General features: G+C 28.4%; 3 protein-coding genes across 4 annotated transcripts in view; all 3 read right to left on the reverse strand.

Annotated features, from left to right (window-relative positions):
* Positions 1-16,906: 16,906 nt before the first annotated feature.
* On the reverse strand, positions 16,907-26,186 carry LOC135960993 (U-scoloptoxin(19)-Tl1a). Its single transcript, XM_065512425.1, has 3 exons — positions 25,712-26,186; positions 17,364-17,513; positions 16,907-17,045 (listed from the first exon to the last, which is right to left on the reverse strand). The coding sequence occupies exons 1-3, from the start codon at positions 25,827-25,829 to the stop codon at positions 16,924-16,926; spliced, it is 390 nt and encodes a 129-aa protein (XP_065368497.1). The 5' UTR covers positions 25,830-26,186; the 3' UTR covers positions 16,907-16,923.
* Positions 26,187-36,929: 10,743 nt separating this feature from the next.
* Positions 36,930-50,625, reverse strand: LOC135962155 (uncharacterized). 2 transcript variants are annotated; one of them, XM_065513926.1, is made up of 3 exons: positions 50,122-50,625; positions 42,176-42,361; positions 36,930-37,882 (listed from the first exon to the last, which is right to left on the reverse strand). In XM_065513926.1, exons 1-3 carry the CDS (start codon positions 50,174-50,176, stop codon positions 37,458-37,460), a joined length of 666 nt encoding a protein of 221 aa, XP_065369998.1. In that variant the 5' UTR covers positions 50,177-50,625; the 3' UTR covers positions 36,930-37,457. The 2 variants fall into 2 exon arrangements, with proteins under 2 accessions (XP_065369998.1, XP_065369997.1); XM_065513925.1 differs by having other exon boundaries at positions 42,176-42,364; positions 50,122-50,622.
* A 17,302-nt stretch (positions 50,626-67,927) lies between these two features.
* Swim (Secreted Wg-interacting molecule) overlaps positions 67,928-72,089 on the reverse strand; it is a 23,921-nt gene continuing 19,759 nt past the window's right edge. Inside the window, exons 2-6 of the mRNA XM_065512071.1 lie at positions 71,798-72,030; positions 71,275-71,730; positions 71,025-71,208; positions 69,166-69,511; positions 67,928-69,101 (exon numbers count right to left, since the gene is read on the reverse strand). Coding sequence (XP_065368143.1) covers positions 68,961-69,101; positions 69,166-69,511; positions 71,025-71,208; positions 71,275-71,730; positions 71,798-71,963 — 1,293 coding nt within the window. The 5' untranslated portion in view covers positions 71,964-72,030 and the 3' untranslated portion in view covers positions 67,928-68,960. The remainder of the gene's footprint in view (positions 69,102-69,165; positions 69,512-71,024; positions 71,209-71,274; positions 71,731-71,797; positions 72,031-72,089) is intronic.

Raw genomic sequence — 72,089 nt, forward strand, 5'->3', positions numbered from 1 at the left:
GTCTACATTTATTAAGAAACTACCAACGGGTAGCAAAAAGTTTTGGAAACTGACGAAAACATTTAAATGTAAACGTTTTGAAATTCCTTCCCTCAAATTAAATGGACATGAATATAACACCAATGAAGATAAAGCTAACATTATTGCTGATGTATTTGAACAGTCTCATAAAATTACCCTAAATAATCATACAACTATGGATAAGAAAGTTCAAAGACATACTCAAAGTCTATACCACAATAATGAAATACTATTGGAACAAGATGCTTTGACGAAAGCTACCGAATTAATAGAAATATCTAGTAATTTCAAAAACAACAAATCTCCAGGCTTAGATATGATCCAAAGTATTATCCTGAAAAATATGCCCCTTTCATTTTTTGAAGTACTCTCCAAAATGTTTAATTTCTGTCTCAAAAACGGATATTTTCCTGATATATTTAAGAAAGCAAAAGTTGTACCTATACCCAAAAAAGGTAAAAATCCAAAATTGCCTAATAGCTATAGACCAATAAGTATGTTAAGCGTATTAGACAAACTTTTCGAAAAAATTATACTGCTTCGTATACTATGCTTTACCGAGAGAAATAATATAATAAACAATCAACAATTTGGTTTTAGAAAGCAGCATTCTACGGTTCATCAAATTAAACGAGTTATACAACTTATTGAAAATAATAAATCTAATAAAAGAAGTACAGGAGTGGTATTTCTTGATATTGAGAAAGCGTTTGACTCGATTTGGCACGATGGCCTCATATTTAAACTCAACAGCATGAGCTTTCCAATATATCTTCAGAAAATTATTAAAAGCTTTGTAACCAATCGATCTTTTGTGGTATGTATACAAAATAGCTACTCTTCAGTAAGAAATATTCCAGCCGGTCTTCCACAAGGCTCCGTATTGTCACCAACTCTCTATTCCATATATACATCGGATATTGTAATAAAAAAAGATAGTGATGCTGCCTTTTATGCAGACGACAGCGCATTTATATGTAGTGGAAAACTATCAAACGCAATCATTAAAAGAATGAGTGTTTCGTTAAAATCTGCTGAAAAGTTTTTTAAAAAATGGAAAATAAAAATAAATCATGAAAAAACTCAAGCTATTATTTTCCCATTTAACAAATCACCAAAACGCATACCCAGTATCCCATTACAATTCGAAGGTAATACTATTGAAATTCGGAATTCAATAAAATATTTGGGAGTTATTTTTGATAAAAAACTAACGTTTAATGAGCATGTTCAACACGTCAGTGAAAAGGCAATTAAGTGTGGCAGAGCATTATTTCCATTATTAAACAGAAAATCAGTTCTGAATCTTAAAAATAAACTACTTTTGTATAAAATGTGTATAAGGCCTATAATGACATATGGGTGTCAAGCTTGGTTTTCAAAAACAGCAAAATCACACATAAAAAAATTGCAAATTATTCAAAATAAAAATCTCAAGATTATTCATAATCTGAAATGGAGGTACTCTACGATAAGATTACATGATAAGTTTGGTCACAAAACAATTAGCGCAATTATGAGGGATCTGACGCTATCATTCCACGAAAAATGCAGACAGTCTAATTACGATATCATAAGAAATTTACTCTAAAAGCAACACCTTCTACTTTTTTACAAAAGTATTTTTGTTGTTGTTTAATTATTTAAATTTCTATAATTTGTTAACGAGTTATAAAATATCTTTATATTCTTTATCAAAGGTTTTTCATACCTAATTTTTCATCCTTAAACTGTGATATATTTTATAGATTATATAAGGTTAAGCTAATTTGTTATTAATTGTTGAAATACTTATGTAAAATCTCATAATTTGTAAATTGTAAACTTGAAAAATTTGAATAAAGGAAAAAATATATAATAATAATTTGATAATTTTGACAATTGAATATACAATTTTCGTTATTGGTTGAACTTTAAATTATTGAATAGATAATTTTCGTAATTGAAAAAACAAAAAATAACAAAAATGTGTTTTCAATTACGAAAATTATCTATTCAATCATTTTTGTATTTAAAGTTCAACCAATAACGAAAATTGTATATTCAATTATCAAAATTATAAAATTCAAAACTCAAAATTCAATAGAAAATATCAAAAAATTTAGTTTTTGAGCACATGAAAACTTGATTCAATTATGAAATAATTGAAACCAGTTCAATATGTGATAAATGTTTGAATTGAAATGGTTTAAGAAATAGTTTTTTCTGTGATCAGAAAATTTTGTTTTTGAGCACATGAAAACTTGATTCAATTATGAAATAATTGAAACCAGTTCAATATGTGATATATGTTTGAATTGAAATGGTTTAAGAAATAGTTTTTTCTGTGTAGAATAAATAATTTCACAAAAACGAACAGGACTATCAATAAGATCCATAATGCTTACTATACAGCTTTTTTTCTTTAGGTATATAAAATATCTGCTTTGCAAGTCGGTGTTCGGCCGATCTCAAGTTATTTTATAAAGCTAAGCTTTTGTCCTCTTGCACCTGGGTAAATGCCATTAATATACAAAATACAGGCTCTGCAGACAGAAGCCGCTATTCAACATACCCATAGAACAAACCAGAAGGTCTTTAAAAAACGAAGCATTTTCTTGATATCCTTAGAAAATATATCCCGAATTATTCTTGCAGGCAAATCCGATACACCAATAAACAAAACCAGATTTTCAGCAAAAAGGATTGGTTTTGGATTGAATGAATTTACACTTTCAAAAACTATGGCATTCGTGTTAATCACTACATATACATATATCTAATTATATAATTCTATCCCAAAACCGAAAAATTCGATCAAGATAAAAGAAATAAATAAACCTAAATATCTCTTGAACTAAAAAAGATAACTTACCTGTATACATGGTTTTTGTAGATCTTCTCAAGGACTATTTATATTTTAAATTTCAGTTTATTCGCATCATAAATGGATTTTTGGAGATATTTTAGAAAATGTGAGACCCCAGGTGGCTTTTAATTTTGATAATTTAACGTAAAGAGCTTTAGTTATGTTTCTGAACTGAAATGTTTCTGCAAAAATTGTCGTACAATATTTTAATCCTTAAATATCCTTTTCGAAAGGTCTTTTTTTTATTTTCTCGAAAAAAGAGTTAAAAAGAGTAGAGGGTTAAGATCTTCCATAAAATACCACAATATTACTCTGACAATAAGAATTATATCAGACATTAACTTGCAAAATGTTTATACCCTACACCACCTTAGTGGGGAGGGTATTATGCGTTTATGCAGACGTTTGTAACGCCCAAAAATATTAGTCTAACACCCACCTTAAAGAGTCGATTAAACGATGTCCGTCCGTCCGTCTGGCTAGTTGGCTGGCTGTCCATGTAAACTTTGTGCGCAGAGTACAGGTCGCAATTTTGAAGATATTTCGATCAAATTTGGTACATATTATTTTTTCGGGTCAAGGACCAAGCCTATTGAAACTGGCTGAAATCGGTTCATTATATCACCTAGCCCCCATACAAATATCCTTCCGAAATTGGACTTTATCGGTCATAAATGTTTAATTTATATATTTATATCCACAAGTTGCGCTCCAAATAAGTTTTATATATACAAAATTCATGTCACCAAATTTTGTTACGATCGGTCCATAATTAGTCACAGCTCCCATATAGAAAATCACTTTAAAGTGCATAAATCGCTTAAAAATGTTGGTATACACACAAAATTCAACATAGTAAACTTTCGTATAGACATAAATCACACGACCTAATTTCATGGATCGGTCCATAATTGGTCATAGCCCCCATATAAGGCCCACTTCCGAAAATCACTCAAAAATATAAAAGAAAAATGAAATTTTAAAAGAAAAATGTTTTTGCTTTTTTACTTAGTGTAGGGTATTATATGGTCGGGCTTGATCGACCATACTTTCTTGTTTTTATTTAGTATAATGCTCTCTTCGATCAAAAAATTAAAACTTTGACCAACTGTAAAAAAAAACTTAGACTGTTCCAATCAAAAAGTCTTAATTGGATGAGATCGCGAGTTCAGCTGAACTCTTGGGCAGATTTTATACCCTTCGCCATGAGTGGTAAGGGTGTATATAAGATTGTCATTCCGTTTGTAATTCCTACATTTTTCATAGATAGCGAAGTCGAGTAGCCATGTCCGTCTGTCTGTTGAAATCAACTTTCCGTAGCCCCCAAATAACTTACATACATCAACATATCGAGAATTCTTCCGGCTCGGTTGCTATTTAAAATCGACAAAATCAGCCCACAAATGGCTGAGATATTAAGAAAAAACCGGGATAACCTCGATTTTTGACCTTTTTTGATCTACATCTGTATTACTAAGTCATTAATATAGACAATATGGATATTTAATGATAGATATTTCAAAGTCCATTGCAACGATGTACATATATAAGGCTATAGTAAATTGGACCTACAATGGGTCCACATTTTTTCACTAATAAAATTTTTCCAAGAAAAAAATTCAAAAAAAAAATGTCACCTACAAATATTTTCAATCTGTATCTCAAATTATACTTTAGTGAAGGGCATATAAGATTCGATAGCTCTCTTTTACAGCTTATTTTGTAAGTAAAATTTTTACTGTGATGTTTCACATCATGTACCTTGTAAACTAGTGTTATCGTTCTTTAATTGTAGCTCGTAATTATAGTAATTAATATAGGTTACAAAATGTTGTTTAAAAAAACTTCTTTAATTTCAATAAAGCCCGTTTCTTTTACCCGTTTATTGACAATTAAAATTTCAATAAAACGAAATTATTTTCAATTAAATGTAATAAAAACCCTAGTTTTTAAACCTTTTTAAGACATCCAAAAAACAATTATTTTCAAACATTTCTGAAACAAAAAAAATTGCCAAGTATCCTTATTAAGTATAAGATTAGGTGGCCTTTGTCAATAGCCCAAAGCATTTCCGTTAAATTTGAAATTAAAAAAAAAATATGTACATAAAAACAGTTGCATTTGAAGAAATGCAAAAAAAAAGAAAATACCTTCGCGCACTCCGCCTTTCCTAATTAAACATTTTTCACTGTAGCTTCCTTTTTTACCAAAAAAATTAGCATCTAAATAAATACTAACTCTTAATGTTTCCTCTTTTTTACAGCTCGCTAAAAAGTTTCAAACGTGTTCTCAGCGTTCTGGTATGTGGTTGAGTGTGTTTAACAATTTTCTTTTCCTTTCTTTCGAATGCTGTCTTTTTAATTTTCTATTTTTTAATTTGAAAGTTTTTTTTTGGTGTGTAACAGTAAATTAGTAAAAAAGTAGATGTTGATGACAGCCTGACAGACATATTGACAGTTAAATCTACAACAAAATTTAACAGTTATTTTTTAACATTTTCATAATTTCAAGAATCAACCACACAAAGACAAGGAACGAATAAATGACTGAAAATGTATAAGAAACTTTACTGACTGACTAGCAAATCATCAACCCTTTAGACCCCCTTTACATTTTCCTTAAATGTTACACAATTGTTTTTCCCTTAAATATCTGTCAGTCAGTCATACTTTTCTGTACAACCCTTTCTCCGCAAACTCATTGAGTAAAACTTGATGGGAAGGGGTTGGGAAATTTTTTTAATTAAAGAAATTGCGTCTAATTCAGGTGAAATTATAACCTCAAGATATCTTTTGTACAGAAAAAAAATGTATTTATTTATTTTTATTACATCTTTTTTATTCTTTTGAAAGCATGAGTATGAGTTATCAAAAAAACCAACAAACATGACAGCCTTCCATTTTTTATATTTTCTTTAAGGGTTTTTTAAACCAAAAAAAACTCATTAGAATTAATAACCGCCTCATATTAAAATAGAAAATTGCTGTGTTACACACACAAAATGTCTAAAAACATCTTTAATTTTCAACCCAAAAATAAAAAAAAAAATAAATTAGTTGATAACTGCTGCTGCTGCTTGAAATTTTTTTCATTGTTTAATTGTCTCTCTCCCTCTTTCATTTAATGGCCATAAAAGATGACCATGATAACTGGTCTATGTTCATAAGTCCTGTATATTCAGTCTATCTGTTCATTTATACTTTTATAGGAAAATTACTGAAAAACAAAAAAATATTTAGGCTTTTCTATTGCAATTAAGGAGTTGTTCACACAGTTACACATAATTACAGGAGGGTGGGTTATGAAAGTTTCGAAATATTCGTTATATTCTTTAAAAAAAAATCAACTTTCCAAAGCCCCCAAATAACTTACATATGCGATTCATGCATAAATATATCCGATATAGTCCCGATTCGGTTGCTATTTAAAATCGAGAGAATCGGTCCACAAATGGCTGATTTTTATATACTATGTCTGGCTTACAAAGTCATTAATATACAATGTGCACGCAGAGAAAAAATATAGTTGTGCATGTCTACTGTAACCATTTCAATATTGTTACAAGTTTTTTAACAATATTATAGTCACCGTAATTATTTACATGATTGTGGTAACCATAATATGGTTAATCTACGATTCACATGATTTTTTAAACAATATATATGGTTACAGTAAACATGTATATGTTTGTGACAACCATTTATATGATGAAGGAATTACCATATTATGTTGCTCTCGGTTTATGGATATCATTATCTGAGAACAAAATATTATGATATAATTATTCATCATAAATATGGTTGTCGCAAACATATACTTGTTTACTGTAACCATATATATGGTTACCACAATCATGTAAATAGTTACTGTGACAATAATATTGTTAAGGTTTTTCATATAAAAATTTATTTTTGGCGGAACATTTAAATGATGCAACGTGAATTTCCTTCTTCAATTAATGTATGTATGTCTTCAATTAATGTATGCTTGTTGCAAAGACCCTTTGACTTCAAATAACCCCATAAAAGGAAATCACACGATCTATGGCCCATCTTCTGCTTACCGAAACGAGAGAGTGCACGACCTGGAAATGTCTCATGCAGTAATTGATATGCTTCGGGGGTTATATGACAGGGGGTACAGTCTTGTTGAAACTACACGTCTTCCACAATAACACCAGCCAATTTAGACAGAAATAACTCGGGATACAACTGCTTGACCAGTTCGGGACACAACTGCTTCAAAGAAATGTGATCCAATGATAATACGCACGAAACAGTGACTCATTGTAGATACACTTCTCTTTAGAACCCCAAATTCATCAATTAACCCCAAATAACAGGTGGAAATGTGCTTCATCATCAGTTTAGCCTGATTTTGCTCGAACTGTGGTTCAATTTGCGATCGCTTTTTCCGGCACGAATTACGTTGGCTTCCAAGTCTTGAATCATAGCTGACTTATCATCGAAGAATTTTGACTTCACATACGCTTAAAGGAAAAAAAGTCCAGAGGTGTGATATCAAACGATCTAGGCGGCCAGTTGTCAGGTTCGGAACGCAAAATTTACTTTTAGAACCGGAAGGTCTATGAAACAAACCATATGTTGCTCGAAGTGCATGCAATAACATACTTATGAAAAAACGTACAAATTCGTCAAAGGGGACAAGGTTTGTGGAACTTCTGAGAAGCAAATAAAGGCTTTTTATATAAGTATTTCATACTGGTGAAAACCTTTGGACTTGAGGATTGACATTTTAGTAAAATTAATTAGTGGTGATTTTCCACGAAGATAAATTTAAAATTTGAATTAATGTAAAATTTTAACGGTTAAAGATATCATAACAAAATTTGGAACAAATATAGACTCAAATCAAATCATTATAATTTTGGATATTTTTTTATTTTCAAATACCGAAATTCCTAAAACGAGGAAAATGTATTCCAAAAACATATAGGATTATGCTTTGCCTTTTTTAGAATATTTTACTCAAACCGAGTTTTTTTAAATTGGACAAGTTCGGATTGGTTTGGGGGATGCTATGTCCGCTTCAGTGAGACATGTTTTATTTTACACGCTTTCGCATTAAGTTATCTTACCAGATCATATACAAATTGTATATAATCCTGAAGAAAATTTTTTTCTACAAAACGAAAAAATGCGTCCTTTTTACATTTTCCAACTTTGGATACGTATAACTTTTTATAGGGACGAGATAAGTGTTAGCAAGTTTTTTTATGTAGAATTTTTTCGCCAATACATCTGATATTTTAAAAATAAATTTCGACCCTCCGTATGTCCGCTATATCTAAAAAATCATAAAAACATCGAGCGAAATTAAAAAAAAATAAGTCAATCAACCTGAATATCTCTTCAAATAATAGAAATAACCTACACATGTAAGCATATTTATGTTTAAAATTTTAGTTCATTCGGATATTATTTGATTGATGTCATGACATGTCAGTTTCCCGCCGTCAACGTGTAAACACTGGGTCTATGAGAGATTCTATAGAATCTCATATCATAAAGTCCAGAATTTAAAATAACAGCAAAAATAAAAATTAACCCTTAGCAGCACTTGGGGTCCAAATGACCCTCAACTTTTAAAATCACGAAAAACACAGCCATTTTGACCCCAAGTACTCTTAAAGGTTAAAATCCATTTTTGCACTGTTGTTGTAAATGTTAGACCCCAATGTATATAATATTTCGCTATCTTTTCATTAGAAATTCCAAATATTGAAAAATTTGACCTTTGACCTTCACGATTTAAAGGTTAATGTTTTCCGATTTTAGGAAAACTTTCAGACTATATTTAAAATTACCTGAACTATAATATTATTAATAGGTTTTACTTAAAATTTATATTTAGTTTTTCTTGAAAATCGAGAAATTTAAATCGTAGGTACGGAAAAACAGTAAGAGGTATTGACATAATCTTTTCGTATTTTAATTCCCTATTATGATCTCAATAAATTCCAATGTGATGATCAAAAAATTCTGAAATTTGTTTAACAAAATTTTTAAAAATTTGAAAATGGAGATTCGAAACGTCCGTTAAAAAAAATTTGTTTGCGAATAGGTTAACGGTATCCTACGAAGACAAAAGCTCATACACAAGTAAATGCGGATATATTTTAAATAAAAATTAGCTTTTATTTTAATTTTTCTCGAAATATGTTAATTTTTTTTCCTACATTTTTTGTTCAAGTGGCCTGAAACACGTTAATGGTCTGGCGAATTTGTAATAACTTTAACAGTTTTTAACCAGATTTTGTCATTTATATCTCATTACAACGATAATTACGTACACATTACGATTATTTTGCATTCAATTGCAAAAGTATTTATTTAATAGCAAAATTTTTACAAAAACTGAAAAATTTTAATTTTTTCCAAATTTTAGCAATAATACATTTTTTGGGTTATTTTGACCCAATGGAGATACAGGGTTAATTTCCAAATTTTTTTTAATGTAATATTCACAAATATTAAAAAATCTACATATTTCTAGAAAACAATGTAGAAAGTTAACGAGTTTCACCTATTTATTCCATATAAAATTTTGCATATATCTGAACTTTCACCTCGATGAGCGTCCAGAAATCGTTGTCCGATTTGGCTCAAATTTTCAGCATTTAACTGTCACTCTAACACATATATCGTCGAAAATAAGTATTGTAGAAATTACAAATCGAATGACAAACTTATATATTTTAACTCCATGACGAAGGCTAAAAAAAGGTAACATTTTGCAAATCAGAAGGCAACATTTGAAATAATGATAATAAGCATGCGAAAGAACACAACTGTTGTAGTTCCAAAACTTTACAATCCAACCTCGAACTTTCATAGATATTTTCATGCTTACCATAACTGCATGCAAAAAAAATGCATAAATGTCGAAACGTAAGTATGTATGTATGTCGGTATGTGTTTTTGATGCATTTCGCAAAATATCTATGAGTGTATGTATGTGGAAGTATTCTACCACAGAATGTGGCAACCGCAATAGCAATTGTAGTTTAATCGTACTCATAATTATGGCCAAAAATATAAAATTTCCCAAAAATAAAAAAAGGAAACCACAAGCCAACATAAATGACCATTAAAAACGTTGTTGAGATTATAACTACAATGGCAGTAAGTGTTAAGCGGACAATGGCATGGCACCAGCATCCTATTATATGACCAAATATTCAGCAGCCACCACAATCACCATCACTTACACTTGCACAGAGTCATTTGTATATTCGAATCTAGTAGATGCATAATTTGGGATTTTTTTTGTTTTTGTTTTGGGTTTTGGCTCATAAAAGATTGCACCATAATTACCACTGAATATTTTATACATTCATTTCGGACTTATTTTACAAATATTCCTTTTTGTGAAGCATTAATGTTTGTGCAAAATTCTTGATTAAAATTTAGATGCAGCACATTATCTACATATATTTGACGTTTAACAATTAAACATTTGTTTTTGAAAAGTTTCAACTTTAATTTGGAAAATTTTCCTAAGAAATAACAACCGTTTTCTTCGGTAACACAAAATTAAAAGTGAAATGCCAATCAAATTGTTTATTTTTCTCATGCAGTTCGTTTTCAATTTGCTGCCGTCCTCGACCTGCATGATCTTGATTACATGACTAAAAATGAAAAATATTAAAAAAAAAAAAATACAAATTTCATTTTCCATTAATTTAAATGACCTTGTTCGTGAATTTCTAGAATACAATTTTTAATTCAATTTAATAGAATACAATAATAAAAAAAACTGAACTGAAATAAAATAAACAAATCTATTACCAGCTACTTATACTTTGTTACGTCTCGTGTTATGTAAATTGAAAATTTTGTTTTTGTTTATTTCCATAATAAATTGAATTTAATTCAAAACTTTTATTTTTTACACTTTCAAGTGAACGATTTTTTTTTTGTTTTACTTTTTATTTTGAATTTCTTATTGCGCCATTAATTGCATCACAGCTCTCACTTATTTACTACACATTTGTTGCTTTTGTTTTGTTTTAGTTCTGAAAAACAAAAAAAAATTATTTAGACTTTAAATTAAAAATTCTTTGAACTTGATCCATGAATTCAGTGAATTAATTAATGTATTTTAAATTGTTTTCCAAGTAGGTTTTAGGAAATTCATTTTTGTTTTCAAGTGAAGGTAATAATGGTTTTAATTTATGTTGTGTTGGACATTACTATAAACTAAGAGTCGGAAGTTAGGAGATGTGTGAGTTTTATTATTTAGTTTGTAACATATGCAAACATAAAATTATAAACGAAAAATAAAATTGCTCTGCAAACCACAACCATTGAAAAGTGATTATAGAACGTCAAAATAACCATACGATTCGATATTACTTTTTTTCAGAACTGTCAATTGTTTCATATCTGTAATAATCTGTGATTCAAACCATAGGGAAATACACATACATAGATCGGAACAGACAAATTATTTTAAATATCAAACATACTACACCATTTTTCATTGAAATTGAGAACAGTGTATATGATATTGGGAAAATTCCAAATGAAATTGAGAAATTGCATTTTAAATTGAGAAAATTCCAATTGAAATTGAGAATTTCAACTTTAAATTGAGAAAATTCCAAATGAAACTGAGAATTTCAATTTTAAATTGAGAAAATTCCAAATGAAATTGAGAATTTCAATATGAAATTGAGAAAATTTTCAACATAAATGGCATGATTTTGACTTTTTCATATAGAACCATAGATAACTACATATAGTTTTGAAACTCTCCAGGCAAACACCTAACTCAGTTGTCAAAAACATAAGTGGTGAAAATGCATTAGTAAAAAAAACTATGAAAAAACAACACTACACCATTTTTCATTTAAATTGAGAAAATTCCAAATGAAATTGAGAATTTCAATATGAAATTGAGAAAATTCCAAATTAAATTGAGAAGATTTTATTTTACTCTACATAAATAATATACATTAAACAAAAAACATACATATGTACTGAGTCTTATTGACCAACGGGCATATCTTGCAATTCCAAAGAGCTTTGGTGGAATGATGTTGTATAGCTCTATTGCAATCTCCAGTACTTTTACAGGACTTGGAATCGTTAATTAATTCTAGAAAATATAAAATCCTCTGCTCTCCTACATTAGGAGGATTTACGGTTGGTATTCATCTTTGACTTCACAATGCTTTTGATTTTGGACCAAATTATTTCAATAGGGTTAAGCATTGGTGAATAGGGACTCAATCGAAAAACTGTTGCTGGAGATTTGTCGAAAATTTCTCGTAAACGACTGTGGCACGGGGCATTGTCACATACCAGAACGAGTTCAGATAACTGATTACCCAACTCTTGCTATCAACTCATTCGTTTGCGCTTTCGGCAGTGAACGAACTTCTGCGACTATCCATTTCAATAATGTCGGCGCCACCGGAAACGGGTCTCAAAAGGACTGTTCGGGATCCAACACGAGCCATGTTGAAATTGGTCTCTCTATCCAGACCACCACATCTTTCCACATCTGATATAATTTTATTTGGAATTTCTCAATTTCATTTGGAATTTTCTCAATTTAAAATGGAAATTCTCAATTTTATTTGGAATTTTCTCAATTTAAATGAAAAATGGTGTAGTGTTGTTTTTTCATAGTTTTTTTTTACTAATGCATTTTCACCACTTATGATTTTGACAACTGAGTAGTGTTTATAAACCGGTTAACCGAAAAACCGGTTTTTCTTCGAAATCTCGGTTTTTTGCGAACCGGTTAATTTGAAATGTTGATTTTCGGTTAACCGGTTTATCCGGTTTTTATCACTCGGTTAACCGGTTTTTAAAATTTAAGTCTAAACTTAAGAAATCTCATGGTTTTGTGCATTTTTTATATTCATTGTACACACATTATTGGTCTGATTTGAAACCTAAACTATTGACTTACAATACAAACCTATTTAGAGCCATTATTACATTATAACTTTAAGCAATAGAAAAAGGTACCCTTAAATGTCACTTTAACTATAACGGCAAGTTGTAATAATGGCCCTTAGATTGATATTTTTAAGAATTTCAATGATTCTAAATAGTAGAGGACGATGGGTTTACTTAAAAACTTTTACTCAGAATAAATTGCACATAATGAAACTATTAAAAATTAAATTCCGCATAATTCTAGAAGTTAATCTAAATCTTCGTTAGCTTAGCGTACAAAGTCCTTTTCAGAAATATTACAGGAGAGACAAAAAACGTTCTAAAATCCATAATTTGAAATATTTATGAGATCTGATAATGGAGTTTTATTACTTATTGATTTATAATGACAAATAAACAGAAAGAAGTGCGTTTGCATATTAATGGTCCTTTTTTGGGACTCGTAACATTTTCTGTTTCATATCAGAAAGTCGAGGTGATAATAAATTTCAAAATTATTTTTTGGTTGAAATTTAATGAATAAAATCAATAATTAAAACAAGTATTATATAGTTAGTAACAAATTTATACTCAATTCCATTTGACTGAAATAATAATTTTGAAATTTTTACAAAACAAAATGGACTTAGCACTTTTGTATATTCATAGTTATTTATATTAACCATTCCTGACAACTAAAAACTACAAATTTTAAAGCTGTGTATACTTTATAGGACATTTTATGTTTTTACACATATATGACGGTTAACCGGTTTAACCGGTTTTTTCGATGTCGGTTAACCGAAAAACCGGTTTTTTAAAAAAGGCCAATTTTCGGTTAACCGACAAACCGGTTTTTTAAAAAGTCGGTTTTTTATAAACACTACAACTGAGTTAGGTGTTTGCCTGGAGAGTTTCAAAACTATATGTAGTTATCTATGGTTCAAGTCTATATGAAAAAGTCAAAATCATGCCATTTATGTTGAAAATTTTGTCTTTGAATATTAATTTCCTTTTCCTTAGCATATCTAGACCCGACTAAGTGTTCTTTACAGGACAGACAAAGAACTGAACTACCTATATAGAGACTTTTTCGAAAATTCAGCTTTCATTATTTTTTTAAGGTAGAATCGATCTGGTTTTGAATGAAAATATTTCGTGACTTCATAGATGAGTACTTAGAGATCCAGAAAAAAATAAAAAAAAAATATTTACTGAGGACAGTCTAATTTTGCGAGCTCATTTATTTCCATTTAGTTATTGAGCATTATAGTGTGAACATTTGCTTCGAAAATGTCGAATTTTGTGCCAACAAAGCGTCCTATGCGGGAAGTTTTACTTTACTACTCATGCGAGAGATGGTTTCTGCAGTTCACAAGTGGAGATTTTGACACGGAAGACAAAGATTGCCTAGGCCAATTTAAAAACCAAAATTTTATTTGGATAATTTTTGTGGAAGACCTTAACCCCCTAGCTCCTCTCCTTATGGGTCAATTTGACCCTTTTTTCGAGAAAATGAAAAAAAATCCTTTCAAAAAGAACATTTAAGGATTAAAATATTCGACGACAATTTTTGCCGGAAGATACCAAAGTTGTAGATAAAGCACTTTACGCTTAATTAGCAAAATTACACGCCACCTTGGGTCTCCGAATCCGAATGAGCTGATATTTAAAATATAAATAGCCCTAGAGAAGATCTACAAAAAATATATACACATACATATGTCAATTATCACTTTTAGGTCAAGAGTTATTTAAGTTTATTTAAGTTTATTTATTTACTTTTTTTAATTTTGTTCGATCCTTTTTCAGTTTTTTAGATATGTCAGGACTACGGTGTTTCGAAATTGTTTTTTTAAATGTCACCTATATTTGCAATAAAATTTCGAATACTATAAAAACAACTTACTAACAGTCATGTGGTCCCTATAAAAAGTTACACGCATCTAAAGTTGGTACATGTAAAAATGGCCGTATTTTTACGATTTTTTGTGATTTTTTTTAAAAAATGTGAAACCCAAGGTGTCGTGTAATTTTTCTAATTAAGCGTAAACAGCTTTATTTGTAAAGCTGAAATTTTCGAAGAATATTTGAATCCTTAGATGTCCTTTTTGAAAGGACTTTTTTTGATTTTCTCCAAAAAGGGTCAAATTGACTCCTAAAGAGGGGAGCTAGAGGGTTAAGATCTTCCACAAAAATGATCCCCATAAAATTCCATAATATAACTCTGACCATAAGAGTTCTCTCAGATATTAACTTACAACATTTTTTTCAGTTAGTATAATGCTTCTTTCGATCAAAATATTAAAACTTTCACCCACTATTCAGACCAGCTGGACTATAAGTTTATTCTACAAAAATGCTCTACTCAACATGCCCTTTCAGAATTATAGGGTCGCTATTCTGTTCCAAAAATGCTGTTGGCCAGTGTAATTATATTGTTTCTTTGTGTTCGATCCATTACTAAACAACTTCTAAGTAATGCAATAAATAGTCTCATACAAGCTTAACCTCACACAGATTCCAGTGCTTTTTCTACAAATGCTTATACTAAACAATTTTGATACTGCTGTTGAATTTATACATTTAAGTGGCCGCTAATTTAGTACTTTTTTACAACTTGTATCTCAAAAAAGTATCTCACACAAAAATTACGCACATCAGTCATTTATATATTTTTGGCATTCTCTTCAGCCAAATAATGTAATTAAAATAAAACAGCGCCATTTTTAATTTAAGAACATTTATTTTGTCTCAATTTTATTATTATTTTCTATTTGTATAAAAATAGAATTAAATATTTTTCAACAAAGTGTGATGATGGGTGGCGTCGCATTCAAATACATTTTTTCGTACACACAAGTGACGACAACAGTGTGAATTGTTTTTTTCTATTTGAAAATGTTTCAAATATTTGTTTCTAAAACATTTTTATAAACAAGGCCATTTATTTCTGGAAAATAAATTTTGTTTATATTTCGTTTAGTTTTTAGAGGTCAGTAGTGAAAATTAGTGCGTGTGAAACATGTGCTACTGAATTTAATGTTTGTAAATTAGAGGAGGAGAGGCGTTTTTTTAATGTTTTACACAGTTTAATAAAAAGTTCAATAAACTAATTGGTTGTGTTTGCAAAAGGGTGTTAATTATTTAATATTCTGTGTTTTTTTTAAGAAAATTTGTTTACAATTTTCAAATGACCCAGACATTGGTGGACAAGGGCTAATAAATTCAGAAGCAATGACGTAAATTTTGTTCATGAATTTGAACCGAAGAATATTGAACTTTTGTTGGGAAAAGTTTGTAATTTGTAAATTATACAATAAAACTAATTTTAACATTTTGTTAAATTTAGAAAAATATGATTTTTTGTATAGATTTTAATAAATATGGAAAATTTTTATAGGAATATGAGTTCAATATACAATTTTTCATTTGTTTAGAGTTAAAATGGATTTTTAGCACAAAAGGTTTAAATTTCTATGAATATGGGGTTTAATGTTTTACTTTATAATAGATTGTCTACCAACCTGTTTAGAATTGTAAGCTTTCAAAATGTTTGCTTTAAATTCTTTGCACGTCTTCAAATAAATTTTCTTATTTACATTTTAATTTTCATTTAAACTTATAGTTTTATTGTCAATATAAATATTATCAAAAATTATAAATAAAAAAAAAATATTAAATAATTTTTAAGAAAATATAAAACTAAAAACAAAATCAGCTGTCAACGTAAAATTTATAAAATACAATAAAAAAAATAATATTTAATACAAATATAGAATTCACAAATTAAAAAATTTACAAAAAAAATCCAAAAAATTACAAAAATTCTCCTGAAATATTTAAGATATTCACAGTGTTAAATTAAAAAAAGAAAAGTTTGAAATAATTGTGAATTCCATAAATATAATTTAGTTATAGAAACCAAAAGAAATACATTTCTTATGTTTCATTCATTTATCTTTCTTAAAATCTAAAATTTAGTAAATAATTTTTTACACACACAAAATATTATTAAAAAATATATTTTTCTTTTTCTCAAGTTTTTAAAGTTTTGACTTTAAGCTCACGTTTAAGAAATAAAACTGGAGCTGCTAACGAAACTCATTCTTTGATTCTTAAATTCTTTGTTTTGTTGACTTAAATTAAAACACAGCATATTTGACCATTTTCACAATCTGTACCCGGTCTCATCAGAGTTTTGTGGCAACGATCCATACATTCGCCCAAATGTTCATGACAGGGAGCTGGCCTTACAGGTACTACAGTAATCATTGTTGTTGTAATTGAAGTAGACATTGTTTTTGTTGTTGGTTTTGAGATGTTTTAGAATATGAAATTAAACGGATTTAAATGGAAGGAATAAAATGCAAATAATACCAATTAGAATTTTTCTTCTTTTCAAGGAATTGTTTTGTGTTTTTTTTTTGGGGATTAGTGTGATTTTTGTCTTATTTTGTTTGCAATTTTACTGTTTATGTGTGTTTTTTTTTTGAGAATGTTAGTAATTTGATAAAATGTCATTAATTAGTTTAAAGTAGTTCATTGGAGTTTTGTTTTTGTTTATTATTGCTACTTACATTCATAACAACATTCAACACCACGATGGGAATTGGAGGGACACAATCCTTTGTTGCTGGTGGGCTCATTGCAATCGCTGTTGTGTACACACAAACCGCCCACTAAAACGCATTCACGATCACCTTGATAGACTTTGACGCCTTGGACCACTGGAAAATAAAAAGGAACAAATATTAAAATTTTGAATAATTTCTGTTTTGTTATATATCTTATTGGACAATATATAAAAAGGTATTACAAATAAAAGTGCCAACATTTAATATGTTGATTAAAGAATACTGTAAAAAAAATATTAATTTAAATTTGAAAACATAACATAAAGTAGTATTTAAATTAACAAAATAAGTTATTGCTATTGTTTATTTATTTCGTAAAATATACTTATATAACTTTCCCCCCAAATAGAAATATAGAATTTATAACTTTGTCATTCCATGAGTAACAGTAAACAAATCACCTAAACAGGGTTAAAGATGTTTGTATGTCTGTCTGTGTAAATCACTCTCATGTTCACAATACGAAACCGACATTTATTAAATTTGCTTGAATCTTTTAATGTTGTCCTAAATATTTTGGTATTTAAAATCATCAAAATCGGTTTAGTAGAAAAAAAGTTATAAACCAAATTGTGAGACAATTTCGAATAAAACTTTGTAACTTTATGTTTTGCAAAACAATGTGAAATTGCTTAGTAATAAATCTAAACTACTGGTAGGATTGCAAAATATTGTATTAGCAAATCGTATAGGAGGACATAGGCTTTAAGAAAATTAAAGTTTTGATTGACCACCTCTGCTTGTATGGCAGCGGCATTTTAATGGGTCCGGGGTATTTGATTTTAATTTCGTGCGAAAGAAGTGCTGCACAGATTCATTTTACATGTTTTTTTTGCGGAATAATTTCGCAAAATATAAATATATGCAGTTTGACAGCAATTCGTATTTCAGAAATTTTTAATTTCCATTGTATTTCAGAATTTTCCAATTTTTTTACTTAATAATGCGGGATTTACGGATCTTTTAAAGGCTGTTTTTGTTTTTCGTCATTTATTCTCACTTAGTTACTGAAGATTATAGTGTAAAAAGGTCGAATTTTGTGTTACAAAGCGTCATATGCGGGAAGTTTTGCTTTACTTCATTGAGTTGCAAAATAAACTGCTCACCAAAGCTTATTGTGAATTTGTTCCATCAGTTTTAATGTGCGAGAGATGGTTTGTTCGGTTAAGAAGTGGTGATTTTGACACGGACGACAATAATCGCCCAGGCCAGCCAAAAAAGTTTGAAGACCAAGAGTTGGAGGCAATACTCCATGAAGGTTTTTGTCGAACTAAACAAGAGAAAGCAAAATCATAAGCAGGTACAAAATCAGAAATTTCAAAACTTCTGCATATAGCAAGGGCCGAATTACCGCATTCGATATCGAATAAAATCGATCGTAATTTTCTTATTTGAGATTACGGCATTAGATATCGAGCATGAAATTTTGTATATTTTGTTATAATTACGATATCGAAATTATTTTTCTATACGATAGTTTATTCGATCACGAGAGCTGTAATTCGGCTTCAGGATTCATCCAAATGCAGAGAAAATGGTAACCATACGAATTGAAGCCGAGAGACCTTGAACTACGATTTTGCATGTCCGAAATGATACTTGAACGCTATAAAAGAAAATCATTTTTGCACCAAATCATTACTTGCGATGAAAAATGGATCCATTATGATAACCCGAAGCATCAAAGATCGTATGTGAAGCACAGCCAACCAGCCGAATCGACACCAAAACCAAATATCCATGGCGCTAGTGTAATACTCTGAGAACAAAAGGGTCCTATATATAGATTGTTAGAAAATAGGCTATGAAATAATTTAAAAAAAAATTGTGACCAACGATAAATTTCTCTCATATTCGCCAATTTCTAGTAAACCATAACAGGTACAAGTTATGTGTACAACCTTTAACATTTGCATTTTTTAACCCTTTTATTATTTGTAATGTGTTCAAGACTTGTTCAAAAATTAGTCTTATGGTCGTGAAAGGGTTAATCATAATTTAGTGCTTATTAGAATTGATAACAATTTTAATGTTTTAAAATTTCCTTTAAAAAAAAATTTGAAAATGTAAAATTTGAGAAATGATTGTATTTTTTTGAATCAAGTTGTAATGGGTTATCGATGTCAGACATTTTTTTTATTTAAACATTTGTGGGTAATTAAAATATAAAAACGATTTTTTACAAGATTTGTTTTGCTAAAATTTTCTGCATCGAAAATCCCAAAATTACAAAATAAGGGCAACCCTAGTATACAATACACAAATTCTATCCGATATACATATGTATGTAGGCTGTGACCATGTAGAAAAGTAGTTTAAAATATTTATTACCACTTTTCCGATCGATCCCACTGTGTGCCATGTAAATAAGAATTTAATATATGGGGGATTTCACGTCAAGTGAACCAACTTTTAAAATCGATGTATTCCGATAGGCAAAATGGGTCCCAAATAGTTTAGATAGCTATTTCTTCAATCTTTCGAAAGAAAATATTTAAAAAAAAATAAAAAATTTTTAATATTTTTTTTCCGAAATCGAAAACTATTTTGACTTTTTTTCAAAATGGGCTTTTTTTTCTTAAAATAAAGCTTAGATATTTTCCTTGAGGACCTATTTGGTCGCTTAGTGGAATGCGAGTTCGATATCTCTCAAAAAAAATGTTTTGTAATTCAAAACTAGCAATTTTTGACTTTTTTTGTTGCAAAATCTAACTTTTTTTAAATTTGACCTTTTCTTTTTTTGCTCAAAAGAAAGCTTTAAGACCTATTTAATTGCTTAGTGGGATGCGAGTGGAATATATAGCAAAATAAATATTTTGTAACTCAAGATATACAATTTTTGGCAAAATCGAACTTTTTTCCAAAATGGGCCAATATGTAATAAGTTACATGGATGAGAAAAATCACATGTTTGGCCAAAATGTCAAATTTTGACCCCCTCTAACTCCGAGAGTTCTTGACCGATCTTGTTGAAAAGTTGTGTCTGAATTACTATCCAATAGGTCTAACCTTGGTGGATTTTAAAAGTTGGTTCACTTGACGTGAAATCCCCCATATATAATGTGTTTTTGTAGGGTATGTAAAATGAAAAAATAATAGGCTTTATAATTGAAATTCTACAGAACTTGAACAGTATATAGAACAGTATTATTTATAAAACAGACCTCATAATGGTGTATCCAAATTTCTAGTCTGCTATACGATGGAAGAGACTTTGAAATGTATACATTTATTTTGATATACACATTCTCTATGTATGGTATCTGAGATATAAGCAAAAATATGTCAACAAATCGGGTAGTATTTTTTTCATATACATACATGTGTATATGCATGCCATTTGTGGACCACTTACTTTTAATACCAAATAATTATGGAATTTATATCCGTTATATTGTTATAAGATTTAGGTCCAAACGATATAAGACGGACATCGTTATATCAGCTTCCCTATCTATAATGATCTAGAATGTATAACCTTTACAGGATCGAAAAGAATTTTTTTTTAATTTTTTCAGACATTTTAAAACCATTAAATCACATGAGTACATCCCTAAATATTTTCACAACTGGAATACAAATGCTAACTGACAACTGTATGGTAATTTACTTATGAAAACATCCGACAGCATAAAAATAAATCATGGCCCAGTTTTAAGACTACCTTAATTCGAAACAAGTAACATATGGTATTTACTCATTTCTTTTAATCAGTTTACTTAAGAATTTATTGTTTAAATTTGCAAAGTACTGATTGCTCTAAATTACTTTTATTTAAATTTATCTTTGTTATGACAACCTTTTATTTCATTTAAACCATATTGAAATAAACAAAAAAAATTTGCTTTTAAAAAACTTTTGTTTGTGAATTGCAAGGCGATGACCCAATTTCTTCTCATACACTTCAGATTAATTTATTCATTTGATTTTTGCAGTACAAAAACAGATGTTGTTTTAGTCACGAGTTTTTTTTTTTTTTGCTGAGTAAGTAAAAAGTCAATAAACTGTCACATATGACAGATGGCTGTGTTTCTCTTTTCTTACATTTATCTTTAATTTTATGCAATAATTTATTATATAATTTCCAGTGAAAAGAAACCACATTGCTAAAACCGAAACTTAATCCTAAACAAAACATTTCAAAATTAATTTTTGGCTTGTATGGCTACAATTTTAAAAACAATGCAGGTATTTCATAAATGTTTTCAAAACAAATCATATAAAAGTTTTCAAGTATTCAATTGTTTTTATCTTTCTTTCAATTTAAGTTTCTAACATAAATTGTATATAAATATTTTTTAAACAAAACAATTTATGAATTTATTGAATATGTGAGGAGATATTTAAAGGAATTAATTCATACACAATATTCTGAATATATATTGTGATGTTGAGATACCGTCTGTCCGCATGTTAGTAGAAATCAGCCTTCTGAAGATCCCAGATATCTGATGAACTCAAGTCTGGTGTCAGTCTATTAGATATATGATGGAGAAATTTGGTATTGAAAATCAGCAATTAATATCATAAATTTGACCAAAATTATTGTAATTGTTAGAGACAATTTAATAATGATATTTTATTCAGGCACATTTCTGTCACTTTATGAATAGAATATTTTAAAGATCTGCTTGTAAGTGTTTAGCATTTGAATGTTAATAGAAAAATTCAAACCAACGTTTATTTGAATTTATTTAAATTGAAGTCTTTAGGCACGTTCGTGTATAAAGTCTTTATCAATGCACAGCGTTTAGTGTATGTAATTAATCGATTATGGCAGTCAAACAAATAAGTAATTTTCTTATGACAAATAGACAAATCATATTAAGAAAATATAATGTTGTTGCATACATAAACTTTTAAGGAAAAATTGGCTTTAAAATGGACTTACATATATATTCAAAACAAATATTGTTGAATGCATACCCACATCTATTCGATTTGACCCAATTCGTAATTGAGATACCACAAACAAATTCTCATAAAGTTTTGCATGTCTAAGTTAGGGTCACAATTCATGAAATATGTTTGTCCTCTCTTTCTTGAAACTTCAAGCTAAGTTGAAGATTGAGCTATATATAGTTAATATTTTAAATAACAATTTCCCTCAAAAAACTCCAATAAAAACTTTCTAAATTACCACCTCTTTAAACGATTAATACTAAATAAATACTGATTAATTTTCAAAATTTATTATGGGTTTACTTTTACAACAAGGTCATTTAATTTACAACAACACTAATGTAAGCAACACGTACTAAAGTCAAACAGACGGATGGACGGACCAACAGACAGCCATTTCAGCTCTAAAAATGTGATGGCAATAATAATAATTTGTTTGTTTAATTAAATCACATACTAATTGCAAGGTTCATTGACATGAGTGTAGTTTATTTATTTGTTTTTAAAATGTTCAATCTTAATTTGTTGCTAATAAAATTAATAATATTTTTATGGGCCAAATACAGATTGTTAAAAACAAAATGTTGTCATTAAGCCAAAAAAAAAAAACAAATTACATATGGGTATTCTGAAACACTATAAGTAAAGCATTGCGTGCCAAAAACATCTGCAATAGAAATAAATTACTTCCAAGAAGTTATTTGGGAAGTGATGTATGCCTATTATAGTAGTAATTTATTTATTTAAATATTGTAATTTTTCTATTTTCCGTACTCTCAAGGTCTAATATTAATATCTGTCATCTAGAAGCCAGGTCCTAGAGCCAGGTTTGCATATTTTATTTGAAGTTTCGAATTCTGAATCAAAGTAGTCGAATTAAAAATAGCTTTTGCATTTTATTTATCCATAGATGTTTAAATATAAACATTTTCTGACATCGAAAACACAGTGTAACTATTTTTCAGCGCCAGTTCAACGTTTTATTAAAATTTCAATAATTTTTTATGCGTGAATGATTTTCGGAAGTGGGCCCTGTTTGGTAGCTATGAGTAATTAGGGATCGATTGTCATTAAATTTGGTCGCTTGATTTCTTTCTATATTAATAATGCAAATTTTAACGGTCTTGGGTTAGGGTGGAGATGAATCTAAAACTATCTCTATTTTATATCTATCTATATATATAAAAATGAAATGGTCCATGTATGTAATGTCATCACGTGAGAACGGATGGAGCGATTTGGCTGATTTTTTTATTCGATTCGAAATTTTCAGGAGATGGTTTGTAAAGAAAAAAAATTCAAACATTTCGGGTAAAACTCGGAAATTCTTCTTTTTTTTTGTTAGTCCAGTCAACTGTAATAAAAAAACTCCCTAAAGTATGCAGTACAAATTTAGATATTTTATTTGCAAATAAGTAAGTACAGGCTGGTGTGCGTGGGTTGGAGAAACTTGAAGAACTAACATTAGTAAATGCTACCGGGCGAAGCCGGGCGGGTCAACTAGTTTTTAATAATTTTTAGTAAGAGGTCTAACTTTATTACATTTGACAATTTTGTTAATTGTATCCCAGAATTAGTGTTTGTAAAACGGTTAACCAAAAAACCAGATAACTGTATTTTTTAAAACACGAGAAAAACACTTAACGTTTTAAACATATTTCACTAATTATTTAATATGAATTCATGTTATTATGCATGCGCATTAAACAAAACATAATTTTAAATAAGATTTCCATAACCGAAAATCGATGTCAGTTACCCTGTTTTTTCGAAAAATGGAGTTACCTAGTTTTTCAAAAAAAAAAAAATTTCAATTTATTTTAATATTTTACAGAATTAAGGCAACTTTAGAAATCATCTGAGAAAAGAACATTAACTGTTTTACTCAGCATGTTAATTTACCTTGTTTTTTTTTCAAAAAATGCATGGAGTTAGCAAGTTTTTACATGAATATAACATTTAAATGATAAGGTTAGGTTCCATGGGCAGCCGCTCCTCAAGAAGCTCACTTGGATACATTCAAATCTAAACCCGACAGATTCCCGGATGAAGGAGCAGACTTATCCTTGATAGCCCATCCAAGCATGATAAGAATGGAAATCCGAGGATGCGTTCCCTCAGGTTTTAAATGAGAAACTATATCACAATATCGATTTGACAGAGTGATATTAAATGAAACGCACTTTCTATTATATATTTATTAACATTATTTTCAAATTTTTACAAAATAAAATGGATTCTGCACTGACTACTAAAAACTATAATTTTAAAGCTACATATGTACTTTATGGAATATTTTTTTTATTTTGGAGGTAAATAAAAAACAAAAACTATTTGAAATTGGAATTTTTTTTTTCAAACATTTTTTTATTTTTGTCAATATTTTGACCCAAAACTTGAACCTTAAAATACAATATGCTACAAATTGTTATCGACTATACAATAATGAATAATAAATGAGGATTAAAAATTAAAATTTCAACTGTTGCACCTATTATGGGTAAGTATGGGACAATTTTGACGTCCAGATATAAATGGGTTAACAATGTCCTAGACATTGGAAATTACAAAATCGTAAAGCTGAAATTAAATATTAAAAAATTGGCTACGAAATGTTGCTGAAATGTTCATCAATTGGTTTTAAGTAGGAGTAGAACAATTTTAGAAATTATTAGAATTGATTGCCTCTAAAACCCGCCATAAAGTCCAATATGCGCCCTTTAAAAACTGCATACTAATCCTGTGATAAGTAATTGAAACATTGTAAATAATATTGTGTGTATATTTCCAGAAAATTGATAAGACAATTTCGATTGAAAGTAAAACGATTTAAAACATCATCCATCTATCTGCTACATATCATTTGTAAACAACAAGTTCAACACTGATTATCAATTTTTATACAAACATTAAATGAAATTTAACCCAATTATCAGCGCAAAAACAAAATGTCAATGTCAGGGTTTTAATTGTAAAAATAATAATAAAAGAAAAATCACCGTTTTCTTATTTTCTACTTATAAAATTCAGACAAATCAATGCGTTTTTCGCAGTAGTTTTTTTTTTGAAAAAATAAATTGCGCAATTGCTTATAAATAAATCAAGTACTTTTACCAAGCGAAAAATTAAAATAAAGAAAAAAACTTTAATATAACAATAACAAGTTAATAATGATTGTATTGAAATGTATTTATTATTCGTATTATGAATGGAATATAAAAAACAGATCAAAAGTTCAAAAACTAATAGATAATTTTAGCAAAACCCAGCAAAAACTACACAACATAAAAGAGATTGTATGAAGTACATACATAAACTAATTATAAAATACAAAAAACTGTAATTTTTAAAATTTTTATGAATTAAATTTAATTGTAATAAATACATACTATAAGTTTCAGGAATATCATTGACTTCATTATCACTGATATTGGCTGTGATGCAGTGTATGGATATTAATGTGATCGCAATTACACCATAAATATATAAAATTGATTTGTTAGACATTTTGGTTTGTTTAGATGTTTGTGTTTTTATTGTGTTTCAAAGAAATATTCTTTTTATTTTCAATTTTCAAATATTATTATTTTATTTTTTTTGGAATTTATTTAACACTTGTTTTGATCACCACGGTCTGTTTTCAACTGAATGTTCTAAATTATTCGATGAATCTTTTATAAACAACAAATATTTTTTGTGAACAACACGAAAATATAAACCACACATCAGCAGCAGGAATAAAATAAAATTCACAATGTTTTTGTGTTTTTTTTTTTTATTCAAATTTGATTTAGTATAAATGTATGAATTGGGTTTTTTTATATTTTTCTTGAATTTTAATGTTTATTGCGATTTTCTTTCGTATTTAACTGCGTGAAATGTTTCGCACAACTGTCAACACAAATATTTCGTATTTTTTGATCAACTATTACAATCAGCCAGTCAGTCAAGTTGGTGGCACTGTATTCAATCTATCTACATATTCAATTCATAAAAGAGGCACTGTTTAGTTGTATCTGTTACTCTCGTACTTTATGTGTTGTTCAACAATGTGTACGTATAAACAAGAAGAGCGCGCCAAGCATAAAGTACTAATATTAATTTAATGAAAAAGTACTTTTGTGTAAATTCCAATTCGCTACCTATTATGTGTTAGCATGGGTCTAAAGAAATAATGAAACAATAATGGTCATAATTTGTTTATATATATTCCGATTTGAAAAAGTTCTATTTTTTAACGAATTACTAATTTTTCTCAGATCTAACTTCTTAAATCTTTTAATAAAAGTGTACATCCAGCAAAAGCTCTACTTACCTATAGTATGCCAGCAAGCAGTACCTGAGCTAAGTGATAACTTCTTATTATTTCACTGAACAACTAGTTATTTCTATTCGCGATTTGACAAAATTCATGCGTCTCGCCTACCAATGCACACTGTGGTAAATCACAAATCTAGCTGGATAAAATTAAAAAATAAATGTCTGGCAACATTCCTTCTGATCATTTAATGAGCTTCTCAATACAATAGGGAACTGTAATTCATGTTTTGTTTTTTTGGTTTTTAGCTCCGATTAGGAAAAACTAAGCTTTAAAGTCAGTTGTTGTCAACAGGTACATTAAGATTTCAAAGAGAAGTGTATTTTTTGTGTGACTTTGGTTTATGATTAAAAAGGCTACGTTGATTTTATTGTCATAATTTTTTTATATTATTATTAAGCTCTATTTCAAGGAAATATGCAAAAATTTTCATTTAATTATTTCCATTGTAACTATTAAAAAAAACTATTTTTTGTGAGAAGATCAGAAATTGGAAAAAATAAAATATTTCCTTTTTTCAAGTAGAGTTAAAGCTGTTTATTCCGCATAGTTCCGATGTAAAACTATATTTGAGTTAATCTGTCAAGTGTTCACTTTAAGGTAAATCAAAAACATCTTGCACATTTTTGCGACCGCCATACATTTTTTTCCACTTTTCCAGTATGTCCTACACAAAGAAAAAATTAAATATTTCCTTTATTCAAGTAGAGTTAAAGCTGTTTATTCCGCTGTAAAACTATATTTGGTGTAATTTGTCATGTGTTCACTTCAAGGTAAATCAAAAACATCTTGCGCATTCTTGCGACCGCCATAAATTTTTTCACTTTTCCAGTATGACTTCTACTTTTTCACGAAAGAAAATTTTTGAAGAATGGGTAAAAACTCCCAAAATACATTGCGAAAAAAAGTTGGTTTTTTATAATCGTTTATATATTTGAACTCATTTTTTATATGATTCATAAGTGAAAAGTGAACCCAACGCGATTTATTAATTTTGTCCAGTTAGATTTGCGATCTACCACACTGTGCAATGTACAGAAAAAATTTGCAAGTCTAGCTGCTTACTCACTGCTCCATATACGAGTTATTTTATCTTAAGTTAACAATCATCCCAATTATGAATAAAAATTCCCCGGGAGTTTTTCGTCTTTCCTCTTTTCTCATTTTTCCTATTCAAATTCAATGGGTAAAAATTATCCCAAATTATCTTCATCAAATTATACTTCAAAATAAAAATTTTAAATATTTTTAGGTAAAAATAATTTATTTTTGTTGCAGTTTTTTAATTTTTTGTAAAAAAAAAGTTTTCGAATTGTTTTTTAAATTTTTTTTTTTTGATCTTTTAAATTAAAATTTTTTTTTTTAAATATTTTTATATTTTGTTTTTTCAATTCTTTTTTAATACTTAGTGAAAAAAACTTATGGTGAAAAAAAAAATCGGGTTAAAAAATATGTTTCCGATTTTGAACCAATGTAGGTCCAACTTACTATGGTTTTATATACGTCATTGCATATGGTTTTGAAATATACATATATCATTAGATTTTTCAATTGTCTATATTAATGACTTAGTAATCGAGATAGATGTAGGTCAAAAATCGTGGACCGATTTTGCTGATTTTAAATAGCAAACTTCTCAAAAGCATGTCTGACAGAATTATTGAAGATTTGGATCCCGAAGTTATCTGGGGTCTTCAGAAAATTGATTTCAACAGACAGACGGACATGGCTTAATCGACTCCGCTATATATAAGCATCCAGAATATATATACTTCATAGGGTCGGAAATGAAAAATGTAGAAATTACAAACGGAATGACAAACTTATATATACCCTTCTCACGAAGGTGAAGGGTATAAATATTAAGGGTATATAATAAAAAATATTTTTCCAGATTTTGAAATTTTATTTTTGAGAAAAATTGTATTACAAAAAACACTTTTTGGTGAAAAAATAATCTGGGTATAAATATTTTTACCGATTTTGACCCATTGTAGTTCCAACTTACTTTGGCCTTATATACACCGTTGAGAAAAATTTTTGGTGAAAAAAAAAATTCGGAGTAAAAAATATTTGTCTCGATATATATTTATTTTTTTTAATTTTTGAAAAAAAAAAATTATTCCGATTTTGACCAATTGTAGGTCCGACTTACTTATTTACATGTATGTAAGTTATTTGGAAAATACGGAAAATTGATTTCAACATAGAGACGGTCAGACAGACTGTATCGACATGACTATATCGATTTCGATATCTATAACTATCCAGAATATATATACTTTGTAGGATCCCAAATGAAGACTTTGGCACTAAGAAAGTATGGTCGGTAATTTGTTTCTTTTAAAATTTCAATAATTTATTTTCGAAAGATGACTTTGACTAATTATGGACCGATCGCCATGAAATTAGGTCGTGTGATTTATGTTTATACGAAACATAATTCTGTTGAGTTTTATGTGGATACCTACATTTTTAAGATTAAATTAAATTAAACAGTTATGACCGATAAAGTCTAATTTCGGGACGACATTTTTATGGGGGGTGAAATAATGGACCGATTTCAGACAGTTTAATCGACTTTAAAGTGGGTGGTAAATTACTATTTTTGGACGTTACAAACATTAGCACAGACTCATAATACGCACCCAACTAAGGTGATGTAGGGTATAAGAATTGCAAACAGTATTTTGCTTTAGTAAGGAGCATTCTGAATTTAAACTACCGTAACTCAGCCGATTTTTAGGGAATTTCAAACGAACGAATTTCAAATTAGATTAAAAAAATGTATTTATGAAGTTTGGAAAATGAAACTGTAATTCCAAATGGGTCAAACATATTAATTTACCAACCCCGTACCAAATGTTTCAAAAAAAAAATCGATTATTGTTTGTTTTTTAGGAATTGCGAGATTTGCTTTACCTAAATCGTATATTTGTGATTCCTTATTCCCAAAGCATTATTATATTCCTTATCGGCACATCGATTGACTTAAAAACTGATAATCGCAATCAAAAAATTTTTCGGTTAATTAAATTTTTTAATATTAAGCTAAAAAAAGTACTTTTAACTTCTAAAAAAAGTACCTTTGAAATGATGATATTAACCACCACTACTCCAGCAAAAGTTTTCCCCATCATGCACAGTTTGCCAATTAAGCTCTTTTGTAGTGCAAACTGTGATGATGTTCACTCTCAGATCTTGTTATCGCCTTTATTTTAGCTGGCTTTAGTTATACGTATGTACTTTTTTTATTATTATTAATAATTTTTTATTTCTTTTTTGTTTTGGTGAATATTACAGTTTGTAAATAAACATTTAAATTTGTTACAAAATTAATTATTGCGTTCAATTTTATGACAACAAAAATGTACAAATAAAAAGTACAAAAAAAAAATAATTAATATTTTTACCGGTTTTAAAAGCGTGAAACCAAGCATATCAGTAGCTTTAGAAAACCAAGCCAAGTCAGCATTTTAAATATTGTGAACATAAGAAATGTAGTTGAAGATAAATATTTATTTTAGTATAAAGAAAATAACCTAAATAAAATTATATTTAGCCATAAATCATAATTTCTTTAATTTCTTATGTGGTATTTTAAAATCTTTTAAAACTTAAGAAATATTAAAATTTTTAGTTATATAATAAGGTGATTTTTTAGTTTATCTTGTCAAATACACATAAAGAACATACAAAAAATACCATGCACCTGTTTGGAATTTATAGTAGCTTGGAAATAACTATTTGAAATAAATCCCCTAAACATAAATACTTACCTACTCATAGAAAAGTTAACAAATTGTTTGTTTTTATCGATTTAAAGAAAAAATCACTAATTTGTTAAATAAACACAACTAGAAACTAGAGCATAATTGAGGAAATATTTGCAAAAACGTGCTTTATATTTAATCGCAAAGTACTAATTTAATTTACTCTGATGTCGTTTATATAAATAAATTATGACTCAATTATTAATTTTCATATTTAGACGCAATTTGTGATTAAATGTGAAGCACAAACAATTTAATGAAATGTTCTAACCTTTGACATGCAAGTGATGATACAAATACTTTTTTATATTTGTGTGAATTCTTAGAATCGTTATGGCAAATTTTATAAATAAATGATAATCATAAGCAAATGTAAATTGATCAAGCCACATCATTCCAAATTAATACTACTCGTCTTTTTCTGATATCCTACCAAGTTCTGGTCTTGAATTTCTTGGACACTTCTCAAAAAACTCACATAGATTTTTTGAAATTTTTTTAAATAATTAAAGAGTTATTTCTGAAAATGTTTAATTATCTGAATTAATTATGTAAAATGGTGTCTGTCCCAAAATTTAAACAAAATTTGAATTTTCCGCCATTTGTGTAGTAAAGTATTGTATTTTACAAAATGGACCATTACATGAATATGAAAATTTGGTGGCCACAGTTTGAGCAAAATCATTCTATGCGAGGATTTTGATGATGCCACAATCATATATTGCTTTCGAATTTGAAATTTTTGCTAATTATTTATTATTAACAGCTGAAATGTCATACCTAAACAAGAGCGGTAACGCTACGTCAAACAATAAAAACAGGGTTATCAAAATATAAATATAACAACCCTGATTATTTAAACAATAAAGTACATTACAATATTGGTGTTTATGATTTTAGTTTTGTGATGTGTAATTATTTATTATTAACAGCCCTACCTAAACAAGAGTTGAAGGCGGAACTCTTTTTCCGCTTGGCTTTAATGCTGAAATGTCATACCTAAACAAGAGCGGCAACGCTACGTCAAACAATAAAAACAGGGTAATCAAAATATAAATATAACAACCCTGATTATTTAAACAATAAAGTACATTACAATATTGGTGTTTATGATTTTAGTTTTGTGATGTGTATACTAAAATTTTATAAAAAAACAAAATATTAAAGTTTAAAAAATGAGTTTCTTGCTTATTTGTTCCTCATTTTTTATTTATGTGTTTACATTTATTGTGTTTTGCAGCTAACTTCACTATTAAACGTGCTGTCAAAATAGGATTTTCCAATTGCAAAACATTGCCGTTTATTGTAACCCTAGGTCTCCACGTAGCAGTATTTATTGCTGCAATTGTCAAATTTGATTGCGTCAATGAAATTTGCGAGTGTAGACCGCAAATTGCCATATGTAGCAATGATTGCGCAATGATTGCTCTGCTGATTGTCTGAACAATTATTGCTAAGCAATAAGCTGTCAGTTCAGTTGTCATTAATGTAAAATTTCTTCTTTCTATGATTCGATGCGATTAATTCATCCATATTTAATTTATTTAAGAACCAAAACAAACAAAACAACAAAGAAATTAGTGAAAAAAATCATTTAACGTAAAATAAACCACAGTTTTTCATAGAACTTCTCGCTTTGAAAATTTTGTATTTGTGACGAACGTCTTCTCCACCTAAAGCAATCAGCAATCACTCTGCTGTTGCTCTGCCGACGTTATTGCTTGAGCTTAGCAATAAAAATTGCTACGTGGAGACCTAGGGTAATGGGCATGAGAATTTTTGACAACTGGAAAAAGTTTTAAAAATTTTTTGATTTCAATTTCAAAAAGTCTCAAATTAGCCTAAGTGAAATATTTTCTTATATTATTAAGAATTAATTGATTTTTCAAACTGCATTGTTAGTTTTTTTAATTTTCATAAAATTTTTAAAAGTTATAAAGCGTTATTTACAAAATTTATGGAAAAATTACGAAAAATTCTAATGTAGGGCACCTTATTGAGCTAATTCATTGGAAAAACTAATAGTTTTTGCACACAAAAATAAAGCTTGGACATTCTTCTTTTAAAGTGTTTCCTCAAATGTAAAGAAAATCGTGGGCTTTGACAAAGTTATGAAGAAAACTCCAAAAAAGGCCGACAAACCCGATTTTTGACAAAAACTCGACTTGAGCGAACTCTCTAACCTCTTCCAAAAAATCTCAAAAATACTTTACCCTATAAGCTTTCAAAATATGCTTGAGTACCAACAAAAATTTTTATTGGGACACACTAATATAGCCGTGTCCATCTGCCCATCTGTATGTTGAAATCAACTTTCCGAAACTGGTTCGAAACTGGTTCGATCCTATATCGTATTTGCGAATCAATAAATCTCTTAATGATTATTAAATAAAGTATCTAAAATTATATAATTAAAGTTAAAAAAGCACGTGTAGAAATTTATAATTAGAAATGTTGGGGAAATTACATGATTAGCTTCCAAAAATACGGCAAATGGTGAAAGTGAGAACTGGAATAGCCCTGAATATTTGTTTTTAAATATTTTGTTCATGTTAGAATTAATAATAAAAATCCAGAAAAAAAGTTTAAGTTGGACTCTAATGTTTTTCATTATCTTAAGAAATAATAATTCACTGGTATTTTGTACACTCTAAAAATTGCATAAGTTTTTTTTGTTTTTGCATTTTTACTTATTAATTAAATATTTGGAAAAGTTTTCATTGTTGGTATATTTAATTGAAATCGAAAATTACTAATTGGTATTCTCACAAACATCCAATTAATTTATAATTTAAAAAAACCCTTAAATTTAGTTACAAAGTCGTTTCATCTTCAAAACACATTCATAACACCTTTAGATATACGAATTATTAATATTTAGTCGCCATCCAGCTTTTTATTTTGGTTTCCTCACAAAATATCTAAAATTCAAAAATTCATTTGCTAATTTCGGCGGCGTTCAAAGAGTCACATGTTTAATAAATGTTAAACAAAGCTTATTCTGGCAAAATATAAAAGCTGAAGCTTTATTAACATAAAGTTGTATTAAACATTTTTAAAAGTTACTGTTAAATAAACTTTATGCTGTAAATAAGAATTCGTATAAACAACTTGCTGTTAAAAGCTTATATCAGTGTTGGAAAACGCAAGAAACAAAAAAGCTTTCAATGTAATACAAATTGTTTGCAACGCTTTACTTTATTATACAGAAATGCTGTTATTTAAAATTATAAATTTAAACTTTTTAAAAATGTACCTTAAGTTTGTATTTTATTAATTTAAGGTGCCTATCATGAACTAAATTCGATTTTCGACTGTAGTCGAAATAGCTGATCGAACGAATTGGTATTATGGCGCACATTCGTTGCTTGCAACCTTAGACCTGCATAAAATTAACGAAAATACTTCAGTTAGTGGCATCTGGTCCACCAAAAACAAATAAAATTACAAATACATACTTACATTTTCAACAATATTTTTAATTTTATTTGCAGTGTCGAAAGCTTCGATGCACAACGAAATTTTCGACAGCGATGCCAACTTATAATAAGAATTTTACATTCGATAGTCGATATTCGATAGCCAACGAATATCGTTTGTCGAATGCAACTCATAAAAAGGGCCTAAATTTAATAAAACAAACCAATATGTTGTGAATTTTAGAACTACGCAATTATTTAAAATACTATTTATGTAAATTGAACAAAAAAAAACTCTTTCAAAACGATTTCTGTGGGATTACCCTTTTGTTATTGATAAGAATATTGAACAAAGATAAATATTTCTGGTATTAAGACGACCTTAACGATATTTTGTACGTGTCTGATAAGAACAAGAAAAAAAGCTCTTTACATTATTTGTCTATCAATCGTTGGAATATAAAGGAGATTTATATACGATTCAGTTAATGGTGAACTATTTAAGTTTCTGTGGGAAATTTTTTTCAATTGTTTTAAACGTACTAGTCCCATGGCTTTTCAAAAGATGGAAAAGTTGACAATTTGTTAGAGAATTTTAGCAAACTTGTTAAAGAATATTATTAATTAAATTGATTCGAAGTTCCTATCGCAAGATATACGAGGTTGTCATAGAACCCAATCATTGTCGGAATCGGTTTAGAAAACGACAAAAAATATACATTTGACTTAGGAAATCCAATGTAATTTTTTGTAAAGAAATTTTTTCTAGATACAATATTGTAAATTTTCAAGCACATACATTATGATTGTGCTGGGATAAGATTGTAATAATGCTACAGTTATAATATGGTCATTCGTTTTATATTCGTCACCGGTATTATATTAAAAAATATACAATACAATTCTAGTATAAAACCGGTGACGAATATAAAACGAATGACCATATTATAACTGTAGCACTATTATAACATGATCCCAGCACAATCATAATATATGTGCTTAAAAATTTATATTACAAATATGTCTATTCAAATTATTTCTGTCAACATATGGATTCCGAGCCAAAAGAATTGCTCAACTTTTGCGGCCAAGAACGAATAAATCCAACTTCGGATACTCTGTTTTGAAGAGAAGCGTATCCCAGAGAGATCGTTCTACATCGGTTGAAACAAATAGTAGTCGAACATGGTAAGCTCTTCATTCCAAATACTTTTTAGAGGTATTGCAACAGGTGATCTAGCATTGACATGATGAAATATTACGGTTTCATATCTGGCCGCATATTCCGGACAATTTTCGGCTTATGTTCGCTTCAAATGAATGCGTTCGGTACAGATTCCCTGTGATGGTCAGGTCAGATTTCATTTGGTGTCGATTCGGATGGTTGATCGGGCTTTTACGCTTCGGTTTATAGTAGTGGATGCATTTTCATGGCAAGTAATAATTTGGTGCAAAAATTAATCAAGGAATCTCGGTACCCAATTTCCCTGCTTGATGATGAATCCTGCTGCTAGCTAACGTTATGTTATTGCTGCTCTTGTTGAGTTTGAAAAAATCTTCATGGAGTTTGAATTTTTAATGTGACTAATTGAGGTATTGAATTGAAATTTTGTTTGTAAGACCAAAAATTAACTTGTCTAAAGATCTAATTGCTCCTAATATTTGCAATTCTATCAAAATTTAGAAACTCTATAAATATGTAATAAAATCTTTATTTATTAATAAAACTCAATAAAATTTTCAACGTTTTCTAAAATTGTCATTCTAAATAACAAAGTATAAAAAAACTAAATAAAAAAATTACAAAAAATTGGAGGGAAAATCTCAAAAATGGTATTTTTTACAATTTTGCCCATATGGTCCACATTTACTTCGGAGCTGGGAAAATACTTTGGGGATAATTAGAGTACACATCATGGTTTCTAAATTTGCTTTCCGTTTTCTAATGCCGTCTTTTGGATTTTAGAATATGTGGGCTAAAGTTGAAATTTTGATAAAAAAATAGGTCAATTTCCGAAGGACGTAGGGGCGACATAATCAAAAAATTGGACAAGTTTTCTACACCAAAATGTTCTCCGTAAAAATACTCCTAAAGAAAATTTAGTTTAAATAAAAAAAGAATTAAGTAACTTTTTCGCCCAAAAAATAGCAAAAATCTATTTTTTAAATTTTTTAATTGAAAATTGTTTATTTTTGGATCCATAATTTATATCGCTCTGAAATCGTTTGAATACTATTAGTAATTTAGTTGTGTAACTAACAAAAAAAATTCAAGTCCATTCGGTCCAAAAGTATACCCTATATTTTTAAAGACCTAGCTATGCGCTTTTCAAAAATATAAAAATCTTTGAAATCGGATGGGATACAAAAAAATGGCACGTGTTTAAAATTTGTACAAATCGAAGCCCCCATAGCGCCACCCTAGAGAATTTGTATGGCCCATTTTAATAACATAAACTCGAATTGTCCTTGGCTACGCTCATGTCAAATTTTATCCTGAGCAGACCAGCCATTTAGAAATGCCAGATATATTTCCAAAAAATTTCGATTCTGCCTCACTGTGATAATGTCAAATAACTAAGTGAGAATAAATGACAGATATTTACTCTTCAAAATTATATATAAGTAAGTTACTGAAAACCAAAATCTAGTTCAAAAGATACATTACCTATTGTAAATCCCGCATTTTTAAGTCATACGCCCAATATTATTGGTGAAACCAAGCTATTATTGAAATAAAATATATTTGGCAACAAAGTTCTTGGCTACAGACAGTTATGATTACATAGAATATAGTATATTTGCAGCAACCATATCATAATCATGACATTTCTCTGCTGGCATCAAGGTCTAAATGTGCTTCATCGTTTAGGATGATTTGGCACGTGTTAGAGTATTATTGCTCGCTTGTAAAAACTTAATCCACCAAATTGTTTTCTACATTGTATTGTATTTTCCCTCTATTTGTATTAAACAATCTTCTAAAGTATTGGAAAAATACAAAAGTATTTGAAGAGTACATACTTCAGTTATAGGCTTGTACAAATATCTGAAATTTAGTTATTTTACAGTATAAGTATTAAAATAAAAGTATCACTTTATTAATTTATAACGTTTTATTATGATTATTTTTTAAGTGCACACTTTATTTCCTTAATAATACAAAAAATAAACTTAATACTTAAAACAAAATTGGTTTAAAGCACAGAACAACATACCTACATACATATGTATGTATGTATCTAGTAGATAAAGTGACAACTACTTAACTAAAGATATGATTTAATCAGTCTTATCATTATACATATAAATACAAATACTTAGGGCTATTCATTTAACAAAGCAAAATTAAGTACTCAGACACACATTGAAACTAAATTTCATAAATTAAATTACTTTGGAACTAGTAATACTAAATTTAGCTAAAAATAATGACCAACCAAGTGGTTTTGACTTTAGACCTGCTATATGAAGTGAATAGAATTTCTAACAGCTGTTTAACTAAATGAATACAAATGCCCGAAAATATCACAGATGTTTGTTTGAAATGTTTAAATAATGTCACCAAAAACAATTCTTATACTTTTCTCACAAAAAAAGTATAAAATTATTTATAATTGTGAAATTAACTTTCCATTTTTTGCAATTCATTGATGGTGTAAAAACTAATATTGGGTGTTAGGGACTGGCCATTAGTTGTCGTATTATTTCCATTGGTATTTGTGCTTACATTATTACCACCATCTTTGGCGCCATTTTGTTCCACTGGAAATGGTATAACAAAAATACTATTCTTGCTGGCATGTTGCATTTTCATGACACTGTCATAGCTGGGCGGGGCAAATTCACTGTATGAGGGCGAGGGTGTGGGCGGCGGTATCGGGTTTTCATTTGTATTCATATTGGCATTACGTTGGGTATCACTGCAACGTCTATCCGAGCAAGCCATGAGCAAAAAGAATGCAGCCAAAGCCAAAAATGTGGCCACATACCAAACAATCGTTATGATATCCATGGCAGTTTGTGATAATTCGTTCGATTCACGTACGGCTGTAATGAAAAAGAAATAATTTCAATTAAAAATTTATTAAAAATTATTTATTTAATTTATGACTTGTTGTAAATATTACTTATATGAGTTGCAGTATTAACAATGATTTATTTTTTTATTTATTATATGTGAAATCGGACACACCTCCCTTTGTAATGCACTGTGGGAATTTCATCATGTTTTTCAGTTTAGTCGTCATTGTTATGAGGTAATTTCTTTGAAGTACATTTGAAAATAATAATAAAACAATATTGTTTGTTGTTTCTTATCTTTGAATTGTTATTAGTTTAATGTTTATTTTTAGTTTTATTATTATTATTGTAGGTTTTTGCATTTTTTTATTATTAATTTTTAATAATATTGTTGTTACAGGTGTATTTAAGAGGTTGTTTTTATAAAATTAACCACTTAACACAAGTATCAATTGACGACATAGGCTTTATTTGCTTTAAATATGTCATTTTTAGTAGACATTACAGCCAGAATTTTAAAGTTCTTTTTGAGGATTCTAATAAATGTTTCCATTGTATATTTTAGGATTTATACCACTCATAGAATAATTATTTAATAAATATTTAAAAACTATCGGTATATAGCAGTAGTCGGCAATCACATCCGCCCGGAGTAGAACATGCAAGTTTAGTTTACTTTTAAAAAAAATGAATTTCGAAACAATTATAATTATTAAATAAGAAACAAAAATCACAATCAATAACTGGTAAAATTACAACAGAAAAATAGAGGTTATTATAATTCACATTTCGGTTACACTCGCACAAAACATAGTGATTTTACCCTGTGTATTAGTCATTCTACCCTGTGTATTACCTTATATCATTATTATAACTTCCCCGTAATTAGATTGGTAATCATGGATTTACCATAACAGTGCAACACGAAAAAATAATAACAATATACGGCACAATATAGTCTGGCACAAAGTCATGCACTTTTTTATGGGCCCCCAAAGATTTGGGGGCCCATAGTGATAAAAAGTGATAATTTTTTCAGGCTCATAACTTGCAAACAGTTCGGAATTTCGATTTACTCTCTGAGTAAAAGTTGTAGCCCTTGTCATAAAGAACAAAAAACTTCATCTTCAAGATCAAAATCGCAAAAAACTTTAAAAAATTCGATAGGTAGCAAACCGTTAAAAATTCAAGGAAACAATCAACTACAAAAATGTAACTAAGATCTCATTAAACAACTTTCTAGAACATATAAACTTCCTAGAAATGATTCTTAACACCGTTTAGGTAGGTCAATATAAGTTAGTAAGAAAAAACTATAGGCATAGGGTAACATAGAGACGAGACGGAATTGTCAAAAACCTAAGTCTGTTGTCAAAAACCTATCTCTTGCAACAACAAAATACATGCTAGTCAATGTATTTTGTTGTTGTATCAGAAATATTATTTGTTGTATTTTTGTTTGACAAATCAGAGTGTCTCGTCTCTATGTATAATTCTCTATGACTATAGGAATGAAGTGTTTGGGCCATAAACTATTAAATTATTAGAAACTAAAGCATACTTTTAGGCAGCTTAAAAAAAAGATAGCTAGTAATGTAACCGGTATTTGAATCCAATTCGTTGACTACTTTGGACTAGCTATCAGACATTCTCATTGTAATCCAAAAGGGTCAATCTGCCTGCTTAGGACATGCACGTGTTTTTTTCTAACAAAAATATTTTTTTAACCAAAAAATAATTTTGTAATTATCTTTTATTATTTAGTTTTCTTTGAACCCACTGTTTTGATTTTATTTATTTGTAATACTTCAAACCTAAAGTTTATTTATTCCTTTTTATACCCAACACCACCATAGAGGGTATTATGGCTTGTGATGATGTTTGCAACGTCAACAAATATTATACAAACACCGATCGTATACGTATACCGATCGACTCATAATTATTTGCTGAATCCACTAAACGATGTCCGTCCATCCGTCTAGCTGGCTGTCCATGTAAACCTTGCGCGCAAAGTAAAGTTCACAAATTTTGAAGTTATTTCGATAAAATTTGGTGCATAGATTTTTTCGGCTCAGTGACGAAGCCAATTGAAACCCATATAAGAAGACCCGCTTCCGAAAATCACTTTAACGAGCATAAATCTCTTAAAAATTTTGGTATACACATAAAATTCAGCAAACATAATTTCATGACAATCGGTTCATAATTCGAAAATCATTCACGAAACTAAATTGTATATTAAAAATGATTTTCCTCATTTACTTAGTAACAACTTTACAATTTTCTAATAGTTTAATACCCAGTATTTAGAAATAAGTTTTTTTTTTAAGAATTAAATCCCCTTATGAAACTATTGAAGATTTTTTACACGTTAAATAAATTATTCTGATAGCAATCCAGATTTTATTAACTGCTCACTGAAATTGGCTCGTACATCGAATTTTGTTTATATACACTTCTAATTTGATCTGACTAATAGGAAATAAATACTTATTTGGCATGTGAGTGATTTCCCCAATATTCGAAGAAGAAAAAACATGCTTTAGACCAGTGACAGGCACTGGAATCAGAGAAAAATACATTATGAATAAGGCCTTAGAAAAAACTTAAACGAAAGAAAACTTTTCGAAACCAAATGATTAATAAATAGCTTATTGAAATCTTGTAAATTTAATTGAAATCGGAGATGTCAGATATGAAAATTTTATCAGGCAGGGTCTTTAAATAACATAAAAACAAGTTATAGAGTATAGTCAGTCAAGCCTACCATATGATACCCTACACCAACTATTTATAAATGAAATTAATAAAAAAATATTTTTTGTTTTCAAACTGACAACGTTATTACTACAAATTTTCAACTGATTCTCAGTTTCCTGAAGCAATATCTTTTAATATGAAACTGATTAGTTTTGAAGTTAAGCTCGATTATGTTATTTATTTGCGAAAGTTTAGCTTTAAATAATTTTCGAAAGCAGGTCTTATAAGTGAGCTATGGGAACTCATGGACAACTCCTTCAAAATTCTATATAATGGTTTACATTAAACTTATTTATGCAGTATTTTATATCTCTAACAATATTTCATACGGCGAAAGCAGATTGTTTGTGGAAACCGAATTTGTTGCAGCAACAAAAAGTCAGATAATAATGAATGAAAACAACTTCGGTAGACACAACAAAATTACACAGAGAAAACAGATTCGTTGTGGCAAATCGAATGATTCTACCTTAGCGACGGAGTTTTACAGTTGTGATTAGTGAGACTTTCAAGGGTTCGCAAAAGTCTAACTAGATCTAAATGAGAACTGCGGTGACTTTGTCATTCCTATTAACAATAACAAGTCGGAGTCTTTGGTGGGAATCGAACCCGCAACCCTCATTGATCATCCAGCTAATTATCATTTGTAGAAAAAGGTCACCCACCTGTGTTAGATTAATCAAACTTTATCATATTGGTTGGATAGATGTTTCCACATGAACTGTGAATATTTGAGATTTATCGTATAATTTCCGGACGACCGGTCAATATTTTCAAATTTTGTTTGAAGAACACTCAAATATTTTTTGTTCAAAATCAGTTATTTTCACTTAAAAAATTTAGAATATTTTTGTTTCTGAATCAGGCCCTTAGTGTTAATTTTGTTTATTTTTTAATAAACATTTTGTAGGAAAATATGGTAATATTTAGTAACATAGAGAAACATAGAGCGGAAACAAACAAAAAAATTACTCAAAATAATCACACATACGAGAGTTGTTTTTGTTTTCATATAGTTTTTTCTACTAATACATTCCCACCACTTAGGTTTCTGACAACTGAGTTAGGTCTTTGACAAGAGAGTTTCCGCTCTATGTCTATTCTCTATGTTTAGTAACACAAACAAAATAATCCAGTTTTAAATTTATGTGAAATATATTTAGTTTTTAAATATTTTTTTCCACATGAATTTCTGTTTCTTGTTAATGAATTATGCCCTACAAGTTTGTAATTAGGGCCTAATTCAGCAAATTATTGTAGTTTTAAAACATTTTTTAAAAATTACTCAGTTTTTAAAACAAATTTGGAAAGTTTTTATAAAAAAAATGTGAAAATTGTTTTCCGTTCGAATTTCTGAATTAGGGGGTTAATATAAATCACCGCTCCAAACAGTTTTGAAAATACTTTATTATCGTTTTAAACCAATATTTTGGAAATGTTTTTGTTTTAATTAAAGAACAAACATTATTTTCACTTTATTATTACACACATTTCCTTGTTTTTTATTTTTATTTTTCGTAACTTGAATTTTAACAAAATTTCTTCACAAATACTTACTGGTAACAATAATTGTTGAATTGCTATTTTCCAAATCAGCTGTTGATGAGGTATCCGTATAATTTGTGGTGTCTGCTACGTAGTTTCTACTATTTGGTTCCCGATACAATTGATCGAAGTTACGCTGATGATGACCGATTATAAAATGATATGCCTGTCCATGTGTTAAAGGCAACAAAACGGTGACTACTGCAAGAATCAGAAATATAGAGATAGAGTTGAGGTATAAAATTAGAACGAAATGTGCAAAATTAATATTGTTGCAAAAGTAAACTAATTGATATTGATATTGAATGATAAAAAAACAAATGACAGTGAGTAAAATTAATTTTATATTAAAAATAATGGTTGTGTGTGTCATTCGTAACTGTAAGTCTTGGCTTGTCTATCTTATCAATTGAGTTTTTGTATTTGCCATACACAAACAATTTTGTGTGATTTATTTTGATTTTATATTTTGCCAATTGAATTTGAGCAATATTTTATAAAAATTTCTTCATGTTTTTTAACTATGGGAATGTCTTTGAATGTCTTCGCTATTATAGACAAAACTGACCAATATTTTCATTTGACTGATAAGTTATCTTTTGATCAGATGTTCATGTTGTGATTATTTTATTTTCTAGTAAATGGAGTGTGACTGTTTTTTGTTAAGTTTTTATCTCTGTTGCCATCTCTTTTTTGCTTCGAAAAATACCTTGACTTAGTTCTTAAAGATTTTATTGCGAATGTCGTAATACCTTTGGACTGTCGATTACTTGGTAACAAGTGCTTAGAAATGTTTTGTTTTGGTTTTTATTTAGAAATTTTAAATGGGAAATGCGCAAATTAGTTTTTTCAAGTGCATGTTTGGGTTTGTAAATGAAGTGTTTATAAAATTTAAATTGTTTAAAAGAGGTCCTCTCGAATAATCATGCTAGTTTGTTTGTTAAGGTCAGAAAATCAAGAATCCAAGAAATGTGGTATACAAGATTCGGTACAGCCGCTACAAATCCATAATATCTGCTGACACCCAATACCTCTTGAGCTACTTTTACCATTAATTAAATTTGATTAAATCAAATTGTCTATATTTTATTTTTAAAATAAATATTTGAATATTTAACAGAAATTAAATTAAAACAACAAACAAGAATTAATTTGATAAAATTTACAAACTAATTAAAATTTCAATATCTTTTTAAATTATACAAAATTCCAGGAACAATTTAACATTATGGGAATTTTTTAACTGGCGTTTTTGCTAAATTTTCAAGCCAATTAAGTTAAACTTGATTCAAAATTAAATTGGCTGATCTACATGGCCATGCAATTGATCTAATCACCAGCATCTACAATTAAACGCCACAAATATTTTAAATAACAATAAGAATACGTCTATTGTTATTTTAAAAAAAAAAAAAAAATCAGGTGCTAAAATCATGTGAAATTTATAATGAAAATGTGAGAAATTAAAAAAAAAACTAATAAGAATTGAAACTACTGAACTTTGATATTATTTAACGAGTATTTCGAGAGATCAGTTATATTATATAAATTGTTGTTATTGTTGGAAATGTTTGTAAACAAAACAATTGAGAATTTATTAGAAAAATTAAATTATTAAATTAATGTTTATAAATATTTAAAAAAGTAATAAAATAAAACCTAGCCCAATACAATGCGGTAGTTACTTATCAATCAATTGTTGGAATATTAAATTATTCTATTAATTAACACACTTTGTAAATAATTGTTTGAAATAGAGAGTGGGATTCAAAAGAGTTAATTAATTTGAAGATCAAAGTGAATTTGATTACTTCGAAACAAACTGAACTAAAACATAACTATAACTTAACCAGAACATGACTAGAACTTAACTGGAACATAACTAGAACATAACTAGAACATAACTGGAACTTAACCAGAACTTAACTAGAACTTAATTAGAACTTAACTGGAACTTAACTAGAACTTAACTTTAAATTGACTAGAACTTAACTAGAACTTAACAAGAACTTAACTAGAATTCTAGACTAAATCAGAATTTAACTAGAACTTAACTGGAACTTAACTAGAACTTAACTAGAACTAAACCAAAACTTAACTAGAACTAAACTAGAACTTAACTAGAATTTAACTAGAACTTAACTAAAACTTAACCAGAAATAAATCGGAACTTAACTAGAACTTGACTATAATTTACCTATAACTTAGCTATAACTTAACTATAACTTAACTATAACTTAACTATAACTTAACTATAACTTAACTATAACTTAACTATAACTTAACTATAACTTAACTATAACTTAACTATAACTTAACTATAACTTAACTATAACTTAACTATAACTTAACTATAACTTAACTATAACTTAACTATAACTTAACTATAACTTAACTATAACTTAACTATAACTTAACTATAACTTAACTATAACTTAACTATAACTTAACTATAACTTAACTATAACTTAACTATAACTTAACTGCAACTTAACTGGAACATAACTAGGACTTAATTAGAACATAACTATAACTTAACTATAACTTAACTGGAACTTAACTAGAACATAACTAGAACTTAACTATAACTTAACTATAACTTAACTATAACTTAACTATAACTTAACTATAACTTAACTATAACTTAACTATAACTTAACTATAACTTAACTATAACTTAACTATAACTTAACTATAACTTAACTATAACTTAACTATAACTTAACTATAACTTAACTATAACTTAACTATAACTTAACTATAACTTAACTATAACTTAACTATAACTTAACTATAACTTAACTATAACTTAACTATAACTTAACTATAACTTAACTATAACTTAACTATAACTTAACTATAACTTAACTATAACTTAACTATAACTTAACTATAACTTAACTGGAACTTAACTGGAACTTAACTGGAACTTAACTATAACTTAACTAGAACTCCACTAAAACTTAAGAAGAATTTAACTAGAACTTAACTAGAACTTAACCAGATCATAACTTGAACTTAACTAGAAATTAACTAGAACTTAACCAGAACTTAACCAGAACTTTACCAGAACTCGAACTTAACTAGATCTGAACTAAAACTGATACAATTTGAGCCAGGAAATAGAATTAATTATATTATACTTCTGTAATAATACTTGTTTAAAAAGTTAATATATTAAAAATAGAGGAAATGTATTAAAAATACTATAAAGATGACAGCTTGTTAAAGATTCTTCTATGTATACCGAAATAATTTCTATTAAAAACTCGTTACTTTTAACCCCTTAAGAAACCAAATTTAATATAGTAATCCTTTTAAGGAAAAGCAAACAGATTTGAACATAAGAAAACAGTTCTAACCATATACGAATTTTATATTTTTAATAATTATTATAAAATATTTTGTATCTAGCAACAAAAATTCCCCTTATTTAAATTACCTCTAACCATGTGTTTTTATACATATTTATGTATGTATGTTTAAATTATTGTCTTCATAATTTACAATTTATTCATTATCATAGTTCTATAAAAGAAAATAATAAACTGTATTTAAATATACTTTATTATTTAGCATTAAACGACTTGTCAATACCGGCACTCACACGTATTTTCTGAAATTGTGGCGCAGTTTATTGTCGCCATAATTTTCAAAATGTCCAAACGTTATTTTTTTAGTGTTTAACATTAAATTATTAAGTTGTCGTTAATGAATTTAGACCAGTTTTAAATTTATTTAGAACGAGATGATGTATGAATCAGTTTAAATGGTGAAACAAGTAAAATAAAAGAGTCAAATGCGGTCAATGAAAAGGGGTTTCCTGGTAGAAATTAATATCTAGACAAAAATATCTAATAAATGATGTTGAACATGACGATAGAAGTCAGTGACATGTGGCAAATTAAACACAGAAATATACAGTAAATAAATACAAAATCAACGTTTGTTAAATGTGAGTGTTTGAATTTCGTCATAATTTGTAAGTGATCATTAGAATCTGGTTTTTTTTATCAAATCATTCTTTAGCTTAGAGATTAAAATCAAAGCTTTAATTTAAAAAGAAATCTAGCAAAGTTTAAATTGCAGGGAAATACTTAAGTTATTACAAATTAATAATTCATATTAATACAGTATTTACTAATATTGAAAAATAGTTTTTTATCGCTGTATAATCCTTGAATATTGTAATTTTCCAATCTTCTATAAGAAAACAATAAAATGTTTGTGTTTATTTAGCTAAAAACTTGTAACTATACAATAATTCCCTCATTCAAAAATACATATTGTCGTTACTTACATATTTTATAGCATTCTTGAAAAAACCCCAAATCAAAAATTATTTATTTTTAATCCTTAGAATGAACATCTGTTATAACAGATCTGAGTGAAAGGTGTAACAATTGTTAATAACACTTGTTCCCTAATTTTGAATAAACATATACATATTTTGTGACATTTGTTTGTTATACTGGCTTCATTTACAGATTTCTAAAGGGAAAATTTTGATTATTTATTTGATTACTTTATTGCCAGCAATAATGAATGAATGTACTTCCAAAGAACCAAACAATAAGTCGATTTGTGACTCTGATATACGGAAGTAATGAAAACTATCATCGAAGCTTATTTAAGAAACAAAACTACTCCTATAATTTGAATCCTTTATGGATTGATTCTACTAAACTGTTCTGCAAGTATTTGCTGAAGTGTTTCCACTCAAACACAAAACTTGCGGAACTTGCGACGAACTTGCTGCAAGAAATTGGAGATGAAACACATCTCCAATGTGAGTACAATGTGAGTACAACTTGCAGTAGAGTTAGCTTTTATACGACAGTATAAAAATGCTTTGTGGCAAAATTAGATTCAAAATATAAAAAAAAAATTTTTGTCATAAATTTTTTTCAATGAAAAAAAAAAAATTAAAAAAATATTAAAAACAAATTTGGAAAAAAAAAATTTTTTTTGAAATTTGGTAAATGCTTTTTGAAAAAAAAATTATTTTGTTTACGTAAAAATATTTAAAATTTGAATTTGAAAGTATAATTTGGTGAAGAGTATATAAGAATCGCTACAGCCGATTATTCTTAGTGATTGAATTTCCAACGTTATTTACACTTTTGCAGATGATATCAATATTTATTATTCGAATTTATTCTATAGTAGGTTAAATCTGCTGGAGATTGGAACCATTAGTCCAAACATGAATGAACCGCTCAATCGGGAGCTTATCACACTCTCTAAAGTGATCTAGTGATAATAGGCAAGATGGCAAATTTAAAGTTATATAATGCAAATTGAGGAACTATAAACTATTGATATTCCTTTCCGTTGATATAGCGTTCCAGTGCCAATTGTTCCTCAAACGAAAATTCATTCCATATAAGACCTTGGTGCTAAATATGAATAATACTCGTAACAGGATCATGTGAAAATCTCTAAATACAATCAAATAAAAACAAACAATTCATCTGTATTTTTGAGTGGGATTAATATATTAACGAATTGGAGGTCTTGATTAGAATACAGTCCGCTTTCAAAAGTAACTGATTCCTAGCTGCATTTGATCATTTTAATTCCTCCTTTTATTCCTAACCTATATCAGACGGTACATGGAATACAGTTCATGTATGGACTGGAACTTCAAAGTACATATATTTTAAAGCTTCTATTACAATAGAAGGCGTAGATGCTTGTCGGTGACAGTATGGTATCCAACTCTATCGATGAACCTTAATGTAATTTGTTTTGAATTTCTCAATATTGGATTTCTCAATATTCACCTCTTCCCATAATCTATTAAAAAATAGTTTTGAGTTGTTTTGACGATTGAAGCTAAAGGTGGACAATATTAAGAACTACGATTCAAAGCAAAATTGGACAACACATGGAACTATGCTTAAAGCTAAAATTAGACAATATTCTACACTATATAAATACCTTCAATTAAAGCTATAATTTGGAACCACGATTAAATATCAAGTTTGAAAGTAAAGTTGGACGACAAAAGAGTGCTCTAAAGAGCACCCCTTTTTTCAAATCTTCAGTTATGACTTCGGATATTTATATCCGAATTATTGGCCCTTTTTGATCACAATGAAACTGTCCAAAGTAGTCAACGCAATGGATTCACATACCGGTTACATAGAGTCTAGTTATTTTAACATGATTGGGTGCTAAATGACCTCAAATAGTCAGTTAAAAAGACATCTCATGATTGCTTGAATACAAGCAATCCTCCGACAACTCTCCAATAGAAAACTTCTGGTGGGTAAAAGTAACCTGCTACTCTAGGTAAGACCCCTTTCACACTAGGCAATTTAGTTGGTAATGTCGGGTTAAGGAGAAGAAAATTTTGAATGCTGTTTTGTTGTTGGGCAAGAGACTTGCGCAACTAAAATGCCTAGTGTGGAAGGGGTCTTACTTAGGGACACTAAAGTGACAATTGGCTTTACGCTAGGTTACATGGGATGTCAGTATATTTAAGCAAAAAGAAAATTAACTGTATGCAAATTATATCAACACAATTTGTATAAAACCAGTTTTTACGCTTTACTCACAAAACATATCAGTACAAAATAAACGTTTAAAGTGACTACACTCTAGACTAAATGGAGACATTTATGTGACAATTGTCTTCACGCTAGATTACATGGGATGCATAAAGTAACCAATTGACTTCCTTAAATAAATTGGATTCAGTTAAGTGACTTCAGTAAAAATTACTGTCTATAAGGCATACATTGACTACTTGCTTAACTGCTGGAAACTGACATTTTATTTTCTAAGGGCCATTATTACAATTTGCCGTTATAGTTAAAGTTACCTTTAAGGGTACTTTTTTCTATTGCTTAAAGTTACCTTTAACTATAACGGCAAGTTGTAATAATGGCCCTAATGCTTATTAGAATTACTTGACATTAAGCTAAGACACTAAAAGGAAATTAGCAAAGACACAATGCAGCATTGCACAGATCATTTTCGCCAGTGCTAGTAGGAAATCAAGTGGTTTAAAATGTTTTGCTCATGTCAAAGAATTAAGAGAAATCTTGTAGCAAATCAAGAGACTCGAGGAAGCTTATCCATATCCTTGTGTAAATCAAGCTTGTACTGTATTTTATTAAGCAATAATTGGAAATTTTTGGGACACAGCACATTATAACACTTAATGTAAATTTTTTATTTAAATGCAACACAATTTATTCCAGTTTTCAGTTTTTTTTTTGCCGATTTTGTTATGCCAGGTGAAACCAATTAATTTACTTTTTTTCCACAATCTTTATTTCTTATTAATTCAAAATATGTTTTTATTTTTTTTTTATTGCACTTTTGTTTAAAAGTCTTGTGACTCAATGCACAAAGTGTTATTGAAAACAACTCCACCTTAAATTATTTTTCCTTAAACGCCATTTCAGTGAAAATGTTTAAAGCATACCACACATTTTAATAACATACAAATTCAATATTCTTTAGTGTTTGAAGAAAAAAATAAAGCGCATATACGTTTAATTAGCACATTTATTTAAATTAGCAAATATAACATTTACTTTAGCAAAATAAAGTTAATCGATATCGAAGATTAACAATTAACAAACAATTCAATATTTAATCTAGTTATTAAATATAGAACGAGTAGCAGCAATTTTATGATTAAAGCACTTATTATTAGCATCACACCAGTCTATTATAACTAAAAACTTGTTTTTAGCAGTTAGTTCAGGGACATTGACATTCTATGGATACAGTGAAATTTATCATAGATGGACTTTCTAAAACTTGAAATATTTGATTATATTAATCTAGATAAGTCAAAATCACTTTGGTGCTAATATAGTATTCAATTATATCCCTTTATTTCTAGCAATCTAAAGACATTATTTTAACTGTCCGAATTTGTCTTAACTTCTGCTCCCTCTTATATGATTTTATCTATATAAAACATTATTTCAACTTACCTGTCATTATAAGCCACACGGAACTAAATGAGTTGTTCTTTTTCAAAGCCCACATTTTGTTAGTCAAACCACTTAATCTTTTTTTTTTTTTAATCTCCAGAGTAAAAAATCTTTCAATTATAATAATTTTTTTTTCTTGTTTCAAAAGATACAAAAAATAATATTTTTAGACACTTTTTTATGCTTGTTGTTTCCTTGTTTTTTTATTTTGTAAATTTTGCAAAAAAAATTTTCTGTATGCAAGAAACTATTTTTATTTTACAACTTAAAATTGCACAAGACAATCTAAATATGTAAATATTTATTTATTTAGTTTTATGTAGTTTTGCGTTATTTTATTTGAATTTTTCTTTCTCTAGTTCGTTTCGTATTTTTACGTTCATAAAATACCGGCAATTGAGCGAGATGCTGTTGGGATGTGTTGTGTGCGCTTTCGACACTTTCAACAAACTGTCAAGTTCAAGATTGTTTACGCTACTGATCGTGCAGACGGACCAAACAGCCAGCAGAACAAGTACTATAATATCTAACTACTCACTCATTTACACACAAATAAAAATTGAAAAAACAAAAGAAAAAAATGAGAAAAATTGCAAACTGTTTGAACTGAGCTGAATTGTATGAAACTGACTGAATATTTGTCAAACTGTTAAAATAATTATGGATTTTTATTTGGTATGAAATAGACAGAACAACAAAAACATAATAAACTGTTACCGATATGGGGTTATAAACATTGTTTACTTTAGCACCTTCACACCCATACTTTGCGAAACGTCAATGGTACGTTTGCTGTACGATTATTCATTATTGCCAATTCTATTGAAATTCTAAAGAACTCTAAAGTTCTCTTTTTTATTTGAAATCGAAACTGGTTTTTAAATCAACAAAAGCTAAAAGCTCAACTTAAACTAATACCCAGTATTATTGAAAAAGGGGGTATTTTCATTGTTTAGTTATGGTGCAAATGTTTAGTCATAAGTACGATACAGACACACAGATTTAAATTATTAGAAAGCCAGTTATATTTGCTTTTATATGTATTGCCATATACTACAATTCTTTCTAAATACAACTTGAAGATTTTTTGTTGCTTAAACATATGTTTTAATATGACGAAATATTCTATAGTTTGCATAAACTGCCAATCCGACTTATATAATCAAGACCTGGTTATGGCCGGAACACAATTTGTACTCAGACATTTGATCTACTTCGAGGTAAAAAATTAATTTTACCCTGTTTAAAAAATCAATTTTTTTAATTTTTTTTTAAAATTTATTATTTAAAAAAAAATGTTTGTGAAAAAAAAAATCGGATTAAAAAATATTTTTCCCTATTTTGACTCATTGTAGGTCCAACTTACTATGGCCTTATATACGTCGTTGCAAAGGACTTTACAATATCTATCATTAGATATCCATATAGTAATCCAGATATATGTTTTTTTTCCTTATATCTCAGCCTTTTTTGTGCCGATTTTCTCGATTTTAAAAAGCAACCGAACTTTTAAAATGATTATTGATGTATGAATCATGTGTGTAAGTTATTTGGGGGCTATGCAAAGTTAATTCCAACATAAAGACGTACACGGCTATATCGACTTCGCTATCTATAACGATCCAGAATATATATACTTTGTGGTGTCGCAAATGAAAAATGTAGAAATTACAAACGGAATGATAACCTTAGCTATATCGACTTCTCTATCTATAACGTCTGTCCGTCTGTATGTTGAAATCAACTTTCCGTAGCCCCCAAATAACTTACAAACATGATTGATATATCAATATATATGGAATTCTCCCGGCTCGGTTGCTATTTATAATCCCACAAATGGCTCAGATATATAAGAAAAACACAGACAACCTCGATTTTTGGTATATTTTGTATCTATATCTGGTTTACTATTTATTTAAACAGTTTTTCAAAATTAACTTATTTAATTTTTTTTTAAATTAAAAAAAAAAATTGAAAAAAAAAATCAGGTTAAACATTTTTTTCCCGATTTTTATCCATTGTAGATCCAACTTATCACTCATGGCGAAGGGTATAAAAATAAATTTGAAAAAAATTTCGAAATTTTTTATTTTTCAAATTTTGTTTACCTAGAAATATTTAAAATTTGTATGTATTTTAAAGCATGATCTGGTGATCCTACCATAATCTTATCTTGTTATACCCTACACCACTATAGTGTGGAGGGTATTATACGTTTGTGCAGATGTTTGTAACGCCCAAAAATATTAGTCTAACACCCACCTTAAATTTACTGATCGACTTAGAATCACTTTCTGAATCGATTAAAAGATATCCGTCCGTTTGGCTTGCTTGCTGGCTGGCTGGTTGTCCATGTAAACCTTGTGCTCAGAGTATAGATGGGAATTTTGAATATATTTCAATACATATAATTTTTTCGGCCCAAGGACGGAACCTATTGAAAATAGCTTTAATCGGTCCATTATTTCACCTAGCCCCCATACAAATGTACTCCCGAAATTGAACTTTATCGATCATAAATATTTAATTTATATAGGTATCTACACAAATTTTGCTCCAAATATGTTTTATATATACGGTATTCATGACACCAAATTTTATTATGATCGGTCCATAATTGGTCATAGCTCCCATATAAAACCCACTTCCGAAAATAACTTTAACATGCATAAATCTCATAAAAATGTTGGTATACACACAAAATTCAACATAGTTAACTTTAATATAGACATAAATCACACGACCTAATTTCATGGTGATTGGTCCATAATTGGTCATAGCTCCCATATAAGGCCCACTTCCGAAAATCACTCAAAAATATAAATTATTGAAATTTTAAAAGAAAAATGTTTTTGCTCATTTACTTAGTGTAGGGTATTATATGGTTGGGCTTGACCGACCATACTTTCTTATTTATTTTTGTTTGAAATTGTCACCTTTGGAACAAGTTCTATGAAATCGTTACGTAGAAGAGTTCCGTATAGAAGATTAAGATTTCTAATCAATGATTTTTGTTTGAAATTGTCATTCTCTGAACTAGTTCTACGGAGGCGCTATGTAACTAACACACATTCTTAAGAGCGGTTCCAGAAATAGTTCTTCCATCCTTGGTTTTTATTGAAAATTGTGTTACTTGGAACTAGTTCCGGGAACCAATTATTGTTTTTTAAAATGCTGGCGTAACGATTTTTGGATCAATTTAACGTTTGTTGAATTCGTTTTTATAAATCCCTTCGATGAATCCTCTTCTAAAGTATTTAGAAAAGAAATTGATGTCAATTGTTTTCAATAAACACAGTTTTTTAACAGACCTAATGCAATTAGATTAATAGATCATCCAAATTTATCATATGTTGCATTTTTGTTCATCGTTATTAAAGAACAACATTTTATAATGCATTTTTTTGATGAATAAAAACTTTTTTAATGATTTCATGAAGTTTTTTCGGAATTAGTTTGTGTTTTATAAACCTAGTCTAGAACCAATGTACAACTAGTTCTAAGTAAATAACTAGTTCCTATTAAACTCTATAGAAATTCTTAAGAATCACAATATTGTTCTTCAAAATGGGTTCTGTATCACTAGTCCTATGGTTGTTATCAAATAATCTGAAGTGGTTCTATTATAATCGGTTCTAAAACTAGTGATTTTGAAACAAGTTCTAAAAATTGTCCTAGGATCATTTATTTTCTAAGATATTAAAAAAACAATTGCATGACAAAATAAATATTTTAAGACAATCGGCATTACTTGGAAGTAGTTTGGAATGGCTTCATATTTTGAATAATAATAGTTTTATAATGTAATCATTCAAATGTTGAAGCCATTACCAAAATACTTCTAAGTAATGTAGATGGTAAGAAGTCATTGAAAAGTCAGTTGTTCAGCAATTGCAAATATACCTCTAGGTATATTTTTGCTCTTTTAGAGTTTAAACCACTGGGAACGACACATTGGCATGGAAATTAATAAACAAAAACCCAAGTCTACTGTCAACAAATCAAGTCGTGATATTTCTCTAAATATAACTGCGTTTTTTTCGTTCATTTACGTAATAAAGAACTTTATGGAAGTCATCTGTTTTAAAATAAATATTTTGTTGCAGTCAATTTTTTTTATACATTCTATTTTTTGCTATTTGCAGATCCCAGTTATCAGTTGTTTGGCCAAGTAATTGACAATTAAAACGTTTTTATGATTCTTTGTTTTTATTATTAAAAAAAAAAATAAATAATAAAAAAAACTAACAACAAAATTAAGGTGGCCATAATACTGATTAATAACAATAACTTTAGCATTTAACTACATTTGTTACCATGTTCAATAATTTTTCTAAAGTTTCAATAAGTTTTTAGTTGGCTACTAAAATTTTAAAGTCTATTTTTAGCATTTATGCCATTTGGTGAACTAAATTTAAACACTTAATCAAAAATCGCGTGAACAAGATTTTTACTCAAGATTAGACTGGTAATAATAGTTTTTTTATAACCCTGTTTTGATATTAAATCATTTTGAACTATTGGTAAAACAAATTCTTATCTAAAGGTTTGATTGATTTCCAAAGGGTAATTTTTATGCACGTTTGATTGATTACATTTAATTAGTTTAACGTGCAGTTCAACACGTGAATGAATTAAAGAAATCTCATCTAAATAATATAAAAAATAAATGAAACTAAGTGAGACATTTATAGTTTTAAATAAAGAAATAAAGAGTATTAAGCTTTGTTTACCCCCTTCACCCTTTGAGAACCATGACTAATTATTGAAATGATGTTTACCCATCCAGCCAGACGATGAGTAGTTAGTTGATGATTTTGAAAAATTATAGTTTTTATTTTCAAAGCTTTCAACTGGTCATCAATGAATAATGAACTGGTAAAGCACCTTATGTGAATTATAGCTAATTTGTTGTTGATATTTTTTTTTTCAACTTCAAAATGATGAATAATTTAAATTAATATGACATTTATTTCCCAATTGATTAACGGTTGTTTAATTTTATTTTGTTTGAGTGGGTGGTTTGAGAAGTTTTGACAGCTGTTAATAATCCTTAAATTTCTAGGGATTTTTTTAATTTTATTTAAAGTTACAATAATTTATTCATATCTTGAATTATAAATTAAGTTGTTATTGCCAATTAAAAAAAAGTTGTATGAGTATGATTATCCAAGGTTTCTTTCTATTTCTCTTTTTATTGAAACCGCAAAACAATTATAGTGTTAAATTCGGCTGTGCCGAATCTTATATACCCTTAACTAGTGCTTATAAACCGGTTAACCGAAAAACCGGGGTTTCTTCGAAATCTCGGTTTTTTGCGAACCGGTTATTTTAAAATGTTGATTTTCGGTTAACCGGTTTTTGAAATTTTGGACTAAAATTAATAAATTTCATGTTTTTGTGCATTTTTAATATTGATTTTGTACACATTATTGGTCTGATATGAAACCTAAACTGCTGATTTACAATACAAACCTGCCTAGATTAATATTTTTAAGAATTACAATGATTCTAAATAGTAGAGGATGAGTTTACTTAAAAACTTTTTCAGAATAAATTGCACATAATGAAACTGAACTAAATTTAATGAATCATTAGTCATTCAAAACTTAGTGATGATTTTACCAAACGTTAAATTGAATTCGATGTACATATGTAACTCTTTCAATAAATTTGACTTCATTAGAGTTTTTTGTTCTTATTTATTTATTTATTTATTTATTTATTTATTTATTTATTTATTTATTTATTTATTTATTTATTTATTTATTTATTTATTTATTTATTTATTTATTTAAAAACTTAATAATAATTAATTACTATAAAGTTAGAGTTAGAGCACTAGCTACCTAGGCCATTTTAATTTATTAATAATTTCGTTATCTTTTCGGAAATATTACAGGAGAAACAAAAAACATTTTAAAATCCATGATTTGAAATATTTTTGAAATCTGATAATGGAGTTTTATTAATTATTTGGTATGATTTATAATGACAAATAATCACAGCTAAGAAAAAGTGCGTTTGCATCTTATACGTTCTTTTTTGGGACTTCTAACATTTCTTTTTCATATATGAAAGTCGATTTGATAGTAAATTTCAAAATTATCAAATATTTAATTAAAAAATAGTTTTAAATTTTTTGGTTGAAATTTAATGAATAAACCAATAATTTAAACAAGTTATGGTTTAACTAATAGTCAGTGTTTAAAAAGCTACGATAACTAACAAATTTTTAACTGTTGCTACAACTACTGCTTCAAAAAAGTGTATGTAGCGGTTGCAGTAGCATTTGTGTTTTTTCGTTTTCTTGTTTTTTTTTTAAAACTACTGCTACCTTCAAAATATAAAACTCTTAACAGAGCAGTAGTAATAAAACATGAATTGTAAATGGAGTAGTAGCATAAAAATACAAATCATTGCTACTGCTCTATATCGAGTTTTAATTTTTATTTAGAAATAAGGTAGCAGTTAAGTAGCAGTTGATGCAGCAGTTAAGGTAGCAATAAAAGTAGTCAAAAAAGAAAATCTTCAGTCATAACACCAAAATTGACAAAATTAAACACTGTATGTTGTTTTTGTTTTGAGAGTGTTTGAAAGAATTATTCGTTTTTATTCGTCTCAGATGTTCGTGTTGCTAACAGAAAGATCGTGTTGTCTGTGTGTATAACAAAAAAGCCGAACTTTTGTTTACAACACGACCAACTTACACAAATATACATTCACAACAACAACACACAATATACTTTTTTGGCTGAAAATTTTTATTTTTGACTTATTTTATTGCTACTTCAACTGCTACTTAGCTACTACTTCAACTGCTATTTAACTGCTACTTCTTCTACTACCTCAACTGCTACTTCTATTACTCCTAATTTTAAAAGTAGCAGAATTAATAAAAAACTAATGACTCTGCTACATCAAAATTTTTTCTTTTTTAAGGTAGCAATAGAAAATAAATTACTCTGCTACTTTCAAATTTTTCTTTTATTAGTACTACTACAACTACTGCTACCAAAATGTGAAGGTAGCAGTAGTACTAGTAATTATTGACTCCGAGTTTTTATTAATTTTTTAACTAGACTACTTGTGTTTTAAACACTGCTAATAGTTATACTGACAGTTTTCATACAAAAATAATTTTAACCGACAGTATAACTATTAGTTAAGGCATAACCAGACTTCGTGTTAATGGGGGTTAGTAACATTTTTATACTAAATTCCATTTGACTGAGATAATAATTTTGAAATTTTTACAAAATAAAATGGACTTAGCACTTTTGTATATTCATAGTTATTTAATACTAGTTGACCGCCCCGGCTTCGCCCGGTAGCATTTACTAATGATAGTTCTTCACCTGCCTGTTCTTATTTATTTGCAAATAAAATATCTAAATTTGTCCTGCATACTTTTGGGAGCTTTTTTATTACAGTTGACTGGACTCAAAAAAAATAAAAAAATCCGAGTTTTACACGGAATTTTTTTCTTTACAAATCATCTCCTAAAAATTTCTAATCGAATAAAATAAAAATCAGCCAAATCGCTTCAGCCGTTCTCACGTGATGTCATTACATACATGGACCATTTCATTTTTATATATATGGGGGATTTCATGTCAAGTGAACCAACTTTTGAAATCGATGTCTTCCGATCGGGATGAAATTTGCACCAAGGTTAGCTCTATTGGATAGTAACTCAGACACAATTTTTCAACAACATCGGTCGAGAACTCTCTGAGTTATAGGGGGTAAAATTTTGACAATTTGGTCAAACAGGGGTTTTTTCTTATCCATGTAACTTATTACCTATTGTTCTTAGCAAAATGTGTTCCAAATAGTATAGATAGCTATTTCTTCGATCTTTCGAAAAAAAATATTTAAAAAAAAAAATAAAAAATTTTTAATATTTTTTTTCCGAAATCAAAAACTTTTTTGACTTTTTTTTAAAATACGCTATTTTTTTTTTTTTTTTTTCTTAAAATAAAGTTTAGATATTTTCCTTGAACACCTACTTGGTCGCTTAGTGGGATGCGAGTGGGATATCTATCAAAATAAATATTTTGTAACTCAAAACATAAAATTTTTGACTTTTTTTGCAAAATCAAAAACTTTGTTGACTTTTTTTTTTCAAAATGGACCCTTTTTTAATCTTTTTTTTAGGTCAAACAAAAGCTTAGATATTATCCTTGAAGACCCTTTTGGTCGCTTAGTGGGATGCGAGTGGGATATCTATCAAAATAAATATTTTTTAACTCAAGACTTACAATTTTTGACTTTTTTTTTTGCAAATACGATTTTTTTTCCAAATGGGCCCTTTTTTTAAAATTTTTTTTGTAGTCAAAAGAAAGCTTAGGTCCATTCCTTTAAGATATTTTTAGTCCCTTAGTGGGATGCGAGTAGGATATCTATCAAAATAAATATTTTGTAACGCAAGACATACAATTTTTTAATTTTTTTTTGCAAAATCAAAATTTTTTTCCAATATGGGCCCTTTTTTAATTTTTTTTTTTGCTCAAAAGAAAGCCTAGGTCCATTCCTTTAAGATATTTTTAGTCCCTTAGTGGGATGCGAGTGGGATATCTATCAAAATAAATGTTTTAACACAAAAATTGTATGTCTTGAGTTACAAAACATTTATTTTGATATATATCCCACTCGCATCCCACTAAGCGATCAAAACCATCTTAAAGGAATAGGCCTAAGCTTTCTTTATAGCAAAAAAAAAAATTACAAAAAGGGCCCATTTTAAAAAAAAGTCAACAAAGTTTTTGATTTTGCAAAAAAAGTCAAAAATTTTATGTTTTGAGTTACAAAATATTTATTTTGATAGATATCCCACTCGCATCCCACTAAGCGACCAAGTAGGTGTTCAAGGAAAATATCTAAACTTTATTTTAAGAAAAAAAAAAAAAAAAAAAAAAAAAAAAATAGCGTATTTTAAAAAAAAGTCAAAAAAGTTTTTGATTTTGGAAAAAAAATATTAAAAATTTTTTATTTTTTTTTTTAAATATTTTTTTTCGAAAGATCGAAGAAATAGCTATCTATACTATTTGGAACACATTTTGCTAAGAACAATAGGTAATAAGTTACATGGATAAGAAAAAACCCCTGTTTGACCAAATTGTCAAAATTTTACCCCCTATAACTCAGAGAGTTCTCGACCGATGTTATTGAAAAATTGTGTCTGAGTTACTATCCAATAGAGCTAACCTTGGTGCAAATTTCATCCCGATCGGAAGACATCGATTTCAAAAGTTGGTTCACTTGACATGAAATCCCCCATATAGATTAACCATTCCTGACTACTAAAAACTACAAATTTTAAAGCTGTATATACTTTATTAGACATTTTATGTTTTTTACACATACAGTGGTGGCCAGGAATTTAAGACAAAAATTGTTTGCTAAATTCCACGTGATTATCAATTATTTTTTCAAATATGTATTCATGAGGACTGTTTTAATACACAAGTGTGTTTTATTCGACTGTGTCAATTCATACATATTCACCACGAACACATAAAATTTTTCTACAACTTGACCAACAAATTTTTTTTTTAAATAAACATATTTTCTCACATTTATATCATTATATTTTTATTATTATAAAATATTCGGACCAAATTTCGTATTTTTAGTTCCATTAGTTTCGGTCATATCATGTTATTAACAGCGGATGTTCGCTGAGGTGGGTCAACGTATTTCCACATATCTTTGTCCATATATGTTTTACCGATTTTTCCAAACATTTTTCAGAAACTAGAAACATTAATAATAAATTTCATACCCTTAGAGGGCCTTTTATTTTGGCTCTATCGCACTTAAAATTCAGTTGATGAAAAAAATTCAAGTATTTGTCTTAAATTGGTGGCCACCACTGTATATGACTGTTAACCGGATTTTTTCGATGTCGGTTAACCGAAAAACCGGTTTTTTAAAAAAGCTCAATTTTCAATTTGATAAAATAAGTTAAAGTTTAAATCAAAATTATATTTGAATTAAACTTAATAAAATTGTAAAACCTAAAATTTAAAAGATAAAACAACTTGTACTTATTTACTTATTTTAAACCACACACATCTCATACAACATACACACAAGGTGAGCTCACATACACACACACATTCACTCTTAAATACACTAATTATAAATACCCACAATTGTCTACCCTAAAACTAATTAATTTTCTATCTAAACCTATTTATTGCGCACAACCCTCGTATAATTTCTCATGATACTGAGAAATTATATCATTTATGAGAAAATTGGTGTTTTTCCCATTAGATTGCTGTAATTACACATCTCATACAGTCCATTCCCCAGAATCTCTCAAATCGCTAAAACTCCAACTTTCTTCAAATTTTTTTAAAAAAAATTTAAATTTATTGGTGAAAAAATTTTTTTGGTGAAAAAAATCTTGTTAAACAATATTTTAACCGATTTTGACCCACTGTAGGTCGAACTTATTATAGCCTTATACACATCGTTGCAATGGAGTTTGAAATATCTATCATTATATATCCATATTGTCTATATTAATGACTTACCCCCATTTTCTCAATCTCTGGTTATTTTTTATCGTGACTATAAACTCACAGTTCTCATACAAAAAAAAAATGTTAATTGGAGGTTTATCGTTACGAAAAACGTTAACCAGATATTGATAAAATGGGGGTTAGTAATCCAGATATTGATATATCTCAGCCATTTGAGGAATTTCTCTCGGGTTTAAACTCTTAGGAAGATTCATAAAATCGACAGCTGTCAACCTAATTTCATAGAGGAAATATTTTTATATGATATTAATTTCTTTATTACGCCATAATTAAAATATATTTCATTTTAATGAATCAAAAATAAATCATTGTTTAAACAAATGTTTTTCTATCTGTATTAATTGCATTTCTTTCTACTGCTAAAATAATAAAGACTTCCTCAAAACTTCTTGCTCTAAATTTTATATAATTAATTCTAAACCACAAGCACATGTTAAAATAAATGCAAACACTTTAGAAATATGAATGTAATCTACATATGTTTAAATAAATACATTAACAATTCTGACAAACTAATAACTACTTATATATACATAAAAATATATTTTTAAATTTATAGTTTGTTATATTTTATTTCTCGTGCAAGTGTACTCAACTCATTTTAACCAAGGAGAAAAAAAATCATTGTTACCAACTGACTGACCGTTAATTTCAAATGTCAATAAGTCATAGACAGCAGCGAAGCCCAGACTAGAAAGATGTTCCGACGTACAAATAAATTTAATAGAATAGAATAGTAAATGATGTAATTGTAAACGCTTTGCCCTTTTCCTACAGCAAATCATTTCATTTTTAAATTAGCAACAAATACTACAAAACCGTATAACATTCTTGATTAATTATTACAAAATAATTGAAATTAATTGATTTTAGCATGCTGCTCAGCATTCAGTTCTTAAGGAACGGAAATTTATTTGAAAATTCACTATTTTACACAGCAGACAGACACTTAAAGGAATTTTAGCTTTTAAAAGAAAATAAAAATTTTCTTAAATTCAAGTTAAATTATTAAAATTGTGCTGCACTTTGTTTTTAAACCTTTTTTTCATATTTCAACTAAATTTAATTACTATAAACTATTAGTTATGTTACTTGTTTTTTATCAATTTGTTTATTAGTTTTCATTTTTTCAAGTGTATTCTAGTATGTTTGCATACGTTTACACATGAAACTGACATTGACAGTGAAACAATTCATAATTAAATGTCAATAAACGCAATTACCGGTTATGCAAAACACAAAAGCAAATACAACAAATAAAAACATTAAATAAATACTATTTATTTATACAAAATATATAAATATATATTTATTCTTTTACACTTCATACTTATAAGTAGAAAATCAAACAAAAAGATAAAAAACTGAATGTATGTAGTATTTTAGTTTTACTCGTAACAAGTATTTCTAGATTTCATATCTGTTCAATGGGAGAATAAGCATTTAACTGTAACAGCACTTGGAAACATAAAAATATACTACACACTTATAGATACTTTTGTTAAATAAAAACTTTTAGAAACAACAGCAGCAAGAAATCACAACCGTAATTGAAATAAAGTTAATGACTATATAGTCACTAGATACTCTTACGAGATACAAAGAGAATTATTAATTGTTATAAAGAAACATTAGATTAGCAGTTTTTATATCGTATATACAATTACGATATGTCTCCTACATTCGATTTTAATTTAACTTTATGGGTATTCGGAGATTAAAAAATGCTTCTGTCTAATGATGTTGTTACAGTCTATACTGGGCTGACCAGAAGATTTGCTGAATTTGGCAAAATCTGCTCTTTACCTAATTTATGCAGACCACTTTTAATTATTGATTAAGCCACTTTAATGGATTAAGCCATGTCCGTCTGTCTGGCCGTCTTCCGGCTCGGTTGCTATTTAAAATCGAGAAAATCGATCCACAAATGGCTGAGATATAAGGAAAAAACCAGGGCAACTTCGATTTTTACCTATATCTGGATTCAAGTCATTAATATAGACAATATGGATATCTAATGATCAGGGAAACCGGAAATATGCTCTAAAAGTAAATATGCAGTAAAAACTTTAAAATATGCACTTCAAATTTAAAAAATTATGCTCTTAAAAAAACAAACTTTTACATAATTTTTAACCAAAAAATATACTTTTATTTAAAAAAATCAATACTATTCATTTCTAAAAAGTTAAAGTAACATCAAATAAACAAAAATAACAAAAACTAAAACAAGTATAACAAAAATTAAATACAATATAAAAACAATAGGAATTTAAGTTATGAAAAGGCCTCGAGAGGTATTTTTTGATGATATTTTATATAAATATAAAGTCACTTCTTCAATTAAGGTTATTATTGCAATAAATTACAAAATGTTGACTTAAATTTTCAAATAAAAATCGTTGTCTATTGGATCTGAAAACATTTTTATGCATAGAAAATGTTCTTTCGACATCAGTTGATGTTATAGGGCAAATTTAAAAGATAATATTTCTTTAACACTTAGAACGGTTAAGTGTGAATTAGAACTAAAATTTAATATTTAGATGGCGCTATTATTAAAACAGTGCTTATTTTATATTAAAAAATCCATATATTTTTCAATTTTTAATTTTAAACAAATGAAGTAAAAACCTGTAACACACAGCGACAAATAAGTAAGACAAAATTTGTTTTTGATAAAGTCAAAATATGATATTAAACAGTAAAATAAGCTCTAAAACTCAAAAATATGACAGAAATATGCTTTTAAAACAAATATATGCAAAAATATGCATTTAAGGGTAAAATATGCAGAAATATTCACTACCAAATCGATGCCAAAATTCTTAAATAGTTTTGAAACGTGTAAATATCTTATCCATGTGCCCATTATACTCACCACAAAAAACATGCTTTTGCATATTTTGGTTTCCCTGCTAATGATAGATATTTCAAAGACCTTTCCAACGACGTATATAAGATCATAGTAAGCAAGTAATATTTTTTAACCAGAATTTTTTTTCACCAAAAACTTTTTCGCTAAATATTAAAAAAAATTTAAAAAACCAAAAAAATTTTAAATTTAAGAAAAAAAATTTAAATTTGAAAAAAATTCAAAAATTTTTTTTTTCCAAAAAATTTAAAAAACAACTTTGGAAAAAAAAAATTTTGTTTACCTAACAATATTTAAAATTTTTATTTTAAAGTATAATTTGGTAAAGGGTATATGATATTCGGCACAACCGAATATAGCTCTCTTACATGTTTTGATTTGATTGTAATTTTCATTCAAAAACAAAGAACATTTCAAATTTTAGTTCTTGTCATGACTTTTTTTTAATTCCTTTGAAACCACTTTAAAAGTTAACTGAACAATTGTGACATCATTTTTTTTTTAATATTGATTAAATCCGCCAACAATAAATATGACTCAGTTTAGCTTTCTACTCTGTTAAAGCTGAAATAAACTTGAAATTTTATGATTCACAAAATTTATTTTAAAATAAATTACAAAATTTGTAAATGTCTTTTTATTTACTTTATGAATTTTTTCAATAAAAATACTAGTATTAAACAGTTAAAACAAATTGCCGTATCATTTAATATACGTCAATGCGATATAATAGTTAAAAATAATGGCATAATTATGATCTGTATGAAGTTTTTCGTTTTTAATATTGTGGTGTCAGCCTAACGATATGCTATGAAAATACATGATCATTATATGTTTTTAACGGAGACTGTTGTTATTTAATTAGTGTAATAAAAAATAAATTATAACATACTTTAGGGCGAATTTTTTAAACATCTGCAAAAAGCTAGGGGTATATTGGTTTATTATTCCATTTGTAACATATAGATATAAGACCCAGCTCTTTTTGTATGAATGAAAAATAAAGAAGAAATATTTCTAATAACTTCTAAAGACTTCATTGAAATCCAGATACATCTGTTTCCATAGGAAAAAAGAGGAGTTGAAAGTAGAAAATACAATATAAATTTTAAAAACGTTGTTATATTTATAAACATAAACTTCACTATTAAAAATTTAAATTAAATTCCGCACAATTCTTAAAGTTTAGGCTAAAACTTAGTGATGATCAGGGAAACCGGAAATATGCTCTAAAAAAGCGTTTTAGGCGCTTTACATATGCAGTAAAGACTTTAAAATATGCTCTTAAAATTTAAAAAATATGCTGTTGAAAAAACAAACTTATACATAATTTTTAACCAAAAAAAATTTACTTAAATTTTCAAATAAAAATCGTTGTCTTGGATCTGAAAACATTTTTAAACATAGAAAATGTTCTTTCGACAACAACTGATGTTACAGGAGCAAATTTAAAAGACAATATTTCTTTAACACTTAGAACGGTTAAGTTTGAATTAGAACTAAAATTTGATATTTAGATGGAGCTATTATTAAAATAGTGCTTATTTTATATTAAAGCAAGTAAGAGAGCTATATTCACCTAATTATACTTCAAAATAAAAAATTTAAATATTTTTAGGTGAACAAAAATTTTTTTCAGTTTTTTCATTTTTTGGATAAAAAAAATTTTTGGAATTGTTATTTTAAATTTAAAAAAAAATTTCTGTTTTTTTAATTTTTTTTTGATGAAAAGCCATCTATTTTTCAATTTTGAATTTTAAACAATGGAAGTAAAAACCTGTAACACAACAGCGAAAAATAAGTAAGACAAAATTTGTTTTTGATAAACTCAAAATATGCTATTAAACAATAAAATATGCTCTAAAAACGCAAAATATGACATAAATATGCTCTTAAAACAAATATATGCAAAAATATGTATTTAAGGGTAAAATATGCAAAAATATGCACTAACAAATCGATGCCAAAATTCTTAAATAGTTCTGAAACGTGTAAATATCTTATCCATGTGCTCATTAGACTCACCAGAAAAAACATGCATTTGCATATTTTGGTTTCCCTGGTGATGATTTTACCAAACGTTAAATTGAATTTGATGTACATATCTTTCATATATATACCTTCACTCAATAAATTTTACTTCACTATTGTGATTTTTTCGTTAACTTTTATTTTATTAATTATTTCGTTAGTTTAGTGTACAATCGTGCTAATCCTTGATTTTAAATATTTTTGAAAACTGTTGATGCAGTTTTATTACATATTTGCTATGATTTATAATGACTGCAATATTTGATATTTATTGAAAACTTATGATTTACATTTGAAATTTAATGAATAAACTAATAATTAAAACAAGTATTATATATTTAGTAAACTAGTTATACTCAATTCCATTTGACTGAAATAATAATGTTGAAATTTTTGCAAAATCAAAATGGATTTAGCACTTTTGCATATTTATTGTTATTAAATATTAATCACTCCTGACTACTAAAAACTACACATTTTAACGCTAGATATACTTTATTCTATATTTTAAGCTTTTAAAATAATTCCATTTAATATCGGTTAACCGTTTAAACCGGGTTTTTAGAAGTCTATTAACCGAAAAACCGGTTTTCTAAACGTACAACACTAGTATAAAACGAAAAAAAACAAAAATTATTTAATTTCAATGTGAAATTTGTTTATATATTAGATCAGGTTTAAAAACATTCATTTAAAATATTATCGTTAAAAAACTAGTGTTTATAAACCGGTTAACCGAAAAACCGGTTTTTCTTCGAAATCTCGGTTTTTTGCGAACCGGTTAATTTAAAATGATGATTTTCGGTTAACCGGTTTATCCGGTTTTTATCACTCGGTTAACCGGTTTTTAAAATTAGGTTCTAAAATTAGGAAATCTCATGGTTTTGTGCATTTTTTATATTCATTGTACACACATTATTGGTCTGATTTGAAACCTAAACTACTTCCCAATACAAACCTATTTACCCCCAGTAACACAAAGGCTGGTTATGTATTAACTAATAGTTATACTAACAGTTTTCATACAAAAATAATTTTAACCTACAGTATAACTATTAGTTAACGCATAACCAGAGTTCGTGTTAATGGGGGTTAGATTGATATTTTTATAAATTACAATGATTCAAAATAGTAGAGGATGATGAGCTTATTAAAAACTTTTTCAGAATAAATTGCACATAATGAAACTATTAAAAATTAAATTCCGCATAATTCTAGAAGTTAAGCTAAATCTTAATAATTCATTATAAACCAAACGTTAATTTGAATTTGATGTTCATACCTTCTTTCAATCAATTCGTTAGCTTAGTGTACGAAGTCCTTTTCAGAAATATTACAGAAGAGACAAAAAACATTCTAAAATCCGTGCATCTTATGTCCTTTTTTGGGATTTGTAATATTTTCTGTTTCATATCAGAAAGTCGAGGAGATAATAAATTTCAAAATTGTCAAATATTTAATTAAAAAATTAATTTACATTTTTTGGTTGAAATTTAATGAATAAACCAATAATTATAGGAACTATTATATAGTTAGTAACATATTTATACTCAATTCCATTTGACTGAGATAATAATTTTGAAATGTTTACAAAATAAAATGGACTTAGCACTTTTGTATATTCATAGTTATTTAATATTAACCATTTCTGACTACTAAAAACTAAAAATTTTAAAGCCGTATATACTTTATTGGACATTTTATGTTTTCTACATATATATGACGGTTAACCGGTTTAACCGGTTTTTTCCATGTCGGTTAACCGAAAAACCGGTTTTCTAAAAAAGGCCAATTTTCGGTTAACCGACAAACCGGTTTTGTAAAAAGTCGGTTTTTTATAAACACTATAAAAAACGCATAAAAACATACTTTTTAATTTTGTTTTTAACAAAACGTACTTTTTTTTCTTTTTTTTTTAACAAAATGTTCTTTTTCCGATATTAAAATGGTTTTATATCAAACATCCTTAACATTTAAGGTGGTGACTTATGGCAGTTAGATGTATCTATTGATAAGTAAGAAGCTTGTTACCATTTCCATGTTCATGCAGTTTTTTAAGGGGCGAAATATAAAAAACTCAATTTCCCAAAAAATTGAAATGAGAAAAAAAGTACCTTTTGTAAAAGTACCGATTTTTCTAAATTACTTTAATATAATCCCCAGTAATAATGTATAATATATAATTTAATATAATCCCCAGTAATAATGTCTATGGGCGCTCCGTTTGACTACGCGGTAGTGTGCTGGCCTATCAATCTGATGGTTGTGAGTTCGATTCCCGCCAAAACGCTTCATAGTTTGTGTATGTTTAAAAATAAATGATTAAATAATAACAACTAAAACATTTCATTTTATAATTTTTTATTTATTTTTTAGTGTTGTTTTTTATATATATATTTTTTTATATTTTATTTTATCTTTTTTTTTTTGTACATATTAAAGAGATTATTAATAATTAATTACTACATGTACATAAATAATTATTTGTTAAGTATAGTTTAAAATTAATAAAAAATTCTTTAAGGGACAAAAATTACAAAGAAAATAAAAATAAGGACATTTTTAACTATATCGAAAAGTGGCAGTACAAAAATGAAAACAAAACGGAAATAAATTAATTTAAATGGCAGACGAAAGTGTTAAAATAAAAGAAATTATTTAACAATTGAACAAAAAATAGTTATTTATCTTTTTTAAGGCAGCTTTTTGTTTTGGAAATCAATAATAAAATTTAAATTAATTAATAATAAACTATTTATTTTAAATATTTATGCAGTATGTACGCGTATGAGTATAGAAAATATAAATAATTTATTATCTTGCTTTCTGTTTTCCTCTTATTGTTTAGAAAACAATTAAACAAATAATAATAATTATTAATATACATAATATACTTAAAACTTTAAATAGATTTGAAAACTTAAAAAACTATAAAAAAAAGTCATAGAACAAAGTTTGAAAAAAGCTATAAAATACTCACTGTTAAATGTTGCATTAAATATATTTACGAAATTGTACAAAATACGAGGAGTTAAATACAAAAATACATAGTTTCTCAGCTAATTTCAAATTCAAAAAGTTTTTAACTAAAAACTAAATTTAAATAATAAGTAGTAATAATTAATATGTATTTAATAATAATGTTCATTAATAATAATAAAAACTAAGATTCGTTTGTGTTTTATTTTTTAGTTTAAACAAGAGAACTGCATTAAAATTATGGAAATTAATTTTCTTCTTTCTTTCTTTTTATATGTTTAACTTTTAGTACAATATTTTTTAACGAGATTTGCTTTATTTTGGTTGAGGTCTCTTTGTCATATCGGTGTTTTTGTTTAATATTTAAAATTAAAAATTAAAAGAAAAGGAAATTAGACTTAATTTTTAGTAGCAAAATAGTTGTAAACATTGGGCCAGGCAGCCAAAACATAGCCCTCAATATCACATTCGTTGCTACCGCGCAAAATGCGGAAGTAGCCATGTTCACCCCACCAGGGACCCCAGGAATTGGCAGCAATCTAAAATTGTAAATAGCAAAATAAGTACTACAATCATTTAACTTTCTTATTTTTAGAGACTTACCCAGTATTTAACACCATCATGCTCCTCACCCCAGCCTACCAACTTAACGGAATGGAAGCCTCTGGGACTACCACGACTGGCAGCACTGTGGGTGTACACGCCTCCCGAGTAAGAGAAGAAATCTCTGTAGACACGCATGGTGGCTTGTACGGGACCAGAATGATAAATTTCAGCCATTATATCGGTTTCGTTTTTAATGGAATATGCTGGACCAACGGTGTACAATTCATCACGATCAACACCAGGAGCAGATCTGCAGCCATTGTCCGAGAGTGAACGCATTCTGTGATGAACTTTGCAGACGTCACGTTTTCCAATATAAGGATAGCAGTTTTCATCAAGGACACTGTTGGACACAAAGAGGATAGATAGTAAGTTTAAACATCCTTAATAATTCAGATTTACAAATTTTTTAAATTTTTTTTAATTTGTTAGAGCCAAAGAATATTTTCTCAAACAAAATTTAAATCTTGTGTTTAAAAACTATCTGCTTTTGGGTAAGATAACGTCCTACTGCATATAAATTATTGGATGTATGACTTAAAAATGCTGGATTTGACATATCTGTAATTTATTCTTACTTAATTATAAACTATTTTTTGCTTCAAATATGTAAAATTTTGTACCAACAAAGCGTTGTGTGCTGGGAGTTTTGCTTTATTTCTTTAATTTGAAAAACAAAATGCCGCTGTAGCTCACCGATTGCTCACCAAAGCTTATGGTGAATATGTTCCATCAGTTTCAATGTGAGCAAGATGGTGTGTGCTGTTCAGAAGTGGTGATTTTGACACGAAAGTCTAAGATCGCCCAGGCAAGCCAAAAAAGTCTAAAGATTAAGAATTGGAAGCATTACTCCATGATGATTTTTGTCAAACTCAACAAGAGCTGCAAAATCATTGGAAGCTATACAAACAGCAATTTCAAAACCTTGGCAAGCAGCAGGATTCATGCAATAGCAGGGAAATTGGGTGTCATACGAATTGAAGCTGAGAGACCTTGAATTACGATTTTGTATGTCTGAAATGCTGCTTCAATGCTATAAAATAATTTTTGTACCGAATCAATAATTGCGATGAAAAATGGATTCATTGCGATAACTGAAAACGTAAGATCGTATGTGAAGCCAATCAAAATAGCCGAATCGACACCAAAGTCAAATATCCATGGCGCTAAGGTAATTCTCTGTATTTGGTGAGAGCAAAAGGGTCCTATAAATTATGAGCTATTGAACTCTGACCAGACTATCACAGGGAATCTGTATCGAACGCAACTGATTCGTTTGAAGCGAGCATTGGCCGAAAAACGCCCTGAATAAGCGGCCAGTGATGAAACCTTAATATTCCATCATGACAACAATCGGCCACATGTTGCAATACCTTTTAAAACGTATTTAGAATGAAGTGGTTGGGAAGTTTTGCCTCACCCGTCTTATTGTCCAGACTTTGCCACGTCCGACTACTATTTGTTTGGATTGAGTCAGAACGCTCTCTCTCTCTGGGATATGTTTCACTTCAGAACAGAGTATCCGATATTGGCTTGATTCGTTCTTGGAATGAAAAGATGAGCAGTTCTGTTGGTTCGGGATCCATATGTTGCCAGAATGATGGCAAAAGATCATAGCTTACAATGGCCAATATTTTTAAGAAATTTATATTGTACAAGTGTTTCAAAATAGAAGATACAAATTTGAACAAATCCCGTATTTTTCATTTAATCGAATTCTCATTAAAAACTGCAGTTTTCCTTAAAACTTCAATTTTACTTCAAAAACTAAAATTTTTAACTATAATCCTATTATTCACTCCAAAACTCTAGTTATCATTAACTCCGTTTAATACCGCTAAAAATTTCAAACTTACCCCTGTTTATGAAGATAACGCCAAGCAGCATCCAAATGACCACCATCACAACCCTGTTGCTTGCGGGTACAAGACAAAATATTTTGTGGCGACAATTGCACGACTTCCTTGCCCTGACTTTGAATAGCATAACGATCTGAGGCCACCGAGGTGGTAGAAAGAACCCAAGATGAACCGCACCAACCTACATTCAAATAAACAAAATTAATACCAACAATAACATAAACTTTTCTAATGAATCAAACTCTACCTTGATCGGGAACATCTGAAATGTAGGCAGACCACTTATCAATGGAATTGAAGTTGCGGGGCAAACCATCGGCTTTATTGTGCAAACGAGTCATGGCCTTGACACGGAAAGTGGGTTCTTTGGTGCCCAAACGTTTGACCAAACCCTCAGAGTATTTACGGCCCCACCATTCACTGTATTTACGAGCAGACCAGCCCAAATTATGTATCGAATTAACATTATGGATCAAGGCATCATCGGTGAGACACAAGTCTTCATCGCATTTAACAATGCCACCCTCCAAGCAGCGACACTCGTTACAATTGTCTCGTGTGGTATTGAACTTGTTAAAGTAGACACCTCTGTGTAGACAGCTGACAATTGGATCGGGTTCTCTCTTGCAGAATGAACGATAATCGGGACAACAATCACCGGCCACACTACGATCACAGAATTCATCACAGTAGCAAAGAGTATCTAAGGAAAATAATAAATAATTAATTAAAGATTATTTATAGGATGTTATAGAAGATATAAAACTTACTGGCTATAGGCACCGAACAGCTGTCGTATCTGCTGTCACAGCAACTGTTGATTTTCTCACAATAGGGTCCGGGATAATCAAATTTCAATGTGTGATCAAATGTAGAGCCAAAGGCCATTAGGCCCAGCAGGCAGGCGGCCAATAACATCATGTGTCTTTTGACCATTTTTTTTAAGGGGAAAGGGGAGAGTAGGAAAACACAATCCACTAGCAATTAATGTTTGTTAACACAACTAAAAATATTTGAAAAAAAAAAAACAATTTGTTAATAAAATAGTTCATGATGGCACAG

Source organism: Calliphora vicina, chromosome 5 (assembly GCF_958450345.1).
Source record: "Calliphora vicina chromosome 5, idCalVici1.1, whole genome shotgun sequence".
NCBI classification, from domain to species: domain Eukaryota; kingdom Metazoa; phylum Arthropoda; class Insecta; order Diptera; family Calliphoridae; genus Calliphora; species Calliphora vicina.

Coding starts and splice junctions, on each gene's coding strand:
- LOC135960993 (XM_065512425.1), bottom strand. CDS start 25,829: ATGTCTAACAAATCAATTTTATATATTTATGGTGTAATTGCGATCACA. Junction 17,514..25,711: donor TGATATTCCTGAAACTTATA/GTATGTATTTAT, acceptor TTTATTTTCCAG/TGGTCCAAGGCGTCAAAGTC. Junction 17,046..17,363: donor TGTTGAATGTTGTTATGAAT/GTAAGTAGCAAT, acceptor TGATTACTGTAG/TACCTGTAAGGCCAGCTCCC.
- LOC135962155 (XM_065513925.1), bottom strand. CDS start 50,176: ATGTGGGCTTTGAAAAAGAACAACTCATTTAGTTCCGTGTGGCTTATA. Junction 42,365..50,121: donor CGTGTGGCTTATAATGACAG/GTAAGTTGAAAT, acceptor TGATTCTTGCAG/TAGTCACCGTTTTGTTGCCT. Junction 37,883..42,175: donor TTCAACAATTATTGTTACCA/GTAAGTATTTGT, acceptor TTTTCATTACAG/CCGTACGTGAATCGAACGAA.